A 69,762-nucleotide genomic window follows, 5' to 3' on the forward strand; every position below is an offset into this window, starting at 1 on the left:
CACAAATGACTACCGACCGGTACAAGACCTCCGGGAAGTAAATAAGAGGGTCGCGGACACACACCCAACTGTTCCCAATCCATATACTCTCGAGCTCCTTGGCGCCCTCCAAGGTCTGGTATACTGTACTAGATTTAAAGGACGCCTTCTTCAGTCTGCCGCTGGCACCCCAGAGCCAACCCTTGTTCGCCTTCGAGTGGCATGATCCGGAGGAGGGCTACAGTGGGCAACTCACCTGGACACGGCTACCTCAGGGATTCAAAAATTCGCCCACCATCTTCGACGAGGCACTACATGAGGACCTGGGTGAGTACAGAAGGGAGCACCCTGGCCTCACCCTTCTACAGTACATAGATGACATCCTGATTGCTGCCGACACGGCCAAAGACTGTGAGCGAGGGACCCAGGACGTGCTGACTACCCTGGGAGCCTTAGGGTACCGGGCATCCGCGAAGAAGGCTCAGATATGCAGGGAGAGGGTAAGTTACCTGGGATATATCCTGGAGGGCGGACAGCGGTGGTTATCAGATGCCAGAAAAGAAACTGTCCTAAAGATCCCTACTCCCACCTCCCGAAGAGAAGTGAGGGAATTCTTAGGATCAGCCGGCTACTGCTGCCTCTGGGTTCCAGGTTTTGCTGAGATCGCCAGGCCCCTATATGAAGCTACCAAAGAGGGGAAAACATTTAAATGGGCTAAAAAAGAAGAAACTGCCTTTAATCAGTTAAAAAAGGCCCTCCTAAGTGCCCCAGCCCTGGGCCTACCAGACATTACAAAGCCCTTCCACCTCTTTGTAGACGAACATAAGGGAATAGCAAAAGGGGTTCTAACTCAAGCCTTGGGCCCTTGGAACCGCCCGGTGGCCTACCTGTCCAAGAAACTAGACTCAGTGGCTGCCAGCTGGCCGCCATGCCTAAGAATTATTGCGGCGACAGCACTCCTAGTCAAGGACGCAGACAAACTGACCCTAGGACAGGAGATCTGGATCGCGACCCCACACGCCATTGAAGGGGTCCTGAAACAGCCTCCTGATAGATGGATGAGCAACACACGTGTGACTCATTACCAGAGCCTCCTACTCAACCCTCCACGAGTGCGGTTCCACCCCAGTGCAGCCCTCAATCCTGCAACCCTGCTGCCTGACCCTGACCTAGGTGCTCCACTACATGACTGTGCAGGAATCCTGAAACAAGTACATGGATTCCAGATGGACCTGACCGAACAGCCCCTCCCCGATGCCGAGGCTACTTGGTTCACTGATGGCAGCAGCTTTGTGCGGGATGGACACAGGTATGCAGGTACAGCGGTGGGCAACAAAACGGACACCGTATGAGCGGAGGCTCTACCCCCCGGAACATCAGCCCAGCGAGCAGAGCTCATCGCCCTTACCAAGGCGCTAACATTGGGAGCTAGAAAACGACTTAACAACTACCGGACTTGGGAGACCCAGTTTTACCAGACCAGCCCAAATACTCCCAGGAGGAGTTACAGAGGATCAAGAAACTCCCCATGGCCCAGGAGATAAAGGGATGGTGGTATACACCTAACAAGGAGCTCGTGCTGCCAGACCGGCTCCGAGTCTCAATATTAGAGCACATGCATCGGTCTACTCACATGGGGGCCTGAAAATTAAAAGACTTAATCCGACATGCCGGAATCAAGATTCACCAACAGGACACCAAAATAGAACACGTCATATCTGCCTGCAAGACCTGCCAACTCACCAACACGAGAGCCACATCAAATAAAAACGGAACCAGGCTCAGAGGCACCAGACCGGGAGCCCAATGGGAACTCGACTTCACTGAAGTCAAACCAGGAAAGTATGGTTATAAATATCTTTTAGTATTTACAGACACCTTCTCTGGCTGGGTGGAGGCATACCAAACCAAGCATGAAACGGCTCAGACGGTGGCTAAGAAGCTACTAGAAGACATCTTACCCAGGTATGGTTTTCCTGCCACGATAGGATCAGACAATGGACCAGCTTTTATCTCATAGGTAACGCAGGCAGTAGCCAAGGCGGTGGGGGCAAACTGGAAATTACATTGTGCTTATAGGCCCCAGAGCTCAGGACAGGTAGAAAGAATGAATAGAACCCTAAAAGAGACCCTTACCAAATTAGCCATGGAGACTGGCGGGGACTGGGTGACTCTCCTACCATATGCCCTTTACCGGGTTAGGAACACTCCTTACACCTTGGGTTTTACTCCCTACGAGATCATGTTTGGCAGGCCACCCCCTATTCCCAACCTTTGAGCTGAACTTTTGCTGAGTTTAAAGATCAAGAACTTTTTCTTTCCTTGAGAGGGCTCCAGAAGGCGCACGAGGACATTTGGCCACGCCTCCGTGCCATCTACGAGGCTGGCCAGACCCCGACACCTCATCAGTACAGGCCGGAAGATTGGGTTTACGTCAAGAGACACCACCGAGAGACCCTTGAGCCACGCTGGAAGGGACCCTACATCGTGGTGGTGACAACCCCCACCGCTCTCAAAGTAGATGGCATCGTGACCTGGGTCCATCACACCCATGTTCGGCCAGCGGACCCCTCCTCGATTCGGAAGGACTTTGACACGCGATGGGCCATCAGTCGGGACCAACACAACCCGCTCAAGCTCAAGCTACAGTGCATTCGACCCACCTAATATTGGTAACTCTGTTAGCTCTGCTTGTCACTGCTCATGCTGCCGGGAGTCCCCATGCCCCCCAAGACATCACCTGGCAGATCATAGACACCAGCTCGGAGACAATACTTAATCAGACCTCCCAGAGCCACCCCAGGGACACTTGGTTCCCAGAACTTTGCGTAGACCTCCAAACTGTTCCCCTTGTCACCATACACTCCCAGATTACAAAATAGAAATGCAGCTGGTCCCATGATTGGGTCCGCAAGCTACATGACAAGGGGGGAATGAAAGAGCGGACCTATGCCGACCGACTCCATCTTGTTCTGTGTCCTCCACCTTGAATGACTATGTCCCGACATGGCCCCTTTTCCGGGAAAATCGCAGAAACCTCAGACCACGCCTCCTCCCCTTGAGTAACCTCCCACTCACCCTTTCAAACTTCCTGATCAAAACGTGCCCAGCGACCTGGGTAACAGGACTCCCACCCTTCCCCAGCCCTGAGGCCACAGCCATTACCTCACCAACTGCCCCTAGACCCCTATAAAACCTTTGTGCTTTTGAAGCTCTCTCTCCCCGGCATTTCACCGCTGCGTCGGTTCAGGTAGGGGATTGAGCTCGAGCTCGAATAAAGGCTCTTTGCTTTTGCATCGGACTCGGCTCCCTGGCGGTCTTTGGGGATCACGAATTCTGGGCATAACACAAGGGTTGTGCTGGGCCACTGGTTCAAACAGAACACTTCCCAGTCTATTTCCAATCCAGGAGCAACACTGTCTTATCCTGATAATATTTCTTAATTCATAAGCTTACGTATGTTAAAAACAAAGACAAACAAGGGAGGGAGGCAAACCATAAGAGACTCTTAAATACAGAGAACAAACTGAGGGTTGATGGGGGGTGGGGGAGAGGGGAAAGTGGGTGATGGGCATTGAGGAGGAGGGCACTTGTTGGGATGAGCACTGGGTGTTGTATGTAAGCCAATTTGACAATAAATTTTAAAAGACAAGCAAACAAAAACAAAACACCAAACCAGAACCAGACTGCTTTAAGTAGTAAAAACAGATTTTCTTTAGGAACTATTGCAATAGGGACACTAGATTTCAGACTCAATGGAACTGGGCTCAATTCTGAATACAAGTCAAAGTCAGGATTTATAGCTGTAATATAATGATTTATAAGAAATATATATTTCAGGGGCACCTGGGTGGCTCAGTTGGTTAAGCATCTGAATTTGGCTCAGGACACGATCCCACAGTTCCTGCATTCGAGCCCCATGTGGGTCTCTGCTGACAGCTCAGAGCCTGGAGCCTGCTTTGGATTCTGTGCCTCCCTCTCTCTCTCTGTCCCTTGTCCACTCACTCCCTGTCTCCCTCTCTCTCCCTCTCTCCCTCTCAAAAATACATATTAAAAAAAAGAAATATATTTCATCATTCAAATCATGTGTATATATATATATATATGCGTGTGTGTGTATGTTTATATATGTACACACATATATATATATTTCTCAGTTATATTTACTCTTCATCCACAGTTCCTAAAAACTCCTTAGAGCCATACATGTAAAAGGGGTGTCTTGTTATTAATGATGGTGACTTTTAGACCCCATCCAAGGGCAGGGCTAGTTGACAGGAAAACCAACCCTGTAATCAGGGAACTGGAACTTTCAGCCCTGGCCCCACCCCCACCTCTGGGAAGGGGAGAGAGGCTGGAGGTTGAATCAGCCAATGATTTAGTCAATAGTGACTATCGATGAGGCCTCCATAAAAAAAAGCAAAGGGACTGAAAAAAAACCAAAGGGACTGGGTTTGGAGAGCTTCCCGGTTGGTGGTGAACAGGTGGAGATTTGGGAAGAATGGTGGGCCTAGAGAAGGCATGAGAGCTCCACACCCTTTCCCCAGACCTCCCTCTATGTATCTCTTCATCTAGCTGTTGATTCATGTGGGAAATAAGTTCAAGAATTCCCTGAGCTTGCACCAGTGGGTTAACAAGGCTTAGGACGAAAGCGTCCAGAATAGCTAAACAGGGTAATAGACCACCACATAGGGTGAAATTGCCCAGAGCGGAGCTAATCTGCAAAAGAAAGGTGCCTCATTGACCCTGAGGTAGCATGCTCTATCTGTCTTGTCCCCTAGGGAAGTTAAGATAATAGACATGGCGCCTGGTGTCCGGTGCCTGCCATAAACAGCCATCTGCTTGGCGCTGGGATTTTGTTTTGTATTGACCCAAACCCCTAACACCGCATATCTTCAAAACCCTCTTTCACACACTTGAGTGTGTGATAACTGTTAATGATAACTGCTTCATTGTCCACCATGTTTGTTAGCCTTCTGATCCAAATAAAAGAGGAGGAAGGACCCTTACTCAGGGCTCTTGTCTCTACCCGGACATTAGCCCCTCTCACATTTAATTCTGCATCTGCTTTCTGGCTGGACAAGAGAGAACTCCAGACTCAAAGTCTGCGACAGATTCAAATCTTTTATCACATCTTTTAATAAACTGGTTAATGCAAGTGAGTGTTTCCCTGAGTTTTGCATGCTGCTCTAAGAAATTAAAAAAAACCTAAGGAGGAGGTTCTTGGAAACTTCAGTGTGTAGGCAGGTGGTCAAAAGACAGGTAACAGCTTGGGGCTTGTGATAAGTATCTGCGGTGGGGGGTGGAAGGTGTCTTGTAGGACTGAACCCTTCACCTGTGGAATCTGTTGCTATCTCCAGGTAGACTGTGGCAGAGTTGAGCTGAAAATTGCTTGGTGTTGTGGGGAGGAAACCGACAGGTGCATGTTGAAATTGCAGCTGGGTACCCTAAAAGAATATCCAAGGAACAGGGTGGAGGTCAGTGAGTAGAAAATTACTGACAGGAAGTATCAAGGGTAAGAGGGATTCTGGCAGAATAGACTTAATAGGAGTCTTATTGAAGGGAGGCCAAGTTGATTGGATAGAACCTGGTAGATTGTGGGGGATAAGGAATTTGATTGGATATTGAGTGGAGGGGATTTTAGGTAAGCCAGCTTAATATTTCTGCTACAACTGGGTAATGCAGGCTGGACAGGGAAAGCCAAGGTTTTACTGTACATGATTTGCAAATATTTTCTCTGAACCAGTAGGTAAAAGTCTTTGGCTTTAAGCCAAATTATCTCCTCATTTCAGAAGCTGAAAACAACCTGTGAGGTTGAAGAGTCCCTTTAGGATGCAGGTGGGGGCAGACCACAGAGCCACACAAAGGTCCCCTTTCCTCACGTTTGGTTTCTTCACCCCACAGCGCTGCTGTCTGTCCAGTGGAGCAAAGCAGGTCTCTCCTGGCTTCCCCCACCCCCTCCCTGCTTGCCTTGCCCCACACTCAAGGTAGCAATTTAGTAACTTTGGGGACTTGCCAGTTCCCTATTTTCTGAAAATATGTGTATTTTTAGATGGTAATTGTCATGGAAACCTCTCTTAGAAGGGATTTCACTGTCCTTCATCCAGAGCCTGAAATCCTGCATTTCCCAGCCCTGCTTTTTCCCTTTCACATGTAAAACACAGAGGAAAGTCACCAATAGCCCTTTCTTGCTTTTAAACTCTAATCCTAAATTGTATGTTTTTCTGTGCCGCTGCTGAGTAACCAATTTTCCCTAAGATCATTCAGAACATATTTTGTCCCTAATGCAAACTTGCAGTGTCCCTGTGGGGCTAGTGGAGCTTCAGACCTTGTGGCAGCAGAAGGAAATCCTGCTCTCAGGTCTTCCTGTCCCCTTCCTCCCTCTGTCCTGCAGCCACATCTTCAGAGTGGCGGGGGTTCCCAGAGCTGGCCTCTCAGACCTTTCAAGCCCTGTCTACCCCTAGAGGCCTCATGCCCACCTCTGACTGTGGGACCCAAAGAATTTAACAAAAATCCCCTACCCCTGGACAAGCAGAGCAAGACTAATTCCATTTTGTGCTACACCCACCATCTCAAGTATAACCCCCACATGACCTACTTATTGCCTAAGACATTCCCCCACCCTAGTCAAGCCGCTGAGCACACCCTTACTGGAAACCGGCTCATATAGGAATACAAAACCCCTAACTGCCAAAGAATGTAAACCCCGCCTTTTGATCACCAAACTTGCACGCCAATTCTGACCAGAGTGATAGGCTAGTTCAGTTACTATAGGGTAAATTGTAATTCAATTGGCCACCAGCGTGTGGACTGACATGACTATGCAACTTTCTGTGTGTGTTACAATCTCATTGGCCACTGGCCCCTATAAAACTGCTACGCCTCTTAACCTAGGGGTCCAAGTCCCTGCTCCGCTGTGTCAGGTATACTTGGGCCCAAGCTCGAGCTTGCAAATAAACCCTCATGTGCTTGCATCGGTATCGGCTCCTTGGTGGTCTCTCGGATTCGAAATCTGGGGCATTACATGACCCCGCAACTCAGCTGCAAAGGAACAGGGTTGTGGCTCTATCCCTTCTCATTTCTCATGTTGGGCTTTAGCCAAAACATTGGTTGCTTTTGTAAAGTGTGACCATCTCCCGTTGAAAGCCATCTATTGTTTACAATGTAGACTCTACCGGAGCGCCTGGGTGGCTCAGTCGGTTAAGCATCCGACTTAGGCTCAGATCATGATCTCACGATCCGTGTGATTGAGCCCCGCGTGGGGCTCTGTGCTGACAGCTTGGAGCCTGGAGCCTGCTTCAGATTCTGTGTCTCCCTCTCTCTGACCCGCCCCCGTTCATGCTCTGTCTCTCTGTCTCAAAAACAAATAAACAAAAAAAATTTTTTTTAATGTGGACTCTACCTGGAATGATCTGCCTTCACCATGTTTTAAGTTTGAAGAAAGCAGGTCTAATGTTCTGTGTACCTTGGCCATTGTTCCGTTGTGCCAAAGGCAAACTAGCTCTGAGGAACAGGAGAGAAGGGGGTCTGTCGGGGGGGCTGTGGTTGCTCCTCTGAGGGGATTGGGAAGCCCTGCCCAGGGCCCAGGGGACGCTCACGAAGCACCTCTTCCTCCTCCTGTTTCCAGCTTCCAGGCCACATTTACTGATGTGGAAAACAAAGGCAGAAGAAAAACAATTGAACAGCCTTACAACTTACAGCCCATTGACAAGTCCTTGAGACGACAGACAGTGTGACCTTCTAGGAACTCAGCTGCCTGCATGTTAGTAGTTTGCTAAGGGCAAAAAGCAATCTTAGCTTAACATTAGTCCAACCTCCTGGATCCTGTAAGTCTCTTTTAACATAATAAAAATTCCCTTGGAAACTTCCTTTATCTCTACCCACCCTCCCCCAGATGTATGTTAGCAATCATCCTCCAAGAATATGGTCCACTGACATACATCTGAAGTATCTCATGACTGAGGTGTTTCTAGAAAGTAATAAATGACCTTTTCCTAACACCAGTGAGCACCTGGAGGACCTGGAAACTTTCCTTCCCAATTCGTTACACTTCTGCTATCCCTAACCCCCTCCCGACTTGAAAGTATATAATGGGCCACTTCACACAACCCAGTGCAGCTCTTTCTGCCCAACGGTCCTGTCCCTGTGCTTTCCTAAAACCTCCCTTTTTGCACCGAAAACCCTGCAAGAATTCTTTGTTGACCATTTGCTCCGGACCTGAACATTTCACATCATTACCACCAGCAAGGAAAGCATCTTCATGACAATGATGGTCACTTCCTAAATAAAGCCCGAGAATGTAATCTAACTTAGCAAAAAAAGAAAGCCACTTAAAGGTGAAATGAGAGGGGCGCCTGGGTGGCTCAGTCGGTTGGGCGTCCGACTTCAGCTCAGGTCATGATCTCTCGGTCCGTGAGTCCGAGCCCCGCATCCGGCTCTGTGCTGACAGCTCAGAGCCTGGAGCCTGTTTCGGATTCTGTGTCTCCCTCTCTCTGACCCTCCCCTGTTCATGCTCTGTCTCTCTCTGTCTCAAAAATAAATAAACGTTAAAAAAATTAAAAAAAAAAAGTGAAATGAGAATGGTGGAATATTGAAAATGTTTTTAAGAGCATTTAAAGACGTTATACATATAAAATGAAAGGTAAATTTTAAAAAAGAATGTGAATTTCTTATTGTTCTTGTAATTTGTCTAAAAAGGAATATATATATATATATATATATATATATATATGAGAATATATATGAGATGGGGGAGCATAAGGCAGGATGAGGGCAACATACAAGCTAGCACACCCCTCCCCCACAGGTGGGATCTGTGTGATATCCCTTAGTCACTCCTGGCTGCCCAAGACCAAAGGAAAGGAAAGAAAACAAATGGTTAACTGATAGAGATCACGGTCCTGCAGGACGGGGCGGGGGGGGGGGGGGGGGGGCAGTCTTCATTAGTTTACACATATCTTAGTAAATTACAAGAAAAAGGCAATCTTAGCAACGGCCAGCCCAGCGGATCTCCAGAGCCCTATAGACTCAGTTTCCTGGAGCCCCAACCTCACCCTCCCCTGGATCCAGAGAGATGTAGGGAACAAAGGCAAGAAGGGAATGGCAGACAGTGTTGAATTTCCTTATAACCTGGGGCCCATTGACAAGTACTTGAGGCTGGCAGAGGAAACCATTTCTCCAGGGACTCCCTACCTACTTGATGTTAATGCTTTGCTAGAGGAAAAACAACCTTAGCTTGGCAACAGCAGGCCTGCAGTCATCTCTGAGTCTTTAGCATATGAAAGTCCTTGGAAACTTCCCTTTTGACTTTACCTCCCTCAAGTCCATGGTATATAACCAGCCTTTCTACACAATCCCACTGCAGCCCTTCCTGCCAACACGGGCCCGGTCCTGTGCTTTAATAAAATCACCTTTTGCACCAAAGGTGTCTTCTAGAATTCTTCCTTGGCTGTCATCTCCGGACATGTGATGAGGTTTTGGAGTGTCCGGAGATGACACATATACCTGACCCATGGTCTGGAATTCATCTACCCTTACCACAGAGTATTCTTAGAAATGGAGGTTTCCCTTGGAATCCAGGAGTTCACCAGAAAGATGTGGTCTCCAAGGACTTAGACGTGGATGGGATGCGCTCCAGCTCTGGTGTGGCCCCTCTCTCATCATCCTGCCACTGCCACTGCCACTTTTCATCCTCGTCCTCACCCTTCCAGGTGTCTCTCAGGTCAGCCTCCTTTGGACGAGGGTCTGGGAGAGTGACTGGGACAGCAGAGCTTCATAGAAGTTCCTCTCCCCCGGTGGGGCAGGAGGGCTGGCCGAGGAGAGTATTTGCGCCCTTGGGGAAGGATCTTTATCCTTCCTGAGCGGCCAACACACTGGAGGTGCCAGCAGACACAGTGGCTTCTCTCTGGGAGTCCCGCCTGCAGAGTCCCCACAGAGCAGGCACCCCGAGGGGAGCCGCGGGGCCAGATACGGCCCCTGGGGGGCGACCCAACAGCGAGGGGTGCAGGCCCAGGAGGCTGCAAGCATCCGAGGTGAGGGGCGGGGCAGGGGTGACCCAGGATCCATGGGGACACTGGGGGGCACCGGCGGGCGGGGGAGCTGCCTGCACAAGGTGGCACGAAGAGCTGTCCGCTTGCGGGCGAATCCCTGGACTCTGTAGAAAAGTCAGCGGGTGTCCTAGCTTGCGACCCCTCGGCGGCCAGCGCGCCCTTCGTCCCAGGCTCGCGAGGGCCACCGGGCCGGGTGACAGAGAACGGGCGCGCAGCGGGCCACGCACGGGCTCCAGAAAAGTCGACGAGGGGAAAAGGGCGAGGCCAACGGTCTGGCCCCGCGGGACTCGCTAGCCTCTGGCCGCGCGCACCGGGCTGCAGTTGCAGGGACCAGGCGTCGCCTCGCTCGGTGGGACCGGCCACGACCGCGGCGTGGGCGCGCAACCGCCGCCTCAGCGCCCTGGGTCCTCCGCCCTTTCCCTTGGGTCCCCGAGGGCGGCGCCTGTCGCACGCGAGTCCACCCTCCGATGGGGGACCGGGCTCAGCGGCGGGGCCAGCCAGGTTCGGCCGGATGCGGGGGACGTGGGGGAGCTGGCCCCGGGAGGGAGAGCCCCAGGTCGCCGGGCAGGCGGCAGCGGGGCCAGCGTCCAGGTGCTGAGCGACACGGGCCAGAGCGGCCCCGGGCGCCAGAGCCCCCGGGCGCGTCTCTCCAAGCGCCGCCGCAGAGGACAGCAGTTAGGCCGGCGCCCCGCCGCCGCGTGCGGGTAGCCCAGGGCCCGGGACAGCCACCTGCAGATGCTTGACGGGGTGGCCCGGCATCCCGGAGCCGGCGGCGGCGCGGCCGCCCGGGGAAGCTGAGCCCGCGGCACCCGCGGCTGGGCCGCCGGGATCCTGAGGTGGCACCCAGGTGCCCCGACCTGCCCGCCCGCCGCCCCCACGTCAGCGGGTCCCGGAGGGCAGGGCCTCTTCACTTAGCTCTACGCATGTGGGCGAACGGTCTTCAAGGCCCAGAACTTGCCTCGGCTCGGCCAGGTGGTGGCGGCCCTGCCAGGGCTTGACCCGGGCTGCCTGGCGCTCCTGGAACCATCAGATCCTGGCGAGTCCTCGTCATGCACACGTCACGAATTACTTCGTGGTGTTCTGTTTCGATGGTCCTTAGGGCGCTCGGCGCCGGGGCACACGAGTGATGGATGAGCGCCCCGGAGGGCCAACTCGGGGGCACTTGCAAGTGCGCCTTGGGCACACCGGGCCTCCGTCTCTCAGAAGATGAGGGCGGGGGCCACGCGTGGTCAGAACATCTCGGTGGCAGATTGCTCCCGAACTGAGTCGCGCAGCAAACCCCGCGGCTGTCAGTGAGGCGTCTTCTCCCAGGTGCAGGGACAGGGGTGCACATGGGGGAGGGGGAGGGGCCCAGGGTCCCCTGCCCCGGGAACTCCTGCCCGGAAGGCACCGACAGTTCTTAGAATCAGTCCATAGACCAGGCTTCGGAATCCTAGTCCAACTCGGCAGTTTACTCACGCTAACTTATCCAGGCGGCAAAGATGCTCTGGGTCTCCATCTATTCAGGGCGTTGGAATTTTCTCTCGGCAATATTTGGTACTAGGATAACAGTGAGGCCTGTGGGCTAGATTCCACACATGGCCTGTGTTTGTAAGACCCCAGAGCTAAGAACCGTGCTGGCAACTTTAGTTGTAACACCCCTGCGCGCGCGCGCGCGCACACACACACACACACACACACACACACACACACACAGGGAGAGAGACAGAGAGAGAGAGAGAAATATGTGACAGAGATCTGTGATCCACAAAGCTATAATATATATGTGTTATTGGGCTTTTTTCGAGAAAGTTTGAAGCCACTGCTCTATGGTTTGGGGACTCTAGGTCTTCCACGGCTTTTGCCAATTTGTTTGTAAGTACTCGATGGGGTTTGTGCATCAGTAGAGGTTAAATCTGGAGCTTGTACTGGGACTGCCAGATTGCCCATAGGGTGAGAGCTAGCAAATCTATCGGCAGGGAAGGGGGGGGGAGCATGTCTTAAAAAAGTTTTCAACTACTCTTTCTTCCTATAAATTTTCTGCCCCCTTCTCCCTTCTTCTGGGACTCCTATAATGTAAGTGTTATCATGTTTGATGGAGTCACTGAGTTCCCTAAGTCTATCCTCATTTTGCAGAATTCTTTTCTCTTTCTTTTATTCAGCTTACTTTCCATTACTCTGTCTCCCAGATCACTAATTCGTTCCTCAGCTTCTTCCATTCTGCTCTTCATTCCATCAGGTGTGTCTCTCATTTCATTTATTGTGTCCTTTATCTCTGCTTTGTTATTCCTTATCTCTGTGTTATGGGTCTCACTCATGTCTTCCACTCTTTTCTCAAGTCCAGTGAGTATCCTTATCTTTGGTTTAAATTCTCTATCAGGCATTTACTTATTCTGTTTTGCTTAGATCTCTGGCTATAGATAGCCATGTCTTATTCTTTCATTTGGGATAAATTTGTCTCCTCATTTTGCCTGCTTCTGTGTTTCTGTTCCTGTGTGTTAAGAAAGTCAGATAAAGGGGTACCAGGGTGGCTCGGTTGGTTAAGTGTCTGACATCGGCTCAGGTCATGATCTCGTGGTTTGTGAGTTCAAGCCTCTCATCAGGCTCTCTGCTCTCAGCACAGAGCCTGCTTCAGAACTTCTGTCTCCCTCTCTCTCTGCCCCTCCCCACCCCCTCTCTTTCAAAATTAAATAAACATTAAAAAAAAGAAAGCTAAAAAAATGTCAGCTGTGTCTTCTGCTCTTGAAAGTATGACTTTATGAAGAAGAGGTCCTGGAGTGCCCTACAGTGCGATGTCTCCTGTTCAGAACCTGGCACTTCAGGAGAGTATCCTACATGCGTTGCTTATGCCCTGCTGCTGTGTCTGAGTCAGTTTTCTCTTCAGTGCTGCTGTCTACACTGACTTTGCCTGTTGTGGGCTGTGCTTGTTCTCTGTGGTGTTAGTGGGACCCAGTCAGGCCACCTCTTGGGGGTAGTACCTGCCTAGGAACTTGGGAGCAAATTAGCTAAATTTGCACTGGGCCGCTAGTCCTATGCAGGATCTCCCTAATCACTGCGGTGGCTCGATGTGCCAGTCTGAGCATGGTGCACAACATTGGCTGGGGTGGGAAGCTAGGTGGAGTGCAGTGGTTGGGCCTGGCGTGGTGGCTGGGTGCAGCATGTGGCAGCACCTGTGCACCTGGTGGCTCGGCACAGTGCACACTGGTGACAGGGTGCATGACTGGTCACAACCCACAAAGGTGGTCGGGGCACATGACTGGGTGGGCCATCTGATGGTTCCTGGTGGGGCGTGAGTTGTGGCTGGGCACAGAATGGGACACTTCCCTGGCATGTGTGATTGGGGAAAACATGGGGGTGGCTAGAGCACACAACTGGGTGTGGCATGGTAGATGTGCACTTGAAGTCTGGGCAGGGTGCTCATGGCTTTAACAAATTTAAACCCCTGAGCCCAGGGCCTAGGCTAGCAAGCTTGGAATGGGCAAGTCTTCAGGAGAATTCATGGGTGTGGCACACTGCTAGTGGGTTAGGTAACAAGTTCTGTGCAGCCCTGCTCCCTGCAGGTGTCTCTGTGCTTATGCTAGGGGGACAGGGAGGAAAATGGCATGTGCCAGCTCCCTTGTTTTAGGAGAAGTCCCCCTAACACACTCCAAAATCAGTATGAACAGATCTGTCTCCTATTTGCCCCCAGCATTGTGCAAACTGCCATTTTTATGTTGTCTCTCCATGCAGGCTCATGTCCTTTTAAGGGCAGCAACCCAGTTATCACTCACCTTCCTGGCTCCCCCAATGCTGAGTTAGCTGACCTCCAAACCTCCAGGTTCCAAGTCCCACTGGTTTTACAAACTCACAGAATTCAGCCCTGGTTTTTATTGTTTTATTTTTTTATTTGAGAGAGAGAGAGTGCACACGCACACAAGTGGGGAAGGGCAGGAGGGGAGAGAGAGACAGAGAGAGAGAGAGAGAGACAGAGAGACAGAGAGAGAGAGAAATCTTAAGCAGGCTCCATGCTCAGCATGGAGTCCAACATAGGGCTCAATTCCACGACCCTGTGTTCATGACCTGAGCTAAAATAAAAAGTCAGATGCTCAACTGACTGATACACCCAGGCTCACCTCAGCCCCTCTGTTTTTTTAAAGCCAAATGCTATGGGGCTTAGTTTTCCCCCATGTGAGCTCCCTGGTGTGAGGGCCTGTTTCTCTGCCCTCTTTGCAAGTGCAGCTCCTTCCCTCCTTCAGGCAGCCTCCCTTCACCTTTCTGACCTTTCTAACCTTTGAGATACAGCTTCTTCCCTGTATTTAGTTGTGGAGTTTTCCTGCCCGTCTTTGGATCCAAGTTGAAAATGTGGGACAAGATGAGCTCAGCTTCCTCCTATTCCACCATTTTCCCAAGCTCCAGCCTTGGTGAAATTTTCTTGTGCTCCTTTGTTCTTTAGGTTTATAGTTTCCACCAATTTGGAAATATTTCAGTCATTATTTCTTCCAATGATTTTCCGTCCCTCTACTTCTCTTTCAGGGCCTTCAGTTATATATGTGTAGTAGTTCTTTTGAAGTTGTCTCACTGCTCATTGATAATTTTTTCTTTTTTAGTATTTTCTGTTTCATTTTGAATAGTTTCTACTGCTACATCTTCCATTTTCCTGATCTTTTCTTCTGCAATGTCCACTTTGCCCTTAGTGACATCATTTCATACCATAATTTATAGTTTTTATCTCTTTTACTTAGATTAGGGTCTTCCTTAAATCTTTCATGTCTCTACTTAACATGTTCAGTCTTCTTGATTCTTGGACATATGGAACACGTTTTTGTTTTTGTTTTTTTAGAGGAAGAGAGAGGGGGTGAGTGGGGAAGAGGGGCAGAGGGAGAGATAAAGAGAATCCCAAGCAGGCTCCACACTCAGCACTGACGCAGGACTTGATCCCACAACCTCAAGATCATGACCTGAGCCGAAATCAAGAATCAGACACTCGACTGAGCCACCCAGACACCCCTACATTTTTCTGTTTTAATGTCTTCCACTTTGCCATTCTGTGCTTATTTCGAATGATTTGTTTTTCTCCTCAGTTGGGTTATATTTTGTTTCTGTGTATCACCACTTATTTTTTATTAGATTTCAGACATGATCTGTGAATATGTTTGTATTTCTGTAAATATTCCAGTGGGAAGACTGGCATCCTTGCAAAAATTACATAAACAAATGTAAACTGACAACTCTGGAAGTACCTTTGAAAGGTGGGTCCTCAGAAGGGCCATGAAGATCTCTCTCTATTCTCTGCATTTATGCACCTGTAAGTCTGTCTTCTAGTATGTCTCCTGGCGGCTCAGGTGATTGCTGATTAGCATTTATGTTTTAGTAAAAGGAAACCTTTTCAAATGTATAGCATTTGTATAGTCATGAGTAATCTATTCATACTCCTTCTATTTGCACTGAGTGTATGTGTATCTGATATATGGAAGTGTAACTAAATGGCTTAGAGGACCAAACTCTGCTCTGTCTCCAACCAGGTTATTTCTTGGGAGTCCACCTTCAGCCTAGAGGGGTAGGTTGAGTCTCCCCAGACAGTATGTGAACAAACAAACAAACAAACAAACAACTAGTATCAATCAGTTTCCACTGTGGAGAATCTGGGTAATTTTAAAATAGCTCTGGGCCTTTTCTCCTGTGGCAAAACTAGAAGACCCTCCTATAGAGGCTGGAAGTCTGCAAGAGGGCCTTCTAGAGGTGGTCCATTCTTCAGTATACCATAGCCATACCCAGCATTTTTTCCCCTTATTAATGACCCAGTCTGTCCCTGGGGCATGAAGAGGGTTCTCTTTTATTTCTAGATTCTCCATTGCTCTTGGGATGAAATCCAAACCCCTAATATATCACGAAAAATACTTTAAGCTCCAACCCCTCCCCTCTCTACCTTGATGAATGCTGTCCCAACCACCCCAAACTATATCTTCCCAACAGACCTTCTTTCCCTCCCTAAATCCCAGTCTGTCCAGCTATCAGGCTTTTGTTCAGGTGTTTCTCTCTGCCAGGAACAATGTTCTGATAATTTGCATTTACCCCAGGTTTCAAAGTGATGCTAATGTTGCAGGTCCAGGGACCATACTATAAACTACTGATTCATTCAATTATTACCAGAATTCACATATTCTCTGTATATTTCCCACGTCTATGTCTTAGGCCTTATTTCAATGCCTCAATTCTCCCAAGATTTACAATGAGGAAATGGGTTTGTATGTTCCGTATCAATTCCAAAATTTAAATAATTACATAATTAGCAACCTAAGGTCATCAACAATGGTTGCACACTTCGTTATTTTCGTGCATAAGTACTGACTATCAATGAGAAATCCTGTATGAGACTATTATTCCTACAAAAATAATGTTTAAAGGAGAAATAAAACTCCAAATAATGTGTTTACATGTTAGAACCTGCCACCCTTCCAAAAATCAGGTTCTTCTCAGTGTGATTGGTGAGTACTTACAGACTTCTGTATTTTCTTGACACGTTCCATTCCAGTCTTATTGTGTAATTTCCATTAACTTGTCTACTAATGAATTCCCTCAGAGATAAGTTAGCTCAGTTCCAAAAGAGGCAAAAGCTAGCAGGTACGGTTTGTGGCACTCTGAAAATTACCATGAAATATATATTATCTTATAGAAGATTTGGATCATTTGCTTAAGTTTTTCCCTTTTACCTTACTTCTGTTGGAATCAAGACAAAGCACTGAACTTCCCAAGAACAAGAAGGCTATGTTATTATGCATTGAGGTTTTTTTTCTTTTTATTGTAGGATATATACCATTTTAGTCACTTTTAAATTTACAACTTATTAGCATGAAGTACATTCACAGTGCTGTGCATCCATCAGCACTATCCATTTCCAGAACTTTTTCATCATCCCAAACAGTAACTGTTCAATTAAACAACAACTTCCCCTTCCACACTGCCCTGAGCGGCTGGTAACCTCTATATCTCTATGAATTTCCCTACTCTAGGTACCTCATATAAATGGAATCATACAATATCTGTCCTTTTGTGTATGGTTTATCTCACTTAGCATGTTTCCAAAGTTCATAAATATTGTAGCACGCATCAGAAATCTATTCCTTCTAAAGCTGAATAATATTCCATTGCATGTATATGCCACAATTTGTCTATCAGTTCATGTGTTGTGGATATCTAGATTGTTTTTCATCCTTTTCACCTAATGCAAATAATGCTGTCACCATACATGTTGGTGATCAATTATCTGTTTAAGTCCCTGCTTTCAATGCTTTAGAGTATATATCTAGAAGTGAAACTGCTGAAATATATGGTCGTTCTATATTTAACCTCTTCAGGAATCACAACAGTGTTTTCCACAAGGGCCATACCATTTTACATTCCCATAAGCATTGCACAAAGGATTCCATTTTCCCCACAATGTCACTAACACTTATTTTCCCTGTTTAAAATATTCCTCATAGTCATCCTGGCAGTGATATCTCATTGTGGTTTTGGTTTGCATTTCCCTAATGACTAATTATATTGACCATTTTTCATGTGTTTATTAGCCATTTATAGATCTTCTTTGGAGAAATGTTTGTTGCTAGTCTTTTCAGTATGTTTGCATCATATTTGTAAGGGATACTGGTCTGTAGTTTTCCTTTCTTACTTCCTTTCTCTTTTTCCTTTTCTTTTCTCTTTCTTCTTTCTTTCTTTCTTCTTTCCCTTCTTTCCCTCCCTCCCTCCCTCGTTCCCTTCCCTTCTTTCTGTCTTATAGTATCTTTGTCTGATTTTGGTATCAGGACAATTCTGGCATCATAAAATGAGTTAGGAAATGTTGCCTGCTCTTCAACTTTTTCAGAGTGTCCCTCCCCTTAAAAGGTCTTGGCATCTTGTTGAAAATTAATTGACCATACATGTGAGGGTTTATTTCTGGGCTTTCTATTCTATTGCACTGGTCTGTATGTCTGTCCTTATATGTCACTGCCATACTGCTGTAATTAATGTAGCACTGTAATAAATTGTGAAGTTGGGTAACTTTATTCTTTATTCTTCTTAGGATTGTTTTGGCTATTTGGGGCCCTTTATAATTCTGTATGAATTTGGGGATTGACTTTACCTTTTCTAAAAAAAAAAAAAAGGGCAGCTGGAATTTTAATAGCATTGAATCTGTGTGCCTCTTTGGGTAGTATTAACATCTTAACAATGTTAAGTCTTTCTGGGTTTTTCTGAACATGAGATATCTTTCCATTTATTTGGGTCATCTTTGATTTTGTCCAGCATTTTTGTTTTGTTTTGTTTTGAGCATACAAATCTTTCACCTTGATTAGACTTACTACCAAATATTTTCCTCTTGTAGGTACTATTATAAATGGAAGGACTTTCCTAATTTCCTTTTTGTATCATTCATTGCTGTTCCATGGATATACCATTGACTTGGGGTATTGATTTTTCCTTGCAACTTTGCTGAATTCATCTATTAGCCTTATTAGTTTTGGGGAATTCTTTTGTGAATCCTTTCTATATATGGGATCATTTCAACTGCAAAAAGAAAGTTTTACAACTTCCTTTCCATTTTGGGTACCTTTTATTTCCTTTTCTTGCCTTATAGCTCTGAGATAAAACTCTGAGAACAATGATGAATAGTAACTGTGAAAGCAGGTCTACTTGTCTTTTTCTGACCTTAGAGGAAAAGCTTTCAGTCTTTCACCACTGAAGATGATTTTAGCTGTGGGTTTTACACATAGCCTTCATCATGTTGAGGAGTTTTCCCTCTATTCCTAGTTTTCTGAGCATTTTTATCATGAAGGTTATTGAGTTTTGTCAAATGCCTTTTCTGCATAAAGTGAGATGATCATGTGAGTTTTCTCCTTCATTTTATTAATGGAATGGATTACATTGGTTGATTTTCTTCTCACTCTTGCATTACTGGGGTAAATTGTACTTGGTCATGGTGAATAAATCTTTTAATATACTGGTGGATTCTATTTGCTAATATTTTGTTGAGGATTTTTGCATCTATATCCACAAAGAATACTGCTCTGTAATTTTCTTTTCATGTGATTTCTTTATCTGGCTTTGGTATGAGAACAATGTTCTCATAGAGAATTTTTTTCTTCTAATTGTTTAGAAGCTTGAGAAGAATGATTGGTGTTAAATCTTCATTAAATATTTGGTAGAATTCACTTGTACAGCCATTTGGTACAGGACTTTTCTTTGTTGGGAGGTTTCTGATTACTGACTCAATCTCTTTACTTTTTATAGAGTAAATCTGTTTTTATTTTAACTTTTATAAAGCAGATCTGTTGAAATATTCTATTTCCTCGAGTTAGTTTAGGTAATCTTTGTGTTTCAAGGAATTTGACCACTTCTTGATTATATAATTTGTTGGTGCACCAATATTACACTGTATGTTAACTGGAATCTAAATAAAAATTTAGAGAAAGAAAATAATTTGTTGGTGTACAGTTGTTCTTAATATTGTCTTATAATCCTTTTTACCTCTGTAAGGTTGGTAGCAAGATCTCCATTTTCATTTCTGGTTATTTGTGTTTTCTTTTTTTGTGTCAGTCTAGGTAACGTTCTGTTAATTCTGTTGATTTTTTTCAAAGAGCCAACTTTTGGTTTCACTGATTTTCTCTGTTTTTCTATTTGGTTTATCTCCACTTTGTCTTTTATTATTTCCTTCTTCCATAGCTTTTTGGTGTAAAGTTAGGTTATGGATTCCCAGATCTTTTCTCATATAGGCAATTTATGTTACAAATTTCCCTCCTAGCACTGCTTTTGCTATACGACATTAATTGTGGTATGCTGTGTTTTCATTAGTCTTTAAGTATTTTCTGATTTAATTTGTGATCTATTCGTTGACCCATTGGTTGTTTTCTTAGTCCATTCAGGCTACTATAACAAGATACCAGAGATTGGATAGCTTGTAAGCAGGATAAACCTATTTTTCACAGTTCTTGAGGGTGGAAGTCAGAGATCAAGGTGCCAGCATTGTCAGGTTTTCAGGTTGCAGGATTTGTTTTGTATCCTCACAGGCAGAAGGAACAAGAGAGTTCTGTGGGATCTCTTTTCTAAAAGCACCCATCCCATTCATGAGGGTTCTACCATTATGACCTAAGCATCTCTCAGAAGCCCCACCTTTTAATACCAACACATCAGACAGTAGGACTTCAACATAGGAACTTGGGGGAAGACACATTGAGGCCATAACAGTTATTTATGAGTGTATAGTTTAATTTTTGCTTATTTGTGAATTTTCCACTTTTCCTTAATTTCTAACTTCCTCCTGTTATGATCAACAAAGTTACTTTATATATGTTAAAGCTATTGATATTTGTTTTATGGGCTAATATATAAATCCATTATGAAAAATATGCCATGTGCAATTGAGAAGAATGTGTATGGTGCAGTTTTGAGGTGGAATGTTATTTGTCTGTTAGGTGTAGTTGGCTTGTTGAGTTGTTTATGTCCTTTATTCCTTTATCTTTTGTGTGGTGATCTACCCATTATTTAAAGTGGGGTCCTGAAGTCTCCAACTATTAATACAACAGTCTATTTCTCCCTTCAATTCTGTCAACTTTGCCTCACATATTTTTATGGGCCTGTTATTAGATGTGCAAACGCTTATAATTGGTATATATTTTTCCTGTGTTGAACATTTTAGTAATATACAGTGATCCTGTCACTTGAAATCTTTTAGATTTAAAGTCTATTTTGTCTGATATTAATATAGGCACCAGAGCTCTGTTTTGGTTACTCTTTGCATAAAAGAGCTTTTCCCACTCTTTTAACATATTTGTGTCTTTGGGCCCACTGTGACTCACTTGTAGACAGCATCTGGTTGGAACATTTTTCTAATCCATTCTGTCAATCTCTTATTGGAGAACTTAATCTATTTACATTAAAAGTAATTACTGGAGAGCAAGAACTTCTGCCTTTTTGCTCTTGGTTTTCTATATGACCGACAGCATTTTTATCCCTCATTTCCTCAATTAGTGCCTGAGCAAGCCTGGGTGACAACTGAAGTGAACTTTGCAAGGTGAACAGTAGTCACTCTGACAGATGAGCGTGGTAAAAAGGGGGATAAGAAGGGCATTCTAGGCTGAAGGAACAGCATGCTAAAGGGAATATTTTTTTGTTCAAAAAGGCAGGAGAGGCCCTGTGTGGTTGCAAAAGAAACCTTAATCTTCTGAGACACAGTACCGTCATGAGGCAGTTGCATGGTCTCTTGGAGGGGGGGGGGGTGTTCAAATTAAGCCTACGTTTGAGATGTGTGACTCTGGGAAACTTACTAGAGCTGTCGAATCTCAGGTTGCTGACAATGCCATGGAGATGATTATGACACTCACCTCATAGTCAGTGGGAGGATTAATAAAAGTAAGAAAAACACACCAAGCAACTCACATGTACCAGGCACTCCACTGTTTGCTTTAGGAGTATTTTCTCTTCAATTCTCAAAAACACCTGGTAAAATAGGAATTAATCTTGGTTTGATGTAGAAATCAAGGCTTGAGAAATGAAAGGACTTCCCCGAGGTTATACAGGCACACCTCATTTTCTTGCACTTCACTTTACTGTGGTTTGCGGATATTGCATTGTTTACAAACTGATGAAGATTGGTGGCAATCCTGCATCAAACAAATGTCAACATCATTTTTCAAACAGCATTTGTCTTTTCATGTCTCTGTCACATTTTGGTAATTCCCACAATATTTTTTTTCTTTATTATTATATTTGTTATGGTGATCTGTGATCAGTCATCTTTGATGTTACAGTCGTCATGGTTTTGGGGTGCCAGAAACTGCACACATATAAGACCATGAACTTAACCAGTAGTGCGTTCTGACTGCTCCACTAACCACCTGCTCATCTCTGTCTGGTCCTTAGGCCTCCCTGTTCCCTGAGACACAATATTGAAATTAGGCCAACAGATAACCCTACAATGGCCTCTACGTGTTCAAGTGAAAGGAAGAGTTACACATCTGTCACTTGAAATCAAAAGCTATGATTAAGCTTAGTGAGGAAGGTGGTCAAAAGCCAAGTTAGGCTGAAAGCAGCTAGGCCTCTTGCACCAAACAGCCAAGTTGTAAATGCAAAGGAAAATTTCTTGAAGAAAATTAAAAGTGCTACTCCAGTGAACACACAAATGTGTGAACAGAAGTCACAATATTCCCATAAACCAAAGCCTGATCCAGAGTGCGAACTCTTCAGTTCTTGGTAGGCTGGGAGAGGCGAGGAAGCTACAGAGAGGAAATGGGGCTAACGGAGGTGGATTCGTGCAGTTTAAGAAGCCATCTCTGTACAAGTACAAGGTGAAGTAGTAAGTTCTGATGTGGAAGCTGCAGCAAGTTGTCCAGAAGATGTGGCTAAAATCATTACTGAAGGTGGCTACACTAAGCAAAAGATCTTCAATGGAAAAAGATGTCATCTAGGACTTTCATAGCTAGAGAAAAGTCAATGCCTGGCTTCAGTTTCAAACGACAAGCTGACTCTTATTAAGGGCAAATGCACCTGATGACTTTAAGCAGAAACCAGTGTTCATTTACCATTCTGAAAATCCTAGGACCCTTAAGGATTATGCTAAATCTGCTCTGCCTGTGCTCTATAAATGGAACATCAAAGCCTGATGACAGCACATCTGTTTACAACATGGTTTACTGAGTATTTTAGGTCCACAGTACTGCTCAAAGAAAAGAAAAAAGATCATTTTCAAAACATTACTGTTTAATTGACAATGTCTCCCTTATTCTGCCTTTTCTCCAAAACCATCTTTAGGGCACCATTCTTCCTTCCTGCAGCCCAGGTGGATTTTCGTCTCATCTTCTCTTATCTGGTGCTCTTTGTGTCTCCTTGGGAGTATACGGGGTAATAAACATATTCCCTCTGGAAATGGCTCAAATATGAAAGGTGGATGTGTTGGAAGGAAATGGGAGTGTCTTATAAGGACCCCGCGAAAAGTGAAACGGTAAGTAGATAAGAGTGATGAAATTAAGAGCTAATATTCACTGAATGCTTTTGAGGTACAAGACACTGCAAACATTTTATACAAATTAACTCATTTATCTTCATAAAATCCTGTGAGGTATTACTATCACCATTTATAGATTTTGAAGTAATTTGCCCAAGATCATATAAAGCCAGTATACATGCAACTTGGATTTATAGTCGGGTGACATGACTTCTGGGCATAGTCTTCACACACATGCACGCATACACTTTTGAGCTCTTGAAAGGTATAGAGTGTGTTTTATTTACCTGGCTCACAGATGCTCAAGAAATGGTTAACAGAAATGATGGAGTAGGATTCTCCATCAGTGACACTGTAACATCATGATCTTAGCCCAATCTGCAACAAGGTAATACACTCTCACCACTTTAAGTCCTCACTGTCTTGATTTAACCCTGGCTTGCTTTTCCTAGTTCAGTATCACTGTGAAGAGAGGGGCCAAGATGGCAGAACAGCATGAAGTTTTTTTGTGTGTCTCTCGTCCCTGAAATGCAGCCAGATCAACATTAAACTATCTTGCTAGAAAACCGGTATGAGGATTAACACAACAATCTGCACAACCTGAACCACAGTATCACTGTGAAGGCACTTTAAACCAAGAATTGTAAAACGTTATCATGTGCATGCTTATGCTTTTTAATTGTATGTGTTTAATTCATTCAAAGTTTGAATATTTGGATGAATCCCCTCATAACAAAATAACAAGGTAACATCAAACTACATGTAGTGAAAGCAAATAAAATCTAGGATTAAAGTACTACTTCAACTGTGTGGTACCAGTGCTTGAGACAGGAGGAAGGACAAAGAATGGGAGAAACAGAACACTTGCCATTATCCCACAACTGTACATATATAGTGGCCAATCTATCCATAATTATAACAGTTCTTAATCCTTGACACCATGCTGTGCTTAAGTCTCTCAAAGATCCTTCAGCATTCCTTAGAATTTCACAATCTCTTAAATAAAACTAAATCAAAGGAAAGATAAATGTCTGCTTTTTAAAAACTCACCATCCCATTCCAAATCTACTATCTCTATTGAGAATTGCTATGGAATGTGCCTTCATCTCTTGGCTTTGTTAGGGTTGCACATATACTATTTTGTCTAAAGTTGGAAACCCTATCACTCATTCCACATCACAATTACATGTGATATAATACTCCTTTTTAAAATAATTTCTTTCTTATGACACGAAACACCATAGAGAGCATAACCTGAAATATAAGCTACATAAGTGTCGTTTACTCCCAAGTGTCCAGACAGTCCTAATCCAATCCAGACAGGATTCTGTACTATCCTTCTAGTCACAAGATAGGAAACCATGAGACAAGTAAGACTATTCCATTTATCTAAAACTTAAGACTACTTGAAGCCAGCCCCTTTACAAACCATAATTATCTGTCAAGGTTCAGTGTAGAAAATAAAATGCCTCTCAAGCATTTCAAGAAGGCACATATTACAAGTAGCTGTTTTCAAACTTGGTAGGCAGGCTGGAGGAAGGGTAATGGGGACAGCTCTGTACTATTAATTTCAATGTAAACTCCCATAACTATGATCCAGGATGGAGAAATGACTGTTGCTGTTATCAGTCATGCTCCCAGCAGGGATACCTTAAAGCCACAAAGCATGAAACTAGACTCAGGATCATGGAGTCCAGATAGAGTTAACGAGACAGAACAGGCCTGTGTGCTTTGCCTAGAACGACTCCCAGAGTGTATGTGCCCACACACAGGTAATTAGTACTCATCCTTTAAGATTCAGATTGAAAAGCACATCCACCATTAAGCCTGCTCTGATCTCTCATAGTTTGTTGTTTCTTGGCTATGTTCTCACTGCACTGGTAAAAATTAAAATGTGTGAATTAAGCCAACTGGAAATGGACTGTGAATTATCTTCACGAAAATAAGGATAGTCTCAGCACAGAGATCAAGCCATTTTTCTCTAGCTTAGCTAGTCTCCCGCTAAAGCACACAGTAAGGCTTAATGCTTCAAGAGGAAAGTAAAAAACTTTGCAAGAAATATCAGTGTCACAGTGAAAGAGTTCATTATATACAAACTGATTTTATTAGAGACCAAAAACTTTATTCACACCACCTTTTACTTCTTTTGCAGCTTTAATTTTTAACTTTAAAACATTTCCTGGATCCACTGGGGGACTAAATTTCTTCACATGCCCATTAGCTAAAGAAACTTCTATGCAGGACTCGAGTAAAATCGTTTGCTATTGCTATAAGAAATGCATATTCATTTATAATCTACTCATTTGCTCTCCTGTAGAACTGCTTACAAATAACATCATTATAAAGAAAGATTTACACATAACTCCTACGTCTTTCAGGCTGTTCTAGCATTAATCTTGTGAGGTCTAGCAAGATAACGCAATGAACAGTTTGCTACATTTCTCATACAAGCTTTCTCTCCAGTGTGAACTGAGACAGAATAAGGGATACACTTTCACTGAAGGACTTCCCACAATTTTTATATTCATATTGCTTCTCTCCTGTGTGTTCAATAAGAGATTCATATTGCCTAATGTCTTTCCCATATGCTACATATATAGGGTTTTTCTCCTGTGGTACTTACTTCTGTCAATTAAGGGATTAACAGTGGCTAATGGCTTTCCCGTATTTATTGCCTTTATGAAGGCAATAAACATTCTCTCTACAGTGTGAACTGTGATAGACAGTAAGGCTTGTTTTACTGCTAAAGACCTTCCCACATTCATTACATTCAAAAGACTTTTCTCCGGTATAAATTTTCAGGAAGGATCTATGGCTAAGTGTATTATGACAAATATCGCATTCATACAGTTTCTCGCTTATATGGTTTTTCACACGTAGAAAGGTTCATGTGGCCTAAAGGCTTTTCCACAGTTATTGCACTACTGGGTTTCTCTCCATTATGGATTTTCTGATGGGCAGTAAGATTTGAACCTTTGCTAAAAGCCTTCCCACACTCATTACATTTATATGGCTTTTCTCCAGTATGAATTCTCTGATGTACGGTAAGGTTTGAACTACAGCTGAAGGTCTTCCCACATTTAATACATTCATAGGGCTTCTCTCCAGTGTGAATTCTGTGATGTTGAAGCAGGGATGACCTATGACTGAACGCTTTCCCACATATACTGCATTCATAAGGTTTCAATCTAGTGTGATTTCTTAAATGCATGTTCAGTGATTCTGGCTGGTTGAAGGATTTCCTGCATTTCTGACATTCAAAAGGTTTTTCTTCATTATGAATACTCTGATGCTGAATAAGAAATGACAAGCTGCTAAAGACTTTCAGACATTTGTTGCATTCGAACTGTTTCTCTACAGTGTGAATTCTCTGATGTCGGGTAAGGTGTGAGCTACAGCAAAAGGCTTTTCCACATTCACTACATTCATAAGGTTTCTCTCCAGTGTGAATCTTCTGATGGTGAATGAGAGACGACCTATGAATGAAGGCCTTCTCACATATTCGACACTCATAGAGTTTTTCTTGAGTATGAATTCTCAGATGTTCGATGAGATGTGAAACACGACTGAACGACTTTCCACAGTTCATACATTCATACGGTTTCTCCCCAGTGTGAGTACTCTGATGATTAGTAAGTGATGACACGTGGCTGAAGGCCTTCCCACATTCAATACATTTGTAAGGTTTCTCTCCACTGTGACTTATCTGATGTCGAGTTAGGGATGAGCCATGGCTAAACGTCTTCCCACATTCATGACATTCGTATGGTTTCTCTCCGGTATGAATTCTCCAATGGCGATTAAGGATGGACTGCTTGCCAAAGGCTTTCCCACATTCATTGCATGTATAGACCTTCTCTCTATTATAAGAATGGTTAAGGGTAAGAGATTTGCTCTGGCTGAAGGCTGCCACACTTTCTTTAGAATTCAAAAGTTTCTTTCCACCATTGATACCGTCATTTTTTATAACAGGTTTTTTTGGTAAGCTCTTCTTAAATATATCATGTTTATGTGATTTTCCTTCAGCAGAAATTCTTTGTGGTTCAGAAAGAATAGACTTTAAATGGAGGATGCTTCTAAATTTGTGAATACTTTCCCCAGTGGGACTTTCTCTAAAGGTGAGGGTCACAGGTCTGAAATGTTCTACCTGATTTTCATGCTTCCCCTCCAACGCCTCTATAAATTCCCAGTCCTTGTTAAAATTTGAAAATTCATGATTTTGTTTTGTAATTTTTTCTATTATTACCATTTGGGGTGAATCTTCATCATAAATATCCTCCTTCATTAATAATTCCTTGTTTTCCCATCTTGATTCCCAATCTGAAATATATCAAGAAAGCAAAACACTGCTTTTTTCTGTACTTCTTAAAAAGAAACTTCTATGGAAGGATTAGAGAACTAGAGGAAAAATAGAGCACATCTTCATCCCCAGAAAGCACATAACTGACAATTCTCATGTATTCAATCATTTCTGAACAAAGTTCAAATGGAGCAGAAAACAGAGACAGCTCAGAGAGACGGGAACAGAGAGTAATAAGGAAAATGAGTTAAATACAGGCAAACAGTCTGTGGAAAAAAAGTGAAACTGTAAGGAAAAAAAACGCACAAGGTATTCTGGATTCCAAGCCAACGTTCTATTCTGTACCTACATTTATGTGAAAGACCACATTTTGGTCTCACAGCCTTGGTTCTCCAACCTTCAGTTATTCTCAATTTACTGTCAGTTAGTATGCTTAAAATGCACATTTTCTTAAGTTTATTTATTTATTTTTAGACAGGGGAGGGGCAGAGAGAGGGAAACCGAGAATCCCAAGCAGGCTCGATGCTGAGTCCGGAGTCCAACATGGGGCTTGATCCCATAAACCATGAGATCATGCATGACCTTAGCCAAAATCAAGAGCTGGATGCCCAACCGACTGAGCCACCCCATCTCCCCAAAATGCACAATTTACAGTACTGCATTACACAGTTAACAACAAACAAAATATTCTTTATCGTTCTAAAAGATTTAGGCTTTGTTTGTGTAGGATCTGTGTAAAATCGTATCATTTATTGGACATTAGAAAACATTGTTCCTAGAAACTTTTTTATACATTCTTTACTTCCTCTATCACTCATGTCCACATTTGACCCTCGAAGCTCAGCCTTAGGGGAAAACTCATTTGCCATCTGACTGACAGCCTTTCTTTGCCTAAAACCATTGGTATAGTTTTCCTTAAGTGGACTTAAAGAGAATAATTTGCTTTATTTTGTTGCAAGTAAAATAACAATCTGAATTATAATGATGGCAAAACCTCCATTTTTTATTAGATAACATAAGTAATGCAGAAAGATAATAACCCGGGGTGGAGGAATGGCTGTTTTGAAATCTAAGGATCCCTCATATGTTACATTTGGGATCTCTGAAGAGAGTACCCCTAAAATATGCAAAAATGCCTCCATACTTTCCACAAGCATGTTTAACAAAGACTTCTTTTGCCTGATTCTCCACGACTCATCTGGAAACATACCTTTTGACAGTTTCTTCTCCACCATCCAAGGTTCTTTTCCATCCTCCAATAAACTGATCACATACGGCTTAGGTATGGAAAGACCTGCTTACAGGAAAAATACAGAACCTGTTTAAACTGTGGTCCTCATGAAGGAGAGGCCATCATCATAAAAGGAACGAAAGGAAGTTTCACTGAAATGGGAAGATAAGCTTCAGGCAGGGCACAAAAGAACTCTACACATCCTTGGGAATCTGAAACAAAATTTCAGCCATTTACTCAGGAGGATCTCCAGTAATTGACAGAAAGTCTCCCCCACTGGGGTAGAGAGGGAGCTGTGCTTACCTAGAGAAACCAGGTTCTCATAATTCTGGACCATCACATCCTTGTATAAATCCCTCTGAGCAGAATCTAGCCATCCCCACTCTTCATGAGAGAAGTCTATGGCCACATCACTAAATGTCACCTGAAAGAGCAAACATATTTAGGCTCAGTCATAGCCAGGGCCACTTCTGTCACTGACTAAGGAACAAAATTACCCTGGTTGTAGAAGAAAGGGAACAAGATTCAGTAGTTATAGCAATGATCAGGGATCTAAGTTACATAGTAATTGGATAATTATGTGTTTGGCATTGTTTTACAATAAGGGTAAGAGAAATATGAGAGCTTTTGCTTCAGGAGAGTTTGTTCTGCCAAAGGGAAGAAAATTCTAAAATTTTTAAAATCAGCATTCAACATGTGACAGCATACAGTCAAGTACTTAGTTGTATTTTTTTTATAGCTTACATGACAGGTAAATAAAAAATGATGATCCAATAAGGTTCAAAAGAATGATCCAGTATGTTCAGAAAAAAGACATCTTTATATTAAAGAAAGATACATATGTAACTAGTTTATGGTGGTTACCATACATACATACCATACATACCATTTATGGTATATAATTAAACCTTGTATTGGTGATCTGAAATTTAAAAAAATTGAGACCCATGGGCAAGAAAACTAAAGAACAGTTTCATGCCATAGGCAGTCCTTGAATTGGACCTTAAAGTACAGGCAAAGAGGGGCGCCTGGGTGGCTCAGTCGGTTAAACATCCGACTTCGGCTCAGATCATGATCTCAGGGTTTGTGGGCTCCAGCCCCACGTCAGGCTCTGTGCTGACAGCTCAGAGCCTGGAGCCTGCTTTGGATTCTGTGTCTCCCTCTCTCTCTGTTCCTCCCCAACTTGTGCACTCTCTCTCTCTCAAAAATAAACACTAAAATTAAAAAAAACAAAAAACAAAAAACAAACAAACATTGAAAAGTACAGGCAAAGAATCAGAGAACACATTTCAAGGAAAATATTCTAAGAAAATAGTACCCGTTCATGATATTATTTAAAATAGCAAACCTTTAGAAAAAGCTTAAATGTTCAGTAACAGCTTACTCATTAGTCAAACTATAATATGTGCAAAAAATGTATACATTTAAAATGGCATTATTATCATCTTTCATTGATGATGTGGACATTGTTTGGCTATGATACATTTTTCACTCCAAGTGGCTGATTCAATATTCTATTATTTTATTTGGATATTCGGCCTGTATATTCATTAGTGATACTGGTCTTTGGTTTTATTTATTTAAGTGTATTTATTTACTTTTAAAAATTTTTTGTTAACATTTCTTCACTTTTTGAGAGACAGAGACAGAGTGTGAACAGGACAGGGGGCAGAGAGTGAGGCAGACACAGAATCCGAAGCAGGCTCCAGGCTCCGAGCTGTCAGCACAGAGCCCAACGCAGGGCTTGAACTCACGAACCGTGAGATCATGACCCGAGCTGAAGTCACAGTTCGAGTACATTGGTCTATTGACCAATGTCAATAGACACTTCAGGCTGGATAATCGTGGTGGGAGCTGTCCTGTGCATTGCAGAGTGTTTAGTTAGTAGCACCCTTAGCCTCTACCCATTCCCCTGCACCCCAGGGCTGCGACAACCAAAAATGTTTCCTCCAGACATTATCAAATGTCCCCTATGGGTAGGACTAAAGGAGACAAAATCACCCCTGTTGGAGAACCACCACTTTAGAAAATTTTCACAGTTCCTTGAAAGATTCTTAGCCCTATGTACCTGTGCTCAAGATGTTCTCTCAGTCTGGTATAACTTCACTCCTATCTCTGCCTCCCTGGTACCCTGGGTCACCAAAACCAGTTCCAGCCTTGCCTCCTCAGGGATGCTTCAACTCTTCCTGCCCCTTCAGTTGCCTGGGCAGCCTGGGATATTCATTCATCTTTGTCCCCAGAAGAACTTAGGATCTTTATTCCAGCACCTATCTTAATTTCTTATGCTTTCTTACTTTTCTACCAGCCCTGTACTGGCTCAAAACAGTAGCCATTAGCCACATTTGGCTATGTACGTTTAAATCAATAATTTTTAAAAATTAAACTTTAAAATTTAGTTCCTGAGTCACTTTAGTCACAGTTCAAGTACTCAATAATCACATAGGGCTGGTGGCTTCATACTGGACAGTACACAAAAAGAACATTTCCACCACAGTTCTCTTAGGGGGTGCCTGGGTGGCTCAGTTAAGTGTCCAATTCTTGATTCTGGCTCTGGTCATGACCTCATGGTTCACAAGTTCGAGGCCCACATCAGGCTCCACGCTGACAGTGAGGAGCCTGCTTGGGATTCCCTCTCTCTCCTCTCTCTGCCCTTCCTGTGCTCTAAATAAGTAAAACAAATGAAAGGAAGGAAGGAAGGAAGGAAGGAAGGAAGGAAGGAAGGAAGGAAGGAAGGAAGGAAAAGAAAGAAAAGAAAGAAAGAAAGAAAGAAAGAAAGAAAGAAAGAAAGAGAAAGAAAGAAAAGAAATAAAGGACAAAAAAGAAAAGAAAAAAGAAAAGAAAAGTTCTCTTAGTATTGCACTAGATTACGAAGTCCTACATGTCACGGGATAGGACGCTCAAACCTATGTAAGATTCTTCCCAACAGATATTTCACAAGTGTTTACAAAATGTATCAATGAATGATGTTGGCAACTAGTTCACTTTAGCTTTTACTTAAAAAGTTTTTTCCCTAGTTATCTAATAATATTCCCAAGAAACCAGACTCTGCCCAACGTGTACATATGCCACTAACACTATGCCAGGCTTCACCTTCCACCTGATGATCCTACCCTTTTTTTTCAAGGATCCTAACCGTTTGTTTCAAAGTTCATTCACTCAACAACGATTTACCAATGTTCCGTGTAAAGCTGTTCATGTGACTTGTTTCGCATTTCTGCCCAGAGCCACACGTCAGCTTGTATGCCGTATCTGGCCTCAAGATCAAAACTGGCCCTTCTGTTCCTGACGCCAAGAGGGATTAATGTGCCTCATGTTCCTCCTTGAGCCAAATCAGGCTGGCCTCCTAGAATGGATCAGGAAGGGAAAAGGAATATACAGATGCCAGGCTCCTGGGTGAGATACGATAAGAGAAACAAAACCAGCTTGCTCAGCACTGCACTTGGGCAAACTTAATGACTAACCATAAATCACACAAGGGTAGTATATGTATATATTGCCCTGGCAGGATAGCTACTCGGAAGTCTCACCTGAGGGGAGGATGCTCCTTCCAGGACCCTTGGGACTCCAACTGGGCTGGTCACCGCAGGGTTTCCCGAGCCAGAAGGTCAGATGTTTTAAGTACCTGATTTGCTGTATTAAGCCTTCTCTGTTCTTCTCTATACTTCTCTCCCTCTTTATGTTTACTATAATTGTTTAATTCCTTATATTCCCATTCCCTTATAATTAATAAAGTCTTCCTCCATGAAAACAAAAGTGCGGCTATGGTGAAAACTTATTATTTTGAACAACCAAGCATCAGTTTTGTGTCAGATGCCACACTGGGTCCTGAAAACAGTCAAGACAGGGGGAAAAAAATCCCTCCTAGAGGGAGGAGACCAACAACGAGCATATGCACTTACTAAATAGCGTGTTATCTAGTGAGTGATAACCACTTTGGAAAACAACAAAGCAGTGAGGAGGAGTAGAAGTGATTGTTAGAAAAGTTGACTGCAGGTGTTAGGAGAAGCTTTCCTGAGAAAGTAACCACTGAGCAAAGCTATGAAGGGGGTAAGAATCAAGCTTCTACATATCTGGGGAAAGAATATTCCAAGCAGATGGTACAGCAATTTCCAAGGCCTGGAAGCCGTAGCCAGTGTGGCTAGAGCTCACGGGAACAAGGAGACAGAGTAGTAAGATGAGATCAGAGGAATAAAAGCGTAATTGCACAAAGCATTTTGGTTTCTTTCTTTCTTTCTTTCTCTTTCTTTCTCTCTCTTTCTCTCTCTCTCTCTCTTTCTTTCAAGAGAACAAATGCAAGAAGCCAGCAGGGGAGGCACAGAGAGAGAAGGAAAGAGAGACTCTTAGGTTCTTAGGTTTCAACAAGGATCCCGATGCAGGGCTCGATCTAACGAATGTGAGATCATGACCTGAGCCGAAATCAAGAGTTGGACACTTAACCAACGGAGCCACCCAGGCGCCCCTGCACAAAGCGTTTTAAGTCACTATAGAACTCTGACTTGAGTTAGGGTCACTGAAGAGTTTTAAGCTGAGGAATGACAGGATGGTGGTGGCGGTGGTGGTGATGGTGATGTTGCAACCACTGGTGAGATTCTGTAGATATCCGGGATGTATTTCAGATTCAACTAGGGCGTCTGAATGTGTTACAAGAGAAAGGAAAGAATCAAAGAGGACTCCAAACATCTCTTGACTTGAACAACTGAAAGGACTGGCATACCATTAACTGAGACCACATGATACTGCTTTGACAACTGTAAAGCAAATAACCTAAAATTCTAAACATGAATTCTGAATTGTAATTAAAAATTTTTTTTTTTTTTTTTGCTCAAGATTCTACAGAGGCTTCAAGCAGAAAAATGGCAAAAGAGGAGCACTGAGAGTAGACAGTACTTTGGGAGTTCTTCTGTGGGCTCCATCCTTTGCTATAATGAAAGGAATCATAGATCCGGTCCCTAAATGGACTTCGTTAGGTAGGAACTGGCAAGAGAAGCAAAGCAAACACTCAAGAGTTCTGCTAAGGTGTTTCAGGAAGATCCGGGGACCTTACCGACTTACCTGGAACATGGCTTTGCAATTTCCAATAGTCAACACAGTCCTCTTTTCAGGCTCTTGTCTTAAAGAAGAGTAGTGTCCTGAGAAGGCAGATCAACACAAAAAAGAAGCCATGAAAAATGAGGCTTATCTTGCAGCTCTGTAACACACTTGCAAGGAAAAGTACACTGGGAATCACTTTCTAAGACTCCATTCTTCCCCTGAACTAGCAGAGTGTTCCTTAGCACGAGGTAATCATTCACCAGGCGCCAACGGTGTGTAAATCTACTATATATGTGTGTGTGTATTTATGTATGTATAGTATGTATGTATGTATGTATGTATGTATATATATATATACATACATACATACATAAATATACACTTATTTTATACACACACACAAGAGACAGGCTCACAGAACAACAGCAATCATGTGAAGAGCTCGTTCAATCTTCACAACTATGCATGGTGGACATTCACATTATTCCATATTTCTCTTCTAAAGGGGGAGAAAACTGAAACTAAGCGATACTGAACCCATCTGGTTGAAGGCTGCACACGTGAAAAGCGTCAGTTTCATGACCGGACTGGCTAAACACCACTGCGGATGGGGTTTTCTTTCAGTGCGTACCCTGCACACTCACTCGCCCATTTCCTTGTCACAGCTCTAGGCGGTAAGCGATACCCCTTTTACAGAGAGGTCCAGGAGGCTAAGGCCCAGGCGGTGCTCCCCCCGCGGGGTAGACTAGGCACCAGCGTGCCCGGCGCCCCGCCGCCCTGCTGGGACTCACACTTGCCTGAGTTCCGGCGGGCCCTCCCTGGCCCCGAGGCCCGGGCCGGGCGGACCAGAGCCCGCACCTCCGCGGACCAGGGCCGCCGCCGTCACGAGAACCGCACTATCCCTGGAAAATTCGGCCACCTTCCCGACACTACCGCGGGGTGGACGGAGGACGGAGCCCACACCAGCTCGGCATTTCCCAGACGCCTCCGCGTCAGGGAAGTTACCGGCGCTTCGTACGTCCCCCCGTAAAACCACACTTCCCAGAAGGCTGCGCGGCCGTGCGAGCTCCGGGCGCCCGGCGAGAAAAACGGCCGCGCTGTCTGAGGAACGCCCCGGCGGATGGCTCTCGTCGCAGAGCTGCTCCACCGGGACGCGCACGCGAAGTATCCAGGGGACAACAGGATCGCCCTCTGCTTGCTTCTTAAGTACAATGGCGCCCGAACCACGAAACTACACTTCCCAGAAAATTAGGCGGCCGCGAAAGGTCTTCCGGGTCGCCGGTCTGCTCACGCGTACGTCCTCCTGCCGGGACGTGGGCCGCCCTTGCTTGGTGCCGGCGGAGAGCTGGCCTCTGCCAGCGGAAGGTCTCCTCTCGTACAAAAGCCTGGGCCACTGTGGTCAGCACGTGAGGGTCTTGAGTGTTCGGCGTCCGCTTGCCCAGTCCTGTCGTTCCCTAAAATGCCCTGTGTCCGGGCTTTCATGGCAACAGTTGTCAGCGCACAGACGCCACTTCCCGGAAATGTGTGCGGTCGCGTCGCGGCTGTGACACTGACTGCCGCCGTCACGTGTACAGGTCCTCGAAGGACTCAGAAATGACAGGCTCGAGCGAACGCTTTGAGGAAAAAGATCTTCACTCCTCCGATAACGGGCAGAGCCTCCCCCACCTCTGTCTCCAGAAGCGCTGACCTCGCCCCGCCCACCCAAACGCGCGCCACCTGCAGTTGTCCGCAGGCCAAAGCAGCCTACTGCGGGTGTATCTGTGGGTTTATCCTTTACTTTCTTTTAATTTGTAATTGTTGATTTCAATTGTACTTATTTTTAAATGATAAATTGTGTGGCTATGAATTTTCTTGTGTATTTCAAGTACTTATGTGTATCAGATTCATCAGTGTGCCTCCACCTCGGTATGTATCTTGTGGGTGTGGTGCTTAATTCCTATAGCAAGAGTAGTGTGCAAAAACACTGTGACACCACCTAGATTCTTCTTAAGGCTTACAATATGTAAGAGGAAAAGATTTGCCAATGCAAAATATATTCCCATCCACGTCTTTATTATACAATGACAAATTGTATTCCAAAATTGTACCAATTTGCACTCCCAGCATGGTTGATAGTTCTTTTGGTTGCCAGCTATTACTGCCAGCACTTGATTTTGTGAAATTTTCAAATTTTGCCAGTCTGCTAAGTGTGAAATTGTGGCTCAATGTGGTCTAAATTTGCGTATCTTTTATCGTTAATAAGGTTGAGAATCTTTTCATGTGTCTGTTGGCTTTAATATTTCCTTCTCTGAGAATTGCACATCTCTGGGTCATTGTTCTTTTAGAGCAAAAGCCTTTTCGATATTAAAATACATACCCTACGACCCAGCAATTGCACTACTAGGTATCTATCCAAGGGATACAGGTGTGCTATTTCGAAGGGGCACATGCACTCCAATGTTTATAGCAGTCCTATCGACAATAGCCAGAGTGTGGAAAGAGCCTAAATGACCATTGACAGATAAATGGATAAAGAAGATGGTGTGTGTGTGTGTGTGTGTGTGTGTGTGTGTGCGCTCACACCCAGCTGAGCCATCCAGGTGCCCCAGACAAGTTCTGGACAAGTTCAGACAAGTTCTGGGATTACTACCAGTCTGCAAACACTTTAAACTACATTTAGATATAACAGTTCCTGCTTGGTCCATCCAGTAAATTTTACATACGGATTCTGCATTGTTGCTGCTTTTTCTCATAACCTTCCTGAGAGAATTATGAAGTCTTCCCATTATAAGCCTTCAGATATTTGGCACATAAATTAAGTTCACGGTGGGGTGAGGGGAGTGGCTAACCTTAAAAGACTAGATGGGGCTGGGGCAGAGGTGAGAAGTTTATTTTTTTTTTAATTTTTTTTTTAACATTTATTTATTTTTGAGACAGAGACAGAGCATGAACGGGGGAGGGTCAGAGAGAGGGACACACAGAATCTGAAACAGGTTCCAGGCTTCGAGCTGTCAGCACAGAGCCCGACGCAGGGCTCGAACTCACGGACCTCGAGATCATGACCTGAGCCGAAGTCAGCCGCTTAACCGACTGAGCCACCCAGGTGCCCCATTGTGAGAAGTTTAAATAGAGGGCTAGTCCTTTTGTTTCAGTAGCTCTTTATGTCCAGCTCTTAAAGAACTTGCTTCAAAGCTGAAACCCTAACATGTGAGCACTCCAAAAAGGATAGAGGCACTCTAATGAGTAGAGAATAAAGAGAAATCCAGGGGCAGGTGCAGTGGGAAGTCACAGGCGTAATAAGCAAGCTCGTTTTAAATATGCCAGTCACTTGAGAAAGGAAATAGGGCCAAAAGAAATCAGTAAGGAGATAGGAAAATACATGCCATACTGAACCCACTCCTCCACTAGCCCTGCCTTCGTTTTCTGTTACTCACTATTTACAGTAAATGGTTTTGCTGCTGGAAATTGATCCAGGGCAAATTTGAGAATATGAATTTGGGAGAAGAAAAGCTGGTTCATACTGATTCTGAACTGTTCCAAGACTCATGGCAATAAGTAAGTTTGGAACTCTAGCTTCCAGAGACATCAAAAAAATGACATAATTTTGCCATGGGGAGAGAGATTCCTGCTGAAGCCTCTGGTAGAGATCCTTATCCTTGTTATTGTCCCATCCTGCATCTGTCACTTTGTAATAAGCCTACACACATGCACTATAGGCCAAAGTTTTGAATCCAAGCGTCTAGTCCCAGTTCTGTCACTGATTGGAAGACCTCTCCATTCCCAGTCTGGCCCAGGCCTGACCCCAGAATGCCCAGTGTAGAACCTGTGCAGAGCCTCCAAAGAAAACCTTCATGTTCTCTCCTTCCATCCTTGAGGAACTCTGACGTCCTACATCTCCGATTATTTAGATGACCAGCATTAGGTTCACACTAAAGGGTGAACTCAGTGGGAAGTGTCAAGTGTGCATACGTCGACCAACAGTGTATAGCCATTGCTTTGGTAGGTTGGCCAGGTTCCCTGAGGAAAACTAAGGGCCGGTGTCAAGAGCCCCGTTTGTGGGCACACCTGGGTGGCTCAGTTAAGTGTCTGACTTTGGCTCAGGTAGTGATCTCACGGTTCATGACATTGAGCCCTGCATTGGGCTCTGCACTGACAACATGGAGCCTGCTTGGGATTCTCTCTGCCCCTCCCCCTGCTGACTCATGTTCTCTCTCTCTCTCTTTCTCTCTCTCTCTCTCTCTCTCTCCCCCAGGATAAACGAATAAACATTAAAAATAAAAAAGAAATCCTAGTACTCACATGTAACAAGGGGCCAAGTATAATGCCATGCTTTCCTATCTTTTTCTTCATGTATCCACTCATTGTTATAAGCCCTGCTAAATCTCTCTATTTAACCGTACTTCCTTAAATATTGGGGCGGGAGGTAGCCTTCTATTGCCCAAAGCCACGTAACTCTTCATATTTACGAATGCCACTCATACGTTAGAGATGCCATTCTAAATGAACACCTATTATTAAAACTGCATACACACAGTTAAGAGAAACCTGACCATGCCTATCATAAGCAGGTGATGAAGCAATATATTTAGCACAACTAGGTCTCATCCTAAAGTTGGCTTCTGTTTAAAAAAAAACTTTCTGAACTCTACACAAATTGGGGAACTTAAAATTTCACATTGCAGGAAAGTTGGACAGAATACTACTTATTACAACCACACAATACCACCTTCAATTTCTCCAGCATGGGAAAAACTTCTTGTCCCCTAGCAAGAAATGTAACATAACCCCTTAGAACAAAAGTCAAAATGTGTCATGAAGTAAAATAACTCAAGATCAACTATTACAGGAACTTAAATTGCTGGTGGAGCTGTCAATCTTTTGTAGATATCTTGAAGAGTAATCTATTTAATGTATTTTAAAATTTACAGTACATGTATCCTTTGACATAGGAACACACTACCAGGAATCTTATCTATAAAAGGAACTAATGGCTATTCCACAAGAAGTAAGAACATATGGGGCTGGGAAGATGATGGAGCAGGAGGAACCTACGTGCACCTCATCCCATAGACACAACTAGATGACACAGTAGTGTCAATAACCCAGAGGACAATCTGAAGACTCGCTGAACAAACTCCACAACTAAAGATAGCAAAGAGGCCACATCAGAGAAGGTAGGAAGGGTGAAGACGTGGTTGGGAGCAAAGCTGTCTGTCGTGGAGAGGGAACCAGTAGCACTGAGAAAGGTGAAAAACAGACATTCATGCCAGGGAGCCCACAAACAGGGAGGATGAACAAGCAGAGCCCACAACAGGCAGAGAGTCATGCAGATGACTGTCCTGCAAGGAAAAGTGACTCCAAACAACAGCAGGGTGGAAGCAACACTTCTCCTGAAGTGCCAGGTTCTAAAACAGGGGACACTGCACTGTAGGGCACTCCAGGACCTCTTTATGAAGTCACTACTTTCCAAACAAGACTTCCAGATCACTGACAGACACATGAAAAGATGTTCAACATCCCTCATCATCGAGGAAGTACAAATCAAAACCATGAAGAGATACCACATCACACCTGTCAGAATGGCTAAAATTAACAACAGAAGAAACAGAAGGTGTTGGCAAGGATGTGGAGAAAGGGGGACCCACTTGCACTGCTGGTGGGAATGCAAACTGGTACAGCCACTCTGGAGAACAGTACGGAGGTTCCTCAAAAAGTTAAAAATAGAACTACCCCATGACCCAGCAATTGACATAACAAGTATTTACTCAAAGAATACCAAAATACATGCATCCTGATGTTTATAGCAGCATTATCAACAATAGTCAGACTATGGAGAATGCCCAAATGTCCATTGACTGATGAATGGATCAAAAAGATATAGTATATATATACAGTGGAACATTACCCAGCAACCAAAAAGAATGAAATTTTGCCATTTGCAACAACATGGATGGAGCTAGAGTATATTAAGCTAAGGGAAATTAGTCAGAGAAAGACAAATACCATATGATTTCACTCATATGTGGAATTTAAGAAACAAAACAGATGAACATATGGGAGGGGAGGAAGAGAAAAGAGGGAGAGAAACCCCAAGAGACTCTTAACAGTAGAGAACAAACAGGGTTGATGGAGGGAGGTGGGTGGGGGTGAGCTTGATAGATGATGGGTATTAAGGAGGGCACCTGTTATGATGAGCAGTGAGTGTTGTATGTAAATGATTCTACTCCTGAAACCAATATTGCATTGTGTGTTAACTAACTAGAATTTAAATAAAAATTTGAAAAGAAAAAAAAAGTACACAGACATTTCAAAGGAAAACAAAGGCATAGAGAAACATGAAACAGGTTTATGTAACAGATGAAAAAAAAGGCAGGATGAAAATAGTTTCTGCCCAGATTGTGACTACATGAAATATGTATGAATAAAGACAAGGATGGAAGTTTAATTAATTAACTGGTTAATGTGGTAGTTAAAATAAAAATCTTCTGCATAGCAAAAAAAATTAACAAAATGAAAAGGCAACTTATGGAATTGAAGAAAATATTTGTCAACCATCTATCTGGTAAGGGGTTAGTATCTCAAATATATAAATACCTCCTACAACTCAATATTTTAAAAACCCTTTTTTTAAAAAAAAGCAGAGAAAATGAATAGACACTCTTCCAAAGAAAACATACAGATGGCCAATAGGCACACAAAAATGTGCTTGACATTGCTAATCATACACACACACACACACACACACACACACAGAAATTGAATACTTTTCAGGCAGAGAAAGAAGGGAAACCTGTCATTTGTGACAACTTGGATGAAACTTGAGGGCATTACACTGAGTAAAATCTTAGGCTGAGACAAATACTATATACATTCATTTATATGTGGAATTTTTAAAAAGCCGAACTCAGAGAAACAGTAAGTACAGCAGAGCTAACCAGGTCCTGGAGGTGGAAAAAATCAGAGACGTTGGTCAAAGGGTACAAACTGCAATTATAAAATTAACAAGTTCTAGGGATTTAATGTACAGTATGGTGATTATAGCTAAAAATGCTATATTACATACTTGAAAATGCTATGAGGGGCGCCTGGGTGGCTCAGTCGGTTGAGCGTCTGACTTCAGCTCAGGTCATGATCTCACGGTCTTGTGAGTTCGAGCCCCACGTCGGGCTCTGTGCTGACAGCTCGGAGCCTGGAGCCTGTTTCAGATCTGTGTCTCCCTCTCTCTCTGACCCCCCCCCCCCCCCCCCCCGCTCATGCTCTGTCTCTCTCTGTCTCAAAAATAAATAAACATTAAAAAAAAAAAAAGAAAATGCTATGAGAGTCTGTCTTAAATATCCTCATCACACAAAAGCAATGGTAATTATGTAATGGGATGTAGGTGCCAGGTAATGCTATGGTGGTGATCATTTTGTAATATATAAATGTATCAAAACAACACAGTATACATCTTAAACTTACACAATGTTATGTGTCGATTATATCTCAATAAATTGGGGAGTGGAGAGAAGGAAATCATAAAAGCTTCCAGAGGAAAATGACACATTACATATACAGGAGTACTGTCGTAAGAATGACAGCTGAATTCTCATGAGAAATTATGGTCTATGGAAGACATCTCTAAAGCACTATGAGACAAAAATCTATAAAGCAGTCTAATTTGGTCATTTGTATCTTCTCTCGATCAATTTAAATTAGAAATCAGTAATCAAAAGATATTTGGCAAGTGTTCAAATATTGGGAAATTAAATCATATACTCCTAAACAATCCACAAGTCAAAAAGGAAATGAGAAATTAGAACGTACCTTGTTCTGAATGAAAATCAAACAACACTCATTAAGAATTGTAGGATACTGCTAGCAAATTTATAGCACTAAATGCCAATATTAGAAAATAAAGATCTCAAATCAGTGACTCTCTCTTAAGAAACTAGAAAAGAAAGAGCAGACAAAATCCAAAGTAAGCAGAAGAAGAAAAATAACAGACCAGAGTAAAAGCCACTCAAATATATAACTGTAAAATAATAGACAAATTTATGAGACCCTATATGTGGCTTTTCAAAAAACTCCTAAACATCTAGCCACATTGATCAGAATAAAAAGAGAGAAGATGCAAATGACATTTGTTTTATGTTTTTAGCGTATATGTTTTGTCTTTACATTTAAAGTGGGTTTCCTATAGGCAGCATATATTGGAGTCTTTTGTATTCACTCTAACAATTTCCATCTCTTAAAAAGAATTTTTAAACCATTTATATTTAAAGTGATTACTCATATATTGGATTTATATCTACAGCATTGCTATTTATTTCCCATTTGTCCCATCTGTCCTTTTTCTGCCTAATTTTGAATTATTTTATTTAGTTAGTTATTTTGAGAGAGACAGAGACATCTCAAGTGGGGGAGGGGCAGAGAGAGAGAGAGAGGGAGAGAAAGAATCCCAAGCAGGCTCCACATCATCAGCGCAGAGCCTGATGCAGGGTTCAAGCTCATGAATGGTGAGATCATGACCTGAGCTGAGATCAAGAGTCAGATGCTTAACTGACTGAGCCACCCAAGCATCCCTTGAACTATTTTTACAATTCAATATTTTGTTATATATTCACTTATTTTTTAGTGATTTTAAAGTGGTTTTATTTTATAGTATGCATCTTTAACTTATCACAATCAACATTCAAGTAATATTGTATCTCTTCACATATGGTATAAAAAATACCATAAGAACAGTAAGCATCCATTCTTCTCCCCTGGCAGTTGTGCGATGTGTCATACATTTTATTTCTACAAGTGTTATCAATCCCAATCTAGATTGTTATTCTATTCTTTTGTTTTAGAGAGTGAATTTTATTCCAAATAGAATTGCAATGTGAAAAAAAAGTATCATAAAAGTATTATACTCTCAGGGGTGCCTGGATGACTCAGTCGGTTGAGCATCTGACTCTTGATTTTGGCTCAGGTCATGATCCCAGGGTCATGGGATCAAGCCCTGCATTGGGCTCCCCACTGAGTGTGGATCCTGCTTAAGATTCTCTCTCTCTCCCTCTGTCCCCCTCCCCTACTCACACTTTGTCTTTCTAAAACAATTTTTTAAAAGTATTATACTCTCTGTATGTATATATAATAATATATGTTATGATTATATTATACACACACACACACACACATATCTTTGAGAAGGTCTTCTTTAAGGTTATAAAAATATTCTACAATTTTTTCCAAGACTTTTGTGGGATTTTTCTGTCTCACTCTTTAAATATATAAGCCTTGGAGCACCTGGATGGCTCAGTCAGTTGAGTGTCTGACTCTTGGTTTTGACTTAGGTCATGGTCTCATGGTTTCATGAGTTCAAGCCCCATGTTGGGCTCCATGCTGACAGTGCGGAGCCTGCTTGGGATTCTGTGTCTTCCTCTCTCTTTGCCCCTCCTCCACTTGCACTGTCTCTGTCTCTGTCAAAATAAATAACCTTAAAACATCTTTTAATATGTAAGACTTTAACTTATCTGGAGTTTATTTTGAAGAAAACTGTCAGTGAGGTATCCAATAGTTCGATTTCCCCAAATGTTCAATCAATTGATCCAGCACCATTCCATTTATGAAATAATCCTAATTTCTTCACTTACTTGCAAGTTACCTTTATCATAAAATCCATGATTATTTACATCTATGTCTGGCCTTCTTTTCACAGTCCATTTATCTGCTTGTGATGTTTATGTTTTAATATTTCATAGGGGCACCTAGGTGGCTCAGTCAGTTGAGCATCCAACTCTTGGTTTCAGTTCGGGTTATGATCCCAGGGTCGAGCCCCGAGTCGGGATCCATGCTGGGCATGGAGGCTGCTTGGGATTCTCCCTCTCCCTCTGCCCCTCTCCCCTGCTCATGTGTGCTCTCTCTGTCAAATATAAATAAATAAATATATTTTAGTATTTCATAGGCCTTGCTGCCCCTGATTTGTTTTAAAATTTTTGTTCAGGGGCGCCTGGTGGCTCGGTTGGTTAAGTGGCCAACTCTTGATTGCAGCTCAGGCCATGATCTCAAGATTCGTGGGACTGAGTCCCATGTCAGGCTCTGCGCTGGACATGAAACCTGCTTAAGATTCTCTCTCCCTCTCCCTCTGCCTCTCCCCTGCTCACTCTCTCTCTTTCAAAAAAATTTTTTAAATAAAGTACTTTTTTCTTCAAAAAAATCCTGTTCAAAAATCCAGTTTATAAAACATAAATAAACTGTTATTTTTGGAGGGAAATGACATATTTATGCTGTTCAAAATTCCCATTCAAATCTTTTGTTTATTTAAGTCCTCTGTATATTTGGGCCTGAGGAGGAATTTAGGGTTTTTTCAATATTAATTAATTCAACAAATATTTAGTGAGAGCCAGTTTTGTGCCTTTAAGTGTTTTAGTACTGGGTTTGAAGATTTAAATTTGGAAGAAAGTAAGTCTGTATAGAAAAGGGATGCAAAGACAATGATCGCTTGTATAAGACACAAGTAACCAGAAAAAAAGCTGAGAAAGATGCCCCAATAAGATAGAGAAAAACCAACAGACTATGATATCACGGAAGTCAAAAGAGAGAGAGAGAGAGATCACTCATGACAAATGGATAATTAACTATTGGAACTTTGGCAATCAAGTCATTAATCCACAGGGAAAGGCTTGGCAGATCCATCTTAATTTCTTAAATATTTTGGTCATTTTGTTCAATGCCACTTAAAAAAAATCCATTCTTTCTCCATGACTCAATAAGCTGTCACTATTATATCTTAAACTTTCTTTGAGTCTATTTATGTGTTTTCTCTTCTATCACAATGACCATCCATTTCTCTACTGAAACTAGATTAATTGTTAGTCTTATACCTATGTTGTGATACCTAGTGAGAAAGATCTTGCTCATGGTTCTTATTTTTCTAAATTGTCTTGCTTGATATCAATTCAAGAATTTATTCTTTTGGAGGAACTTTAAATCAATCTTCATTAGAACAAAGATTAATTTAGATGGCTTTGGGAATAGTTGACATTTCTATAGTGTCAATTTATCCCCTACATATACGGGATATGATTTAGCCCCTTATCAATTCAAATTCTATTTTGTACTTCTCACTAAAATTGTAGACCTTTAGTCTGACCTGAACAGTTAATGTTAGGTCTAGCAGACTTGGTAGGTGTGAAACCCAGATGTAAAATGAGTAAACAGGTGAATTAAAATGCTTAAATTCAACCACTAGGCCAGAGAAGAGCCAGATCTCCCCCATGACAGCCATTCCCTCTGGGTTAGTTTCTTCCATCCACTTCTTTTCTCCCTTCCTCCTGAGCCAAGACTGCATAGGGGTCATGGTTCCACTGGCAGAACCCAAGAACAGCAGTGGAACTGAGAGTTCCTGCAGAAAGGTTGGCCTCCTCAGAAGACATCTACCAAAGAAGCAGAAAATGGTGGGGTGCCTGAGTGGCTCAGTCGGTTAAAGTGTCCAATTTCAGCTCAGGTCATGGTCTCACAGTTCGTGGGTCTGAGCCCCGTGTCAGGCTCTGCACTGACAGCTCAGAACCTGGAGCCTGCTTTGGATTCTCTCTCTCTCTCTCTCTCTCTCTCTGCCCCTTCCCACTTGTGTGCACTCTCTCTCTCCTTCTCTCAAAAATAAACATTAAGAAATTTTTTAAAAACGAAGCAGAAAATGGCAAATACCACTGAGACACAGAGAGGATTTGTGATAAACCCACTCAGGTCATCACCTGAGCCACCCTTAAATTGCCAGGGTGACATTTTTTTTTAACGTTTATTTTTAAGAGAGAGGGTGAGCGCTTGCACACGTGCAAGTGGGGGAGGGGCAGAGAGAGGGAGACTCAGACTCCAAAGCAGGATTCAGGCCCTGAGCTGTCAGCACAGGGCCTGATGCCCAGCTCGAACTCACAAACCTTGAGATCATGACCTGAGCTGAACTCAGTCGCCTAACCGACTGAGCCACCCAGGTGCCCTTGCCAGGATGACATTTAAGGGACTAGAGGCTCTGCTGCTGTGACAAATGCCACAGTTGGAAATATGCTACGTGGACAACATTTTTATCCTTCCATGGTGATGAATCCTGGGGTTACATGTATGTGATTTAATTTAATCCTCACACATAATCCCCATTTTGCAGATGAGAGAATGGCCCGAGGAAGAGGAAACCGCTCACATGTGCTCCTGATTCAGCCTGCCTCCAGTCCCCATGCTCTCAATGAGAACATGTCACCTCCCTTTGCCATGTCCCAGGATCTCCTGCCAGGCCTCCCACGCTTCCCGCACAGAACACAGACACGGGGCACCCGGGGGTGCTAAAATGCAGTTTTTTTATTCCAGTCTGCCTGATTATGAGTGAATTAGGTGAGGACAGGTATCTGGATTCCAGCTTTAGGTGTAAAGGAGAACAGGGCAGGAGGATGGGGCTCAGAAGGGGCATCAGCGGCAAAGATTCATCTCCCCAAAGTGTTCAGCTTGAGATCTTCTACGGTGTTCTGAGCTGCTTCATCCATGCAAACTTTGCTGAAGCTGATGGTTGCCTGGGAGAGAGTAAGACGAGGAGGGACAGAAGACCTGAGCGCATGGCAGCGCTATCCATTCCCCCAGGATCACCTCATGCCTCATCCACAGTGATTCCACTCATCCCTAGCAAGAACCTCTAGCCCACGGACCGATTTCTGGAGAGAGGGCCGCGATCAGTCAGACCAGGATGGAGACGGCTCCCCCCGTCACCCACGCACCTGTGCCGGGAGGGAGTCTGAACAACCAGTGAGGGAGGCAAGAAGAGGAGAAGATTCTGGAGGGCGTGATGGGGGCTGGGCATGGGTGAGGGGCAAGGTAGCTGAGTCTGGGTCCATGCGATGTCTCCCTCACCTGAGACTCATCTGTCAGGTGTACTGGACGTATGGAATGTGTATGTGTGTGTTGTGAACAATCCCATGTGCCCTGGGTGCCCGTAATCATGCAAGAAATTCCACTTCTTCACAAAGCTCTCATTTTACAGAAGCAGCACTTAAGGGCAAGTAGAGGTAAGAGGCAGACTAACCAAAATCTACCTAACTGTGCAACAAGAAAAATAACGGAAAAAGATAGTTCACCAGAAGTACACTGACTAGCGCTGGGGTGCAGCTGCACGTATCTAGGAGCTGCCTCGAGGGCCTCAGGCACCAGAACAACAGAGTGGAAAATCTGACTTTAGACCCTGAAATGATACAGATGGAAGTGAGACTCTGAACCAAAGGAATAGCAGCCATCAAGGTGGGCACAAGGGGAAGTAAAACAGAAGCCAAAAACCAGAAGCTTCCCAAAGCCAGGGAGTCCCTTCCTGGGAAGAGAGTCTGAGGGCAGGTGCCTTAGTTTCAAAATTCCTCAACTAGAACTGACAAGGCTCCTACATGTGCAGGAGCTGAATGAAGAACTTTCTCTTCCCTGTGGAAGGTGAAAATCCTACTCCTGCAATTCTGGCACCCCTAACCTAGAAAGAAAAAATCCTATGAGTCAACACGCTTTCTATGCCACACCGATATTAGGCCGCTATTTTCCAACTGTGCGTAAGGTAATTCGCACACAAGGGACACGTGTGGTAGAAGAACAGGCTGGATGTGCTCATGGCATGAGGTTGCGTATTCTATGTGCTGTAGAGTGGAGCAAAGGTTTATGTGCTTGATTGTTTATAGCTCTTACTTGCCATGTAGCCCCCGACTGCATGGTCTGTATGTGGAATATTACAATCTGCTGCACGTGCAACGTGAAGGTTGGGGAGGCGGGGAAGGATAGGAAATTACCATGACTATTGCATCCAAGGCCTTGGCCATCAATCCGTTCTCCATGTAGCAATCCTGGATTTTTTTCATGGCTGTTCTCTCTGGTTCAGTAGCATTGACTACCGTGAGTAAGAAGTCCAACAGTAATTCATTTCCAGTGGTCACCACAGTAAAGACTTGATAAAAAATGGGGCAAGTTTCCGCTGAAGACACAAACAGAAAACACCTTAACAAAAGAATCAGCAGAGTAGGAGGTTCCTGTTTGCCCACCACTTGAAAGCAACTCACGTATATCCAGGGTCTTCTGACTCACCTTCCGCAGAGATCTGCCCACTCCCAGGACTGCTTACATCCCAGACAGACAGAACATTTTCTATGTGGCACTCTCAGCAGAAGAGAGCAGCTGGAGAGACCCCTGACCGGTGCCTCCGGGCATCCCAGCCTGCCTGTTTCTGTCTTTCAAATAAGCACCACTACCCCCAACTAACTATCCCCTATTGTGTGCACAACTAATGACCCCTCCATCTCCAAACCTCTCCTTCCATTCAACGACTAAAAACATCAGGGGGGTTCTGGAGGACTCCTGGACAATGATCTCCCAGCTGCTGCCTAACTTTGTGGCTAGAACCTGTTTGGAGATCACCATGGGAGGTGAAGGAGTGAGATACAGCAGGGCAAGGATCAGGAAGGTCATCTGTCCCTCCATCTGCTCTCACCCATCTTGACGCCCAGCTCTTGGGTCACCAGCAATGCCAGCACAAGCAGTGCCCCCCTCATCGTGTCAGCTGCTAGAATGCTCTGCCCAGGACAGGATTTCTGCTGCTTTATAAACTACTAGCACCCTAAGCCCAGTCCACACCCCCCCTAGAAGCTCCAAAGGCCTGTGGGCAGGGACCTGGCACATGTGGCTCCCTCAGCCCTTGGGCTGTTAAGAGTGGGAAGCCCTTCCTACTCTTGAGGCCAAAGCTCTTGGAGAGGATGTGGTTTTTTTCTTTGCCAAAGACCAACGGGAGGTGACGTGTCTAAGTGATTCCATGCTGAGCCAACTGCTCTGTTGTCCCGGCTCCAACTGTCACCCCTGTTTCCTGCTACTCCTTCCCTCAAACTATCCTGGCTCCCAAATGCCATACTCTCCCAAGACAAAGAGATGAAAATCACAGGAGGGGTCAAGGACAGGTCTACACCACTACGGGTAGACAAAAGAGCATCCAAAAACCTTACTTGTGCCCAAGTTTAAGTCCTGGAGATAAGTATGGGGTGCTAGTCCCAACTCAAGCCTCTTGAACACCTTAACTGCTGCAGTCTGTGGATCAAGCCCTGAGAATGGGTGGACCCCATCCTTGGGCTACAAATCACTCCCTACTAGGGGAGTCTCAGGATGCTTGGGCATGTAGGCCTCCTCAAGGGCTGGTAACGCTCCAAATTAGGATCATGTCACCTGCTTCCCTCTCACCCTTAAGGAAGCAAATGCCTGGGCACCTTCTTGACTCCCAGTAGCTCCAGCTTTGGCCCTGTCTCACCCTCCTCCATCAGTAAACTTAATCCCAAGAGGAGGTTGGACTTACTAGCCCATCCAGAAACATTAGTGAATAGTTGTGGGGTTGTACAGTTTGCCTCTTATGTCCACTGTGGGTTGGAGCTCCACATACCAAGGTGCCAGGTCAACCAAAGGTGCTTAAACGCTCTCAAGAGCTAAACTCAACCTTCTAATCTAGGAAAGTAGTTTATTGGCACAAACATGATGAGATAGTCCATGAAAATTATAGAAGGAAACTCCCAGTGGCCAAATCTGAAACAATTTGAGCAAACAAAAGAAATAACATTGTATTGGTTGATAACCCAAAGTATACAATTAAATGTGTGAGTCCATACTGATATAAATGTTTAAATAAATAAATAAGGAGATAAGAGACAGATATTCTTTACAAAAGCATTCTAGATAATACACATACGTACTCTCCCTTAAGGAGGTGGAGCTTATTGCCTGCCCTCCTTGTGAGTGGGTTAGACTTAATAATTCATTTCCAAAGAGTAGGTAGGAGAAGGGGAAAACCATGCAGAAACCTGGCAAAGCCAACATTAATCAAATGATCAAGGCTAACGTAACCAGGGATGATACACATTACCACGTGACAATACGACACTTCACCTCTTTGGTGTCTCCCTAAACCCCATACCTAAAGTTCAGACTCTTAAACTATGAGAAAAACAGCAGACAAAGTCAGCTTAGTGGACATTCTGTAATACCTGGTCCTCAAGACTATCAAGGCCATGACAAACAAGGAAAGACTAAGAAACTATCACGGACCACAAGAGACTGGGAAAACATGACAATTAAGGCAGTGTGTGTAGGATGTGGACTGGATTCTAGAACACAAAGAGGATATTAATGAACAAACTGGTAAAATCCGAATAAAGTCTGGAATTTAGTTAGTAGTAATATGCCAATGTCAGTTTTGACAAATCTTTGCAACTTTTCTGTAAGTCTAGAACTATCCCCAAATAAAAATGCATTAAAAAAAAAAAAAAAAACCAAACACTTGCATGAGGAAAGGATTGCATATACTGGCAAGACTTCAGCCAGCAAGTGCCCTTGACCTTGGCGAATGTCCCCACATGAAGAGATATCTCAGACGGACTTGTGGCACCCAGTGGGTCTGCACGGACATCAGCATCCTGACTGTGTTGCTCCAGCACTCCAAAATCTGGCTTCACCATCTCACAGAGCTGGGGAGAACTGGAAGGAAGGGCCTAGTGAAGGACAGCAGACATGTGATCCTTGCCCAAGCGCCCTGACCACCCTGAAATTCTGTCCCAGTGAAGAAAGAGCAAGCATGGCCAGTCTGGGGCACATGAAGCTTGTGTTCCCAGGTGGATAGGTGCCCAGGAACCTCTGAGAGACATCTGCAGTGACCTGAGCTCGTCATGAGGTGACCATCATAGGTATGACCTTGGGGCCTCATGACTGGAGTGGCTCCATGGTGGCTAACTGACAGCTGGAGTTCAGGACTCGGTTCCTCTTAGCCAAGAGCAGTTACCGGATGTGAATCCTGTTTGGCATAGAGTTCTGACTGGAACCAGAAAACTTTTGTCTTACCTTCAGCTCTGGGCTCCAGCAAACCTCCTTCTGTCACAGAGACTCAGAGAAAAGGCCCAGCAAGGTACCTCCAGCAAGCAAGCATTAAGTACAAGTGTTCTCGGTTATCAACTCCACAGAAATGAGATATTCCTTTCTTCCATCTAACAAACATTCGTGAAGTCCCTGCTACATTGTGGCCCCTCTCCCCATCCTGGGGATGCAGCAGCACACACGGCAGAGCCCTCACTCTCCTGGAGCTCGTTATACGTCTAAGGGGGAGGGGAAGATGATCACCAAATGACAAGGAGTGCTATGGAGGGAGACGAAGTGGGAGAGAACAGCATGTGCTGCTGGGGGAGGTGGGGGGCCCTGACATAAGGGATCAAGCATGTGGGAAAGTCTCTCTGATAAGGCGGCGTTTGAGGAGCCCTGAGCAATTATGCCATGAATCATATACTTGTTAGGAAGAGCATCCTGGGCAGTGGCAGCAGCTCGTGCAAAGGCCCTGGCATGGTCAAGAAGCAGAAAGGAGACCCGTGAGGGAGGAGAGAATGGCAGGAGTAGATTCAGAAAAGCAGCAGGTCTTTGGTGGGGCGCTGGATACGCAGAGCACACGACGGTCCCAGGCCACAGAAGCAGTCTGGCTTTTCCTCGGATTGTATCTCCAGAGAGATAATGGTGTGAATACTATGGACAGTATAGAGAAACTCAAAGGAAGAAGCCAGTTGGGGGGAAATGATATTTCTGTGTCTGTCTGAGGGGCTATTAAAGTGACCAGGTGACAGGACTCGGTCAAGAGACAACTAGAACCTGGGTGCCAGCATGTAGGGGAGGGTTCAGGGCTCCAGAATCAGATTCAGGAGACTGGCTCAAGGGAGGCCACTGAGCAGCAGGTCAAGGACACAGATTATGATGAAGGCAGGGAAGGAGCCACCAGAGACCGGCCTTCTTTTGGTACTTGCTAGCTGTGAGCCCACTAGCTAAGCACTGGGTTTCCTGAAAAATCCGTAAGTTGAGACCAGACCATCTTCAAGGTCACATGTAATGACAGGCTGACATTGGCCATCATTCGGGAGGCCTGACTTGGGAGATTCTCTTGCCCCTTTCCCCAATCAACCTAGAAAATTTCAGTTGTGAAATTACTGGTGTCAGCTGACACTTGGACAGAGCCCTCAAGACGGGGAAGGGCAGCCAAGGTAGTATCATCTGTTGACTCGGGGACTTAGGATCCTGCCCACACATACATCTCCTCCCTCCACAGCCCCCAGGCAATTCTGAGTTGCAGCCCAGAGAGGCCTGGCGGTGCCTCCTGGAAAAGGATGTTAGACGCAGCCCTCCCACCCTGCCCTACTGTTGGGGCCACAGCAGGTATAAAAGGGTTCCAGGCTGGGGAGGGAGCACCTGCCACTGCATCATGAAGGGGGCTCGTGTTCTCGTGCTTCTCTGGGCTGCCTTGCTCTTGATCTCGGGTGGAAGTAGGTGTCTGGGACATGAGTGTCTGGGGACACAGATTCTCCAGGGGTTCTAACACCTTCCCAGGGCACTTCTGAGCATGGCGGGAAAGGGAAGGGAAGAATGTGTCCTGATGAAGGTCTTTCAAAAGGGAGGGTCAGCTTGTCTTTGTGTTCCAGATTGTGAAATTTGCTCAGCTGTGAAGAGGAATGTTGACCTATTCCTGACGGGAACCCCTGACGAATATGTTGAGCAAGTGGCACAATACAATGCACGATCTGTGGTGTTGGACAATGCCAGAACACTGAAGAACTGCGCTGATGCAAAAATGACAGAAGAGGATAAGGAGAATGCTCTCAGTGTGCTGGTGGGTCTAGCTCTGTGTGTCTGTGCCTCTGATGCCTGTCTGGGGGGTCTGCTCAGGGCAGTGCAGGGGCGGGGGGTGCTCCTGTTTCTTCTCCACCATGGCCCTTCCCTGGGAATCTGGGAGGAGAAAGACGCCATGGCTGGGGAAGTAGAGGGGATCATGTGGGGAAGACTCAGCCTACCCCTCAAGCTTTGGGGCTGGCCCAGGCTGCTCAACGCTGCTTGGCCACCAGCTTGGGAGTCTGCAGGCCCTCCTGTGTCCCTGGCATCACTTGGCCTCAGTGTCAGGCCCTCAGCTCTGGCCTTCCTGACTCCAGCCTCTCCAGCACGTGAGACTGGATCTTCAAACTGTTTGCACTAGGTGCTTCCTATCTCCAAACATCAGTTCCTTTTCTCTTAACTCCTCAAGTTCCATATTCCACCCCCCAAAAAAAACCCCTCATTTGTCTTCATTCCCTGTGTCCCAGAGGGCCATTCTGTGCCTCACATACTGAGGGAGAGGAGGAGGGGAGGGGAGAGGAGGGGTGGGATGGGGAGGAGCGAGGGGAGGGGAGGGGAGGGGAGGGGAGGGGAGGGGAGGGGAGGAGAGGCAGCTTCCAAAAAGTCCTCCTCCTGCCCTGCCCAGGCCTGGGATGCCCTGAGTGGAGAATTCCAGTGAATCCTCTCTCTGCTGTCCCAAAAGTAGGAACAAGCTACTGCTTCAGCAACAAGTGTCCAAAGGACAGAAGGAGGAAGCAGGCTGGACCAGCTCATTCCTGGAGTCTCCCAGATGCCCACAGGTGCATCTGGAGCCCTGCCAGGACCTTCTTGCCAGCCTCTTTCTATCCAAGTCTACCACTTCTATCCGAGACTGCCCTCCATCCCATCATAGTCCCCCCTCTCCTTTACTCTGTTTCATTGGAGGAAGCTTCTAGGCACACCCTGGGATTCTCTTGTTGTGCAGTAGATTGGGAAGAACCACCTTGGCCTGCTCAGATCCAGAAGCCACCCTCCAAACAAGCCTGCAGGCTCCTCCCCACAAAGTGTCCAGTGTGTGCTCAGTAGAGCTTGATGTCTCTCATACCCCTCGAGGTCTCACCAGGTCTCCTGACTTTCTCTTTGCAGGACAAAATATACACAAGTCCTCTGTGTTAATGGAGCCATCACTGCCAGGAGCCCTAAAGAAGCCACTGAACTGATCACTAAGTAGTCTCAGCAGCCTGCCATGTCCAGGTGTCTGACTAGAAGATTCCAGCAATAAAAGCCTTGCAATTCATGGAGAGTGCTTGCTCCTTGGGCTGGGCTTGGGGGGTGGAGGGGTGTTGCAGCAGGGGCACCACCAGTGTGCCTTCCAACCGTGGCTAGATTTGAATGCAGTCAGATGTCCTTCCTCCCCTGAATCCCAGAGGTGGGGGGAGGGGTGATGACCATTAGCACAGCCGGCATGTCTGAGCACTTCCGTGGACCAGGGTCCACACCTCACATGCATTATTTACCAAATTTCAGCCTCCCAGTGACCTCAAGAGACGGGAGTAATCATCCCAGTCTTACAAGCGAGGAGACTGGGGCTCGGAGAGGTAAAGTGTCTGCCAAAGATTACAGGCTCCCGGGCGTCAGGACCTGCGGCATCTGTGCACCCACTGCGAGATACGGCTCAGCTCACCGTGTGGCTGTGCACGTGTTAGTCCTTCTCTGGGCCTCTGATTCCCACCTATAAAATGGAAATACCTCCCCTCTCCAGGGCCTCTTTGGTGGGGCCACAGAAAATCATGGGTGAGAAACAGCCCCTGTCCCAAGCACCTGGATGGAGAGAAAGAACAAGGGTCAAGGTGCGAGTGGTGAACCCCGTCACCTCCTGCACCTCAGTTTACCCTAGTGCCGACCACCCAACTGTGGATTCGGCTGCCCCCTTGTACTTAACACACTACAAGTTGGGTCTAATGCTCAGAGTGGATGTCCAGGGTCCTGGAGCTTCAGAACTCCTCTTGTGGCTCTGCTCTATGGCCATGATTCCGGAGGCTTCTCAGGCCCTGCTGTCCTCATCTGTCTCCTCTTGGCCAGGATCCTTGCCTCCTCTCTTACACTTCCATCCCCACCACCTGAGCACTCCCCCAGAAAAGAGTCTGCTGAACTTACACCACAGGGCTTCCCCCAGGAGGGGTATCTCTGTGATCATTTTGGTGAAGAGGCTGAGGAGAGGTTCCCAGAGGGGATCTCTCTCTCTCTCTCTGTGGAGCACGTCATGGGGACAGGAGAGGAAGGCCACCTTGCCCAGAGTGAGACCTGGCTCTTGGCCTATGGCCCACCACTCTGACCCCCAGGGTCTGGCTGGGGGCTACTTCTGAAATGGAGCACTGCCCCCATGGTAGCAAGGGGAGTCCAGAGGTCATAAGCAGGTTGTGGGGCAGAGACCCTTCTCATCACCCTCCCATATGTGACCCAGGGTATGTATTCCACCACTCCCCCACCATACATACTTAAAAGTTCTTGGGCTTACAGAAGGAGAGCTGTCACCCAGATGAGTGGGCCGGGTCTTCCAATGTCATAGATGAAGACTCACCCTGGTCCACAGCAAGTGTAGGGAGTGAGGGGCACCCCACCCAAAGGTGAGAAGGCGATGAGCAACGGGCAGTTTGTCCTCACCAAGACACAACCAGTCCCCCAACTGCTTCTAGACTCGCACAGAACTCCCTGGGGACTGCTGGCACCTACGACATCTGGACGCTTTCTGTGTAATCCCTCCCCTCTGGCTGCCTTCCTGCAACCTATGGACTCTTTACCTAATCTGTGGCCAAGGAAAAATCGGGGTCAGATGCCCTTCTAAATTCCTTTCTGTCTGACATCCAAACCTCAGATGGCTTGAAAGGTAAACGTCAGGAACGTAAGGGTGAGGCTTTTGATCTCTGATTCACACATGACCTTGCCTCCGAGATCATAAAAGCCCCGCCCCACTTCCCCGTGGTCTGACCTAAATTCGCCCAAAACGGTGGTGGATAATCCCCTCTTGGAGACATCTTCCCTCTTCAAACACTTGCATCTTTCTTCACTGTTCGCTGGTTTTCTCCACCACCTGGGAGCTTGCTGAACACTGTTCGGCTCCCTCTGCATGTGCGAAGCAGATCATGCCTACAGGGCAACCCTGAAACAATTCGGACCCCAGCCTCCTCAACTTCTGGCGGGTCAGTTCTGAAGTGAATTCCATACGGTCTCTGATAGGCGCCCAGTGGTCTTGAGTCCCAGTTGGCCAATCTTGCGGCTTTTCTCGTTTTCCTGTTTCACTGGAGCACCCTGAGGTCGCTTCCCAAATAAAGTGCCTGCCCTCATGTCCCTGTGTCTGGGTCTTCTTTGCTGGGAACTCAAACTGACATGATGACCGACATCCATCTGCCTGATCAAGAAGGAAAGGCGACGAAGTACAGTGGAAGACATTTGCCGAAGGCAAGAAGACAGGACTGTTAGAGCCCGAGGCACATCTTCCAGACTGAAGCCATGAGGGGTGAGCCCATACTACATTCTTTCAAGAGAGACACAGAAGGAATCAGAATAAATCAGGAAGCTATCTAACCCATTTTGGTCTAGTTGCCTGGGGGGAAAAAATAAAGCAAGGCCTAAGATTACTGGGAAGCCCCAGACTAAGAGAGACCCTGAAAGGAGTCCAGGAGGAACAAGGCAAGACAGGCTGCAGGCTGATCACCAAGGTCCAGGGAAACTGTGCCCACATGCAGCGGTACACAATGTGCTCCCTGCATAAGCACAGGCTTACGAAACACTCCACCGCTCAGCAAATGCCTTGAAGTGGGAAAAACATAGTGAAAAATAAATCTCTCATTCTCTTTTCCTCCTCAAAGGCCCACGAAAAAGACAGTAAAACAATTTAAAAGCACAAGCCCACGTGGAATACATTGCTCTATGTATTTAACCACAGGAACAAGAGTTTTCATTTCCTCTTGAACAGTTTGGGGATAATTCAGTACTATGCAGATAATAACAAAGTATGAGCAAGCCTAACCTAAAAAATGTATAAAAATATATACTTTGTAAAAAAAAGAAAGTTTATTTTGTTCCAAGAATGTAAACATAACTTAGCATTACAAAATACAGAATTCCCTGCCTTAAGAGACTAAAAGAGAAGAAAAACAAATGGTCATCTAAACTGGTGCAGAAAAAGTTTCATAATACTGGACACTTACGATTTTCAAAAATTAACAAAATGGGAATCAAAGAGGTTTTCATGAGAATGATAAAGTGCATTTATAAAAAAAAACTAAAGGGGCACTAAGGAATCTACTCCTGAAATCATTGTTGCACTATATGCTAATTTGGATGTAAATTAAAAAAAAAAACAAAACTAAATGGGTGATGGGCATTAAGGAGGGCACTTGTTATGATGAACACTGGGTGTTATATGTAAGTGATGAATCACTAAATTCTACTCCTGACACCAATACTACGCTATATGTTAACTAACTAGGATTTAAATTAAAATTTGAAAGAAAAATTAATAAATAAATTTAAATGTTTTTAAAGAAAAAAAAATTTTAAACTATGACAAACTTCATACTTGATGGTAAGATATTACAAGAGGTCCACTTAAAATAAGAAATAAGGTAAGATGCTTATCAATGTATCGCTTCTACTATAAACGTTATAGTATACTTACTAACCAATTCAGGAAGAAAAGAAAGTATGATATTAATGAAGTAGAAAACAGATAAGAAATTAAGAATATCGGGGTGCCTGGGAGGCTCAGTCAGTTAAGTGTCCAACTTCAGCTCAGGTCATGATCTTAACAGTTCGTGGGTTCAAGCCCTGCATCAGCTCTGTGCTGGCAGCTCAGAGCCTGGAGCCTGCTTCAGATTCTGTGTCTCCCTCTCTCTCTGCCCCTTGCCCACTCACACGCTGTCTCTCTCTCTCTCTCTCTCAAAAATAAAAGAACATTAAAAATAAAATTTTTAAAAAATTAAGAATATCAATGACACCAAAAACTGTTTTTTTTAAAAATCAATTAAAGTTGATAAACCTGTACCACTGATCAAGAAGAAAAGAAGACACAAATTACCAATCAGAAATTGAAAAGGGGATGGCTTTAAAGAATTAAACTTTTGGGGCACCTGGGTGGCTCAGTCGGTTAAGCGTCCGACTTTGGCTCAGGTCACAATCTCATGGTCCATGAGTTCGAGCCCCACACCAGTCTATGTGCTGATGGCTCTGTGCCTAGAGCCTCCTTCAGATTCTGTGTCTCCCTCCCTCTCCCTCCCCTGCTCATGCTGTCCCTCACTGTTTCTCAAAAATGAATAAACATTAAAAAATTTAAAAAAAATAAGAAAGTCCAAAATGTAATTCCTAATTTCCACCAAAATACCATGTATCCTCCTAACCATGGGAAGTCTTCCCCCATTGCAATAAATGGTACCTCTGGAACCTAGGTTTCCCCCTTTCCTTCACCATTCACAACCAATCCACCAGATTTCCTAATAAATCTATCTCTAAAACATATCATGTCTGTATTGTCTTCTCTCAGTATACTTCACCATGACCTTGGTGGAGAACTATCTCCCCAGACGAGGTCAAGGCAGTGCCCATCTGATAAATGGAGGCCAGCAGTGACCTCCTCAGGAGCCACTGCAGCAGGGATGTGGAATGAAAGCCAAATGGTAAAACATGAGAGGCGGAAGAATAGTCATATAGGAAGTTTTGCTGGGAAGGGAAACAGCGTCACTGTAAGTGCCCCACACCCCCAGGGAGGGAGTGCCAGAGTCAGGGTCAACCTATGCTCCCACATTTGTTAAGACTATCCTCAGTTAGGGGCGCCTGGGTGGCTCAGTCGGTTAAGCCTCCGACTTCAGCTCAGGTCATGATCTCACGGTCCATGGGTTCGAGCCCCACATCGACAGCTTTGCTGACAGCTCCGAGCCTGGAGCCTGCTTTGGATTCTGTCTCCCTCTCTCTTTGACCCTCCCCTGCTCCCGCTCTGTCTCTCTCTCTCCTTCAAAAACAAATAAACATGAAAAAAAAAAAAAAAGACTATCCTCAGTCAGAATTAGTCCTCTGCCTCATCATCCTTCACGTAAGATGACTTCAATCTGCCGTCTTACTGGCAGGGTCGGTGCGACCCCTCCATCCCAGAGAACAGGCAAAGAAGTGGATACGCGAGAGGTAGAGCTGCGCAAAGCAGTGGCACAGAGAAACTGACCAGAGCAGGGCGGGAATGCCTCTGTCTGGCTTCAGGGAAAACAGTCCCTGCCTGAGACCCACACAACTGAGGAATCTAGCCAGCACCCAAGCCCCATGTCCAGAACTTGCACTGAGAACCAGAGGGAGCCTGGCTGAGGGTGCTGTAAATCTTCATCCACTCTCAGCTCTACTCAAGTTCACCACCTTCCATAAAGTGGAATAAAAGGCAGATAATCTCAAGCACAGGGATCTCCCTTGCCTCCAGCCACCGCCACCCCCCAGGACCTCAGAGCTGAAGGTACAAACCCTCCTTTGCTCCAGGCACTGTCATAGAAAAGTGTGTCACCGGGCTCTGTCATGCAAGTGAAGTTACTCGTGCTGGCACTTAACTTCAGGCAAGTATAATGGGGTTCGTGAGGCAGTCATGTGCCCAGTCATGTGCCAGGTGTGTGATCGACATGTGTGACATGGGCAGTTGTGGACAATGTGTGCATGTGGTGTGGGCTGATGGGAGACACATGAGGTTGGGCACAAACAGGTGAGTGTGTGCCAGGTACACAAACACCACCCTCCAAGGTGGTGAAGTATGTCAGAGCCACAGTCCTCCAGCCCTGGGAGGCCCAGAGGGGCCTCATGTCCTAGGCAGCCTCCCAGCTCTCTCAGTCCTGCAGAGCGACCCTCCTGCTGCTGAGGACCTCCAGCTGTCACTGCCCCGTCAGCTTCGGGAGGACAGCCCCGCAGTGCTCTCGGGGGCAGAGGAGGAGGGAGGACAGAAAGGGGAAAGCAAAGATCCAGCCCCCTGGGGCTGTGCTCACCGGCCTGGACCACCCTGCACTCCTCCCTGATCCCACATTTATCTGCTACAGTCTTTCTCGAGTCTCTGTTGCAGAATGAAATCTGCTAAGCAAGTGCTCTGCCCTCAGATCTGCCCTCAGACCTTGGCGCCTTCTCTCTGTAGTCTGTTTGCAGTGCATTTCTTCCCTCTCTTTGAGTCACGCAGACCATGCCATATCAGGAAGTGTCCCCTACCCCTATCCTGCGGCCCCCACCCCAGATCTCTCCTTCAGACACACACAGAGCAGAGTCACCCAGACAACCCATCACAACCCCACGATCACATTCACAAAATCAACCGCCAAAAGCAGACTGACAGTGCAGCCTGAATGTCACCTGCCTCTGTGACCCTTCTGTTACAGCCAGAAGAAAAGCAAACAGGCCTCCGTCTCCACTGTTGTTTATCATCATTCTGGAATTTGGACCGATGAAACAGAGCCAGAAAAAGACGCGAGGCATAGTAAGATCCTAATCCATAAAGTATTATTGATATACAATACGTTTTATAAATGAAAATAAAAATGTCATTATGCCCAAAGTAATCTAGAATTTGAAACCATTTCAAGTCAAACCTCTACCACATATTTATTCTCTTATGTGATGAATCGATTCTTAAAGTTCTTTGAGAATAAACATTTCAGAACATTCAAACTGAAGAAAGGGTCATAAATAGGAAAGTCACAGGAGACCGAGGCACATGGCCATCACATAGCAAAGATGTGCATCCTCATAAATAGTCAAAAAATGCAAAATAAGACATTCTCGCCAAAACAGAACAGACTTTTTTTTTTAATTGGCAAAATCCAGGGATAACGAGGGTGTCAGAAAGCAAGTGTTTTCATATGGTTGACAGAAATGTCCGTGGGCACGAATGATGCAGTGGGTGAGTGGCAATGTGAATCAACATGATTATAAATCTGAAAATCCCTCAAACTGTCATTTCCACTTTTATGTCTTGACCCTAGGTAAATAGTTAAGGACAGACACAAGAATATTTCTTATCCCTACGTCGTTTACAAAAGCAATGTCTTAAATGTCCGCTAGGAAAACAGATGATGTCTTATAAGAAATAGATTATTTAAATTTCGCTAATGGGCTACGATGAACACACGGTGTTTGTAGAAAGGCACTTTTAAAGCGAAGCTATATTGACTTTTTTTCAAGTGGATGGTGAGGTTCTTCCACAGAAAGTGGTTGGAAACCACTACCAGAGTGTTGGTTTTGCTAGAAGCATCTCTCTGCATAAAACCCCAATAGAGACTGGGAGTGCTGGGGCGTGTCTTGGGGCAGTAAATACCCCCTATCCAGTTCAGACCTTCAAGACCCGTGGGAACTGCAGGTCCTGGAACACACGTCGAAGGGGACAATTGCCAGGAGAAGGCAGATATCTTCTCACAGCCTCTCAGGCCAAGCCCCTTATCTTTCCACAATGCCAGTCCATACCTCCTCAGAATTGGCCGACCCAGCCTCGTCTCTAGGGTCCTGGCCACCCCAAAGCTAACGGGAAGACGGCCCAAGGTGGAAACGTGTCCACACAAAAGAACACATGGCACCACTGGGATAAAACCATAGGGGCTTCCAGTTACAGACGGTGGACTGGGCATCTTCATTCATGTCCTCTCTCACCAGTGACCAACCAGATGGAGGATAAAGAAATTTCGAAATTGATCACCTTACCTACCAAAGTCAATTAGAAGGGGCTTGTTAGAGGATTTGAGATTTCAACAAAATGGTGGAAAAGGAGAATAGTAGGAGGAGACCGAGGGTTGTTTAGTAGGACTCAAAGATCTAGTGTTCCAAAAAGGGGTAACGCAGGGTCACAGCTGATTTGCTCCCATAGACTGCCACACAGGCAGTCTGCACACAGTCTGTTGTAAATGGGGGAGCAGGTCCCCCCATAGGGTCGTTAAGGATCACTTCAACACGGCTGTGGAACTTATATTCAAAGAGGCATACGGAATTAAAGCGTTATTATTCTCACAGGGGACCAGATGGGAGAAGCACAAAGGGAACGGGCTCCACCAAGGAAGTGAAGAGTCAAGAGACACAGAGGACTCACAGGCAAGAGCCTTTGTCAGGGATAAGGACGGGGTCTGGAAGCAAAAGGCCTGAGGGCATTTCACTGGCACACTTTCATGTCACTAAGTTAGTCACAGGAAGGCAAGAAGGGGAACTTGTGGTAGGGACCAGCCTTTTCCCCAGCCCAGGGACCAGGGATGGACACTGCAACCTGTTTGTGAGGATGCAGAGGCAGCAGGAAAATATGAAATTTTGAAAATTTACAACACAATAAACCCTGTTATGCCTCGGCATGAATAATACCAGTTGGATAGATAACACTTGTCTGGGTTGTGGAGATATTAAAGATGATTGGACAGCTTGACTCAACCACCAAGAGCAAAGTCTGACAAATGCGATGACCAGGAAGAGTCCTGTTAGGCAAATGGTGAGGCTCTGGAATCCTCAAATACAAGGGAATCTCCATAAGACCATCAGCAGATTAATCAGCAGACCCCTCCAGGCCAGGAATAATATATTCAGATGCTGAAGGCGGGGGGGGGGGGGGGGGGAGGGGGGGGGAGGTTACTGCCAACCAAGAATGTTTCACCCACCAAAGCTGTTCTGCAGAGACGAAGGAGACACAAAGACCTTCCTGGACAAACAGAAGCTGCAGGAATTCATCAGCACTACACCTGCCTTATAAGAAATGCTGAAAGGAGTTCTTTATGATAAAATAGCAGGCACAACTTAGTAAAATGAAAACACATGACAATGTAAAACACACTGGTAAGGTAAGTATATAGTCATAGTCAGACTACTCTAATACTATAATATGGTGGTATGTTAATAACCTAACTTTAATATAAAGGTTAAGGAACAACAGTATAAAAAACACTGTAGCTACAATGTATCATCAATGTATACACAATATAAAAATATGTAAGTTGTGACATCGAAACATAAAATGGAAAATAGATTAAAAGGCATCCAAATTGGAAAGGAAGAAGTAAAACTGCATCTATTTACAGGTAATGTAATACTATATGTAGAAAACCCTAAAGCTTCACCAAAACAACAACAACAACAACAACAACAACAACTATTAGACCTAATAAATAAATTGAGTAAAGCCACAGGATACAAAATCAATATACAGAAATATATTGCATTTCTATACACTAATAACAGACTATCAGAAAAAGAAATAAAATAATCCCATTCACAATTGCATCAAAAAGAATAAAATATCTAGTAATAAATTTAACCATGGAGGTGAAAGACCTGTACTCTGAAAACTAAAAGATACTGATGAAAGAAATTGAAGATGACACACAAAAAATGGAAAGACATGCCATGGTCATAGATTGGAAGAATTAACATTGTTAAAATGTCCACACCACCCAAAGCAATCTATAGGCTCAAAGCAATTGCTACCAAAATTCCAATGGCATTTTTCACAGAACTAGAACAAATAATCTTAAAATGTATATGGAATTGGGGTGCCTGGCTGGCTTAGTAGGTAAAGCATGCGACTCTTAATCTCAAGGTTGTGAGTTCAAGCCCCATGTTGGGTATAAATATTACTTAAAATAAGGGGTGCCTGGGTGGCTTAGTTGACTAAGCATCCAAATTTGGCTCAGGTCATGATCACATGATTTGTGGGTTCAAGCCCTGCATCGGCTCTGTGCTGACAGCTCAGAGCCTGGGGCCTGCTTCAGATTCTGTGTTTCCCCCTCTCTCTGCCCCTCCCCTGTGTGCTCTCTCTCTCTCAAAAATAAACTTTAAAAAAAAAAAAAGTTAAATGTATATGGAATTGGGGGTGCAAAACTCTCTCTCAAAATACATAAATAAACTTAAAAAATGTATATGGAACCATAGAAGACCTCTAATAGCCAAAGCAATCTTGAGGAAAAACAAAACAAAACTAAACTAAACTAAAAGTCGTATGCTCCCAGATTTCAAACTATACTACAAAATTACAGTAATCAAAACATACACAGTATTGGCACAAAAGCAGAATAGAGAGCTCAGAGCCCATGTTTATATGTTCAATTAACCTAGGGAAAGGAGGAAAGGACATACAATGGGGAAAAGACAGTTTCTTCAACAAGTGGTACTGGGAAAACAGGACAGCTGTATGCAACAGAATGAAAGATGGCCACTTTCTTACACCATATACAAAAATAAACTAAAAATGGATTAAAGACTTATATGTAAGACCAGAAACCATAAAACTCCCAGAAGAAATAATACGCAGTAAGCTTTTTGACATCAGTCTTAGCAATATTTTTTGGGATCTATCTCTTTAAGTAGGACAACAAAAGCAAAAATAAACAAACAGGACTGCATGAAACTAAAAAGCTTTCTGCAGAGTGAAGGAAACCAACAATTTTTTTAAAAAGGCAGCCTATTGAATGGGAAAAGGTATTTGCAAACAATATATCCAATAAGGGGTTAACATCCAAAATATGTAAAGAACTCATACAACTCAAAGGGGAGCTAAGATGGCTGCATAGTAGGAGGAGTCTAGGCTTCCTTCACCCCTGGAACACAGCTAAATAACTATCAAATCATTCAGAATACTCAAGAAATTGACCTGAGGACTGACAGAACAAAGTGCACAGCTGGAAGGAGAGCCCACTTTGAGGAAGGTAGGAAATGCAGAGATATGGTTTGGGGGAGAAACGGATTGCGGGTGCTATGAAGGGAAGGGAGCCCTGGTCATGGAGAAAAGGGAGAGACAGAGGAGCACACAAGGATACGTACGAGCACACTTCCCAAAGCATTTGGCCCTGAAAACGAGAAGGGCTGAATTTTGCCAGTTTTGCAATCAGTGGGGTTCAAAGACTAGAGTTTCCAAGGTCCCCAGGTTTGGCTGGGATAGAGACCTGAGGATGCTGTCCTACTCCTGAAGCAGAGGCAGACAAAAAACCCTGGGGCAGACTGTGAGATCTCTGGATCGCCTAAGGGACATGGGGAGAGACTGCTCATACTTTTTGGAGCGCATCTATGAGAGGTGGCATTGCCTCTGGTGGGGCAGGGGTGGAGGGAGGAGAACCAGCAGGCACCATTTCCCTCTACCCCTCAGCATTGGCCTACAGATACCTGCTGAGGGCAGCTAACCGGAACACTGGCTGTTTAGCCTGTTTGCTCCAAATCCCATGGCTCTGAGCTCTGGCACGACTGGCCTTCTGAGTCAAACCTGCATCAGTTCCAGCCTAGAGAGTCCCTTTCCCAGAGGACCGGTGCAGGTCCGTGCCACAGCAAGACCCAGAAGTTTGGAATTTTAAAAAGCAGCAGGCCCGGCTAGGGTAGAGCCCAAGGTGTGCTGTGCTGCTCCAAGCAGACAAACAACCCAGAGACAGTGTGAAATCAGCAATGTGAAAAACGCCTGTGATGCACCAGGGGAAATTGTTTGCTCTCAAAGAAACTGCTTCCCTGAAAGCAGCAAGCACAGACTTTCCTCTCCAGAGACAAAGGAGGGGGTTGTACCATTCCCCTCCTCTGCCCTTCAGCATAAACCAACCTCAGTAAACAACACAGAGCCCACACTAGCTGCCAAACCCACTTACACCAAGTCCAACCCCGTGCACTCTGCTGATACTGCTTTACTCAAGCAAATGTGCCATAGGACCAGTACAGAGGCTCCTCCTCCAGAAGACCAGCATAAAACCCTGCACGCACCACATCTACTGACCACAGAGTTCTGCATAGCTTCAATTCCAGTGGAAATAGTATCAGGTCTCTTTTCGCAAACAGACCAGAGCACATTCACCACACTCTGGCCAAGGTCCAAAACACTCCCCACAGCAGGCAAGAAGAAACTCTGCAGAAGACTGAGCTGAGGGATACAGCAGCCATAACACAGCAGCAGAATGCACCAGAGACACTTCCTGGAGCACCAGGCTCTGAACATTATATGATCTCTTCTTCATAAAGCCATTACTCTTAGAAGCAAGAAACATAACTGGCTTTCCTTACACAGAGAAGAAGACAGAAACCTACACAAAATGCCAAGATGGAAGAATTCATCCCAAAAGAAAGAACAAGAAAAGGTCATGGCCAGGGATCTAATTGAAACAGATATAAATAATATGCCTGGTTCAGAATTTAAAGGAGTAATCACAAGGATACTAGCTGAGTTTGAGAAAAGCAGAGATGATCAGGGAAACCCTTACCACAGAGATAAAAGAGCTGAAAACTAATCAGCCAGAAACGAAAAATGCAATAACTAAGATTCAAGACTGACTAAATGTAATGACCACAAGGATGGAAGAAGCAAAGGAACAAATAAGTGATATAGAACATAGAATTATGGAAAATAATGAGATGCACTAAGTAGAGAGAAAAAGGGGCACCCAGGTGGCTCAGTTGGTTAAGTGTCTGACTCTTGATTTCAACTCAGTTCAGTTCAGCTTGATCTCTCATAATTCATGGGATCGGGCCCTACATCAGGCTCCCTGCCAATAGCACAGAGCCTGCTTGGGATTCTCTCTATCCCTCTCTCTCTCTGCCCCTCTCCTGCTCATATTTTCTTTCTCTCTCTCTCTCCCTCTCTCTCTCTCTCTCTCCAAGAATAAATAAACTTAAAAAAAATTTTTTTTTTAAGTTTATTTATTCTTGAGGGAGAAAGAAACAGAGTGTGAGTGGGGGAGGGGCAGAGAGAGAGGGAGACAGAATCTGAAGCAAGCTCCAGGTTCTGAGCTGTCAGCACAGAGCCCGATGCAGGGCTCAAATTCACAAACTGTGAGATCATGACCTGAGCCAAAGTTGGAGGCTTAACTGACTGAGCCACCCAGGTGCTCCAATAAACTTTTAAAAGAGAGAGAGAAGGGGTGCCTGGGTGGCTCAGTTGGTTAAGTGTCCAACTTTAGCTCAGGTCATGATCTTGTGGTTTGTGAGTTCAAGCCCTGTGTTGGGCTCTGTGCTGACAGCTCAGGGTCTGGAGCCTACCTCGGATTCTGTGTCTCCCTTTCTCTTTGCCCTTCCCCTGCTTGCTCTCTCTCTCTCTCAAAAATAAATAAACATTAAAAAAGTGAAATAGAGAGAAAAAAATGTTAGATCAAGAAAGTAGACTTGGGGAACTCAGTGACTCCATCAAATACAATAATATTTTAATGTAGGAGTCCAAGAGGAAGAAGAGAGAGATAAGGGGGCAGAAGGTTTATTTGAGGAAATTATAGCTGAAAACTTCCCTAATCTTGGGAAGAAAACAGACTTCTAAATCCAGGAGGTGCAGAGAACCCCCATCAAAATCAACAAAAGCAGGCCAACATTAAGGCATAGTTAAATTTGCAAAATATAGAGATTTAAAAAAAATCCTAAAAGCAGCAAGACAAAAGAAGTCCCTAACTTACAAGGGAAGACCAATAAGGTTAGCAGCAAATCTTTCCACAGAAACCTGCCAAACCAGAAACGAGAGGCATGATATATATATACATATATATTCAATGTGTTGAATGGGAAGAATCTGTGGTCAAGAATACTCTATCCAGCAAGGCTGTCATTCAGAATAGGAGGAGAGATAAAGAGCTTCCCAGACAAACAAACACTAAAGGAATTTGTGACCACTGAACCAGCCCTGCAAGAAATATGAAATGAGACTCTTTGAGTGTGAAAGGAAGACCAGAAATGACAAAGACTACAAAGGGACAGTGAAAACCTCTAGGAACAACAAAACAAGTAACAAAACGGTACTAAATATATTTGTCAATAATCACTCTGAATGTAAATGGATGAAATGCTCTAATCAGAAGGCACAGGGTGTCAGAATGGATTAAAAAACAAGACCCATCTACATGCTGCCTACCAGACTCATTATAGACCTAAAACCACCTGCAGATTGAAAGTAAGGGGATGGAGAAAAATTTATCATTCAAAAGGATGTCAAAAGAAAGCCAGAGTAGCAATACTTATATCAGACAAACTAGATTTTATTTTTTTTTTAATTTATTTATTTATTTTGAGAAAAAGCACAAGTCAGGGAGGGGCAGAGAGAGAGAATCAAAAGCAGGCTCCACACTACCAGTGCAGAGCCCGATGTGGAGCTTGAACCCATGAACTGTGAGATCATGACCTGAGCTGAAGTCAGATGCTTAACTGATTGAACTACCCAGGCACCAAGACAAACTAGATTTTAAATTTTTTTTAATGTTTATTTATTTTTGAGAGAGACAGAGACAGAAACAGAACACAAGCAGGGGAGGGGCAGAGAGAGAGGGAGACATAGAATCCGAAGCAGGCTCCAGGCTCTAAGCTGTCAGCACAGAGTCTGATGCGGAGCTCAAACTCACAAACCATGAGATCATGACCTGAGCCGAAGTCGGTTGCCTAACCGACTGAGCCACCCAGGCGCCCCAAGACAAACTAGATTTTAAACCAAAGACTGTGACAAGAGATGAAGAAGGGCATCATATCATAATAAAGGGGACTATCCAACAAGAAGATCTAACAATTGTAAATATTTGTGTCCCCAAATTGAGAGAACCCAAATATATAAAACAGTTGATAACAAACATAAGGGAACTCATTGGTAATAACGCAATAATAGTAGGGCACTTTAACACTCCGCTTACAACAATAGATCATCTAAGCAAAAAATCAACAAGGAAACAATGCTTTTGAATGATACACTGGAACAGATGGACTTAACAGATATATTCAGATCATTTCATCCTAAAGAAGCAGAATACACATTCTTTTCAAGTACACATGGGATATTCTCTAGAAGAGATCACATACTAAGTCACAAAAATCAGGCCTCAACAAGTACAAAAAGATTGACATCACACAATGCATATTTTCTGACCACAACACTTTGAAACTTGAAGTCAACCACAAGAAAAAAATTTGGAAAGACCACAAATACGTGGAAGTTAAAGAACACCCTACCAAAGAATGAATGAGTCAACCAGGAAATTAAAGAAGAAATTTTAAAAATATATAGAAATGGGGCACCTGGGTGGCTCAGTTGGTTAAGCGTCCGACTTCAACTCAGGTCATGATCTCACAGTCCATGAGTTCGAGCCCTGCATCAGGCTCTGTGCTGACAGCTCAGAGCCTGGAGCCTGCTTCAGATTCTGTGTCTCCCTCCCTCTCTGCCCCTCCCCTGCTTATGCTCTGTGTCTCTCTGTCTCAAAAATAAATAAAAACATTAAAAATTTTAAAAACTATATATATGGAAACAAATGAAAATGAAAACACAATGGTCCAAAACCTTTGGGATGCAGCAAAAGTGGTCCTAAGAGGGAATTATATGGCAATACAGGCTTACCTCAAGAAGCAAGAAAAAAATCTCTAACAACCTAACCTTACACCTAAAGGATCTAGAAAAAGAAAAATAAGTGAAGCCTAAAGCCAGCAGAAGTAGGGAAATAGTAAAGATTAGAGCAGATAGAAATGATATAGAAACAAACAAAAGAAGTAGAACAGATCAATGAAACCAGGAGCTGGTTTTTTGGAAAAAAAAATGAAATTGATAAACCCTTAGCTCAATTTATCAAAAAGAAAAGAGAAAGAACCCAAATAAATAAAACCACAAATGAGAGAGGAGAAATAATAACCAATATCACAGAAATACAATTATAAGAAAATATTATGAAAAACTATATGCCAAAAAATTGGACAATCTGGAAGAAATGGATAAATTCCTAGAAACACATAAACAATCAAAACTAAAACAGGGAGAAATAGAAATCTTAAACAGACCGGTAACCAGCAAAGAATTTGATTCAGTAATCAAAATTCTCCCAAGAAACCAAAGTCCAGGGCCAGATGATTTCACAGGGGAATTCTACCAAACATTTAAAGGAGAGTTAATACCTATTCTCAAACTATTCCAAAAAATAAAAATGGAAGGAAAATGTCCAAATTCATTTTATGAAGCCACATTATCCTGATTCCAAAACCAGACAGAGACTCCACTAAAAAAGAACTACAGGCCAATATCCCTGATGAACACAGATGCAAAAATTCTTAACTAAATATTAGCAAATCAAATCCAACAGCACATTAAAAGAATTATTCACCATGATCAAGTGGGATTTATTCCTCGGTTGCAAGGGTGTTTCAATATTCACAAAACAGTCAACATGATACATGTTGTTCATGTGATACACTTTGTTCCATATTAACAAAGGAAAGGATAAGAACCATATGATCCTCTCAATAGATGCAGAAAGAAAAAAAAATTTGACAAAGTACAACATCCATTCATGATAAAAATCCTCAACAAAGTAGGGATAGAGGGAACAAACCTCAACATCATAAAGACCACATACAAAAAACCCACAGCTAATATCATCCTCAATGGGGAAAAACTGAAAGTTTCTCCTCTAAGGTCAGGGATAAAACAGAGATGTCCTCTCACCACTGTTATTTAACATAGTACTGGAAGTCGTAGGCTCAGCAATCAAACAAAAGAAATAAAATACATCCAAATGGGCAAGGAAGAAGTCAAACTTTGACTATTTGCAGACAGCATGATACTGTAAACAGAGAAGCCAAAAGATTACCAAAAAATTGTTAAAACTAATTCATGTATTACATGAATTCAGTAAAATCACAGGATACAAAATCTATGTACAGAAATCTGTTGTATTTCTATACATCAAAATGAAGCCAGCAGAAG

At 44.2% G+C, this 69,762-nt stretch overlaps 3 protein-coding genes across 6 annotated transcripts; 1 reads left to right on the plus strand and 2 right to left on the minus strand.

Moving 5' to 3' along the window:
* Window positions 1-25,040: 25,040 nt before the first annotated feature.
* On the minus strand, window positions 25,041-34,916 carry LOC109251440 (zinc finger protein 181). Of its 4 annotated transcripts, none has more exons than XM_019423082.2 (5): window positions 34,819-34,916; window positions 33,543-33,619; window positions 28,794-28,914; window positions 28,470-28,556; window positions 25,041-27,279 (listed from the first exon to the last, which is right to left on the minus strand). In XM_019423082.2, exons 2-5 carry the CDS (start codon window positions 33,549-33,551, stop codon window positions 25,802-25,804), a joined length of 1,695 nt encoding a protein of 564 aa, XP_019278627.2. In that variant the 5' UTR covers window positions 33,552-33,619; window positions 34,819-34,916; the 3' UTR covers window positions 25,041-25,801. The 4 variants fall into 4 exon arrangements, with proteins under 4 accessions (XP_019278627.2, XP_019278626.2, XP_019278628.2 ...); XM_019423081.2 differs by lacking the exon at window positions 34,819-34,916 and adding an exon at window positions 34,313-34,424; XM_019423083.2 differs by lacking the exon at window positions 34,819-34,916 and adding an exon at window positions 34,319-34,361 and having other exon boundaries at window positions 28,470-28,553.
* Window positions 34,917-45,797: 10,881 nt separating this feature from the next.
* LOC109251623 (major allergen I polypeptide chain 2-like) lies at window positions 45,798-48,074 on the minus strand. Its single transcript, XM_019423396.2, has 3 exons — window positions 47,965-48,074; window positions 47,270-47,451; window positions 45,798-46,024 (listed from the first exon to the last, which is right to left on the minus strand). Exons 1-3 carry the CDS (start codon window positions 48,023-48,025, stop codon window positions 45,938-45,940), a joined length of 330 nt encoding a protein of 109 aa, XP_019278941.2. The 5' UTR covers window positions 48,026-48,074; the 3' UTR covers window positions 45,798-45,937.
* Window positions 48,075-51,724: 3,650 nt separating this feature from the next.
* LOC109251624 (major allergen I polypeptide chain 1) lies at window positions 51,725-53,400 on the plus strand. The gene is made up of 3 exons (XM_019423397.2): window positions 51,725-51,802; window positions 51,959-52,146; window positions 53,250-53,400. The coding sequence occupies exons 1-3, from the start codon at window positions 51,742-51,744 to the stop codon at window positions 53,277-53,279; spliced, it is 279 nt and encodes a 92-aa protein (XP_019278942.2). The 5' UTR covers window positions 51,725-51,741; the 3' UTR covers window positions 53,280-53,400.
* Window positions 53,401-69,762: the final 16,362 nt, after the last annotated feature.

Source organism: Panthera pardus, unplaced genomic scaffold, assembly GCF_024362965.1.
Source record: "Panthera pardus isolate Hobbes unplaced genomic scaffold, ASM2436296v1 HiC_scaffold_18, whole genome shotgun sequence".
In the NCBI taxonomy this organism is placed as follows: domain Eukaryota; kingdom Metazoa; phylum Chordata; class Mammalia; order Carnivora; family Felidae; genus Panthera; species Panthera pardus.

Excerpts from the sequence above, each read along its gene's own strand:
- LOC109251440 (XM_019423082.2), bottom strand. Across the intron at positions 28,557-28,793 it reads TGAGAACCTGGTTTCTCTAG|CAGGTCTTTCCATACCTAAG; the intron begins GTAAGCACAGCT and ends TTTTCCTGTAAG. Across the intron at positions 27,280-28,469 it reads GGAGAAGAAACTGTCAAAAG|ATTGGGAATCAAGATGGGAA; the intron begins GTATGTTTCCAG and ends GATATATTTCAG.
- LOC109251624 (XM_019423397.2), top strand. The coding sequence starts at position 51,742 with ATGAAGGGGGCTCGTGTTCTCGTGCTTCTCTGGGCTGCCTTGCTCTTG. Across the intron at positions 51,803-51,958 it reads GCTCTTGATCTCGGGTGGAA|ATTGTGAAATTTGCTCAGCT; the intron begins GTAGGTGTCTGG and ends TTTGTGTTCCAG. Across the intron at positions 52,147-53,249 it reads AGAATGCTCTCAGTGTGCTG|GACAAAATATACACAAGTCC; the intron begins GTGGGTCTAGCT and ends TTCTCTTTGCAG.
- LOC109251623 (XM_019423396.2), bottom strand. The coding sequence starts at position 48,025 with ATGAGGGGGGCACTGCTTGTGCTGGCATTGCTGGTGACCCAAGAGCTG. Across the intron at positions 47,452-47,964 it reads AGAGCTGGGCGTCAAGATGG|CGGAAACTTGCCCCATTTTT; the intron begins GTGAGAGCAGAT and ends TTGTGTCTTCAG. Across the intron at positions 46,025-47,269 it reads CCTTGGATGCAATAGTCATG|GCAACCATCAGCTTCAGCAA; the intron begins GTAATTTCCTAT and ends ACTCTCTCCCAG.